General features: G+C 51.2%; 2 protein-coding genes and 1 long non-coding RNA gene across 3 annotated transcripts; 2 read left to right on the plus strand and 1 right to left on the minus strand.

Annotated features, from left to right (window-relative positions):
- The first annotated feature begins 686 nt into the window (after positions 1–686).
- BTG2 (BTG anti-proliferation factor 2) lies at positions 687–4,825 on the plus strand. The gene is made up of 2 exons (XM_026480608.4): positions 687–985; positions 2,302–4,825. Exons 1-2 carry the CDS (start codon positions 832–834, stop codon positions 2,634–2,636), a joined length of 489 nt encoding a protein of 162 aa, XP_026336393.2. The 5' UTR covers positions 687–831; the 3' UTR covers positions 2,637–4,825.
- A 3,059-nt stretch (positions 4,826–7,884) lies between these two features.
- LOC130544277 (uncharacterized) lies at positions 7,885–14,842 on the plus strand. The gene is made up of 2 exons (XR_008960447.1): positions 7,885–8,231; positions 11,140–14,842. It is a non-coding gene; the product is annotated as an uncharacterized LOC130544277 (long non-coding RNA).
- A 12,716-nt stretch (positions 14,843–27,558) lies between these two features.
- Positions 27,559–37,922, minus strand: FMOD (fibromodulin). The gene is made up of 3 exons (XM_026480607.4): positions 37,642–37,922; positions 33,930–34,917; positions 27,559–29,466 (listed from the first exon to the last, which is right to left on the minus strand). The coding sequence occupies exons 2-3, from the start codon at positions 34,906–34,908 to the stop codon at positions 29,315–29,317; spliced, it is 1,131 nt and encodes a 376-aa protein (XP_026336392.1). The 5' UTR covers positions 34,909–34,917; positions 37,642–37,922; the 3' UTR covers positions 27,559–29,314.
- Between the last annotated feature and the right edge of the window lie 32,227 nt (positions 37,923–70,149).

Consider the following 70,149-nt stretch of genomic DNA (forward strand, 5'->3'; position numbering starts at 1 on the left):
AACTTGAGGAGACAGAAAAGTCTTACAACACTGCCCCCACCCCTACAGTCAAATAGGTAAGACTTGAGTGCTGCTAGGCAAGAGAAAAGGCATTGGTATAGAGGAAGGGCGGAACTTGTTTGGGGGAGGTGGGATTATAGTCGAAGTACATAGAAGACATAGCCCCCATTTCCGAAGAGCCTAGAGAAACCTATTTAACAAACACGGCAAAACGGTAAAATGGTGACAAAGCGTCCGGGTGAGTGGTTCTGACAATGGAGATTGGAAAATGTGGGAGCCAGAAAAGGGACCGCGTGGGAGAGGTGGCATCAGCAAAGGAAGGCTTCTTGGAGGAGGTGGCCGGTGACCTAAATCTTGAAGGACTGGCGGAGAGGACAGGTCCAGGTATTCCCAGCGTGGAGCGAACTGGACGCAGCTCTCCTCCGCCGAGAGGCTTCGGCCCCTCCCCGGCTCCACTTTTTCTCCCCGCGCCACCCTCGGCCCGCAAGCCCGGCTCGGGTTCCCAGCACTGACGTCAGCGGGCGATGACCTCAGTGCCGAGGAGGCGGCGGGGGCGAGGGCGGGGGCTAGCGGCCTGGCCGGGCCGGGGGAGCGCGCGGGGCGGGGCGGGGCGGGCGTTTGGCCCCGCCCCCATCCGCTGGCGGTGGCCAATGGGTGCCGCCGCGGGCTCCCCCGCCTCTGAGAACAGTATGAAAGGCGCGTCCCGGGTAAAGTCCGGGCAGAGCCCGAGCAGCGGCCCAGCGAACGGAAGAAGCCTGCAAGGCGGCAAGTCCCACCGGAGACCCCTCACTGCTCTCTGCCGCTGCCACCGCCTCCCGAGCCGCGCACGACATGAGCCAGACCCGCTGGACTGGGAAGAGAACAGACATGCTCCCGGAGATCGCCGCCGCCGTGGGCTTCCTCTCCAGCCTCCTGAGGACCCGGGGCTGCGTGAGCGAGCAGAGACTAAAGGTTTTCAGCGGGGCTCTCCAGGAGGCACTAACAGGTGAGCACCCGCCGAGGATCCTGGCTTCCGTCGAGCCCCGCCTCTGGGGCTCGGTCCCCCTTCCTTCCTGCCTGGGCCGTCTTTCCTCTCCTCTTAGGGCAGGGCTCCCTTCGCGAGCAGCTCCGGAACTCGGTTTCCCTCCAGCCCCCAGGGCGGCCCGCATCCCCCCATTACCCTGGGTCGTGTCTCCCCTGAGCTGCCCCGCGCTCGTCTCGGTCCGTGATGGCTCTGGTCGGGCGCGTTCCTCCACACTGTCGCGGACGCAGACCCTTGTCCTGGAGTGCGAGCCCTGGCGCCGGCTTCTGTCCCGGGAGGAGGCACCTGCGGGTCTGAGTGCGAGCTCCTTCACCCTACTGAGACTCTCCAGGGGCGCTGGGGGCGAGTCAGCCCGGCCAGCCAACGGGTCGCTGTGGGGGAAGAAGGCGCAATTGAGCCTTCACAACAACCTGGATCCTCAGCCGTGGTTCTTCGGCGGCCCCGGGGCTGCGCTGTGCCCGGGCCAGTTGTTGACTCGCTCGAAGTTGGAATCCCGGCCCCCTTTGTATGCTTTGGCCCCCCTTAGCCATCTGCCACCCATTATGGTACTGAGAAAGGCTTGTAGGTAGTAACTGCGCTCTGCTGGCCCGTGTGCCGGGGGCGGGGGCGGCGTGAAACGGGAGGTTGACGAGAGATAACCAGCGGCTGCCAGGGGAGAGACCGATCTCCCAGCTGTTTCTAGCCGGTTGGCCGCGGGTCTCAAGCAGCGATAGCCATCTCCAAACGCGCCCACGCAGATCCTGCCTTCTGAGGAGCAACATATGTTTCATCAAAACAACCGGGGTTTGACTCCTCTAGCCGCTGCAGAAGGTCTTTGGCTTTTGAAGGAGGCAGAGGGAGCCCTTGGGGCCCAGGGTGGGAGACACAACGACTTGCTGTGGGTCTGACAACGATGGCAGCCTTCCGGGCCTTGCAATTTCAGCTCACAGGTCTCCAGAGGCCCTGCCTGGACATGTCCTCCCCAGTCTCACCCCTCCTCCTTAAACAGAGAGTGTGCCAAAAGCAATACACCAGCTACTGGGGATTGCCCCAGAGCTGTGGGACTCCCTCCCCACACAGTCACGTCTGTGACCTAGAAGGAGTGAGGGGGGAATCCTCTAAAACGTTCTCTGCTTCAGCGAGAGGAGGGTCCTGGAACTCCTGAGAAACCACATTGCTTACTTAAAATCTCTGGGTTCCTTCCCCTACTCCTACCCCTCCGTCCCCATCCCGCCTTGTGGGTAGCCTTCACAGCCTAGCCGCTCTAACCAGGGCATCTCCCTCTTGTTCCATCCCCACAGAGCACTACAAGCACCACTGGTTTCCCGAAAAGCCGTCCAAGGGCTCCGGCTACCGCTGCATCCGCATCAACCACAAGATGGACCCCATCATCAGCAAGGTGGCCAGCCAGATCGGACTCAGCCAGCCCCAGCTGCGCCAGCTGCTGCCCAGCGAGCTGACCCTGTGGGTGGACCCCTATGAGGTGTCCTACCGCATCGGGGAGGACGGCTCCATCTGCATCCTGTACGAGGAGGCCCCGGTGGCTGCCTCCTACGGGCTCCTCACCTGCAAGAACCAAATGATGCTGGGCCGGAGCAGCCCCTCGAAGAACTACGTGATGGCGGTGTCCAGTTAGATCCCCCGCCACCCCTACCAGGCACTCTACTGTACTCATTCGGCCGTGACAACAGGCCACCGCATACCTCAACCTGGGGAACTGTATTTTAAATGAAGAGCTATTTATATATATATTATTTTTTTTTTAAGAAAAGGGGAGAAAAAAAACCAAAAGATTTTTTTAAAAGAAAAATCCTTAAAGGGAGCTGCTTGGAAGTGGCCTCCCCAGGTGCCTTTGGAGAGAACTGTTGTGCGCTTGAGTCTGGGAGCCAGTGCCTACCTACGGGACGGGGGGAGTAGGGAGGGGGCCGGCCTGGCAGGGACGGGGTGGGAAAAGCTTGGCTGGCCCCCCAGGAAGATGTGAGAGGGAACAAACAAGGTTAGCAACTGTGAATAAGAGCGGTCAAGATCTGCCCTGTGGCGGGGAGAAGAGAGGCCAAGTCCAGACCTCTTCGCCCTCCGGAGCAGGACACCTGCATCCCTGGCCCCTCTCCTCCGCAGGGGCGCTCAAGCCTGGACTTCAATTATGCTATGTTGCCTAATCTTCTCTTTTTTATTTTTCCAGTGAGATCCAGGGCAGAGAGTGAAAAGGCCTCTCCCGATTGCTTCTGTCCTAAGCCGCTTTTCTTGAAATCATGACTTGTTTCTGATTCTGTGCTCAGGGGCCTGTAGATGTTGCTTCCCAGGCAGGAAACAAAAGCTTTTTGTTTCGTGGGGGTCAGGGGAGTGAGGCAGGAGTTAGAGGTTATTGGGGTTGGGACGGAAGGGTACTCTGCACAAAACCTTTGCTTTGCTGTGTGCTGCTCTGTGTGTATGTGTGGTGAATAACTTGGGGGTGATTTGCAATGGAATTTTGGGACCCAAAGAGTATCCACTTGGGGATATTTGTTTTTGGCCAAAACCCTTCTTTCTGGAACCACATGAAAGTCCTGATGCTGCTGCCATTATCCCTTTGAGAGTTGGCTCAAAAGCTACGGGGAACTCCAGGTTCTTTCTTACTGCCTTCTTTTTCAAAGCACAACACTCCTCCCTGACTCTCCCGCTCTTGTCCCCTTCTGGTTGGGTCACGGAGCCACCCAATCTTCCAGAACGAGAGCTCTCACTCACTGTGCAATATGGCCTCCTGGGTCCCAGGAGAGTCTGAAGAACCGGCTCTCAGAACCTCCTGGTGCCCTGGAGGGCTTAGGGACCTCTCCCTCCGTGCTTGGGACTCTGGCTGGCTGGTCAGCCTCACAGGTAGTCCTTGGCTGAATGGGAGAAGGCCCCAAGTTCTGCAGGACTACTTGGTACTCTTGTAGGGCTGACACTAAAAGCCGCAATCCTGGACTTTTTTTTTTCTCCCTTTCTCCCTGGTGCTCAGAGCACCTGTGGGGAAGTTGCTGTCTCTCAGCACAATCCCAGTTTGTCTGTAGACTTGTGCAATATTTACTGCTCTCGGTTGGAGCCCATGGAAATCCATCCTGGGAAGAAATCCCCTTCCTTCGGTTTTTCAGTGACATTAGTGAGGGGTCCCTCAGAAGGCCTTGAGTTTCCCAACCCCGAATCACTTGAGAAGGACGTAGCTAGAGCATCTGGTCGACCTGGCTCCCCTCCTGTCCAGCCTACCTGGCTGTTGCCCCTTCGTGAGGAACCTTTCTACCCCGACCCAAGGGTCCCCGCTCCACTGCCAGTCCCCTCCCCTGGATTCCTGAACTACTCAGTTCTGACACAAAGGTGCTATTTACCAAACACTCTCCCTACCCACTCCTGCCAGTTCTGCCTCCTCGTCAACTCTAGACTCCGAGCTGCCTTCCTAGACCCTGCTTCCAGCCTTTCTTGCTTTAAAGGTAACTTCAGGCCCACAGACCCAAGAGCCCCCTTTCTGGCCTGTGGGTGGAAACAAAGCTGTGAATCCCCACAGACTGTGGTGTTGCCTCTTGTCTGCAAACAGGTTCCTGCCTTTTTAGAAGCAGCCTCGCGGTCTCGCGCTTCGTCTTGTTTTTTTGATGTTCACTTTAAAAACAGCAAAACACCCAGAGCTGGACTGTTGAGCAGGCCTGTCTCTCCTATTAAGTAAAAATAAATAATAGTCGTACGTTTGTAAGCTATTCTGACAGAAAAGACAAAGGTTACTAATTGTATAATAGTGTTTTTATATGGAAGAATGTACAGCTTTATGGACAAATGTACGCTTTTTTTGTTACTTTAATAAAAATGTAGCAGTTGAAACTGTGTGGTGTAGAGAAGGGCACATTCCCACATCACTCAGCCTTTCCCTTGGATCAAATCCTTTCTCAGTGTCTCAGTGATACTCCAAAGACCTATAGCATGGGGCTGGTATAAAAGAAAAATCTAGTTGTGGGACTCCTTCGTCCTTAAATGTATGTTCTCACTTCCCTGTGACAATGCTGGACGGGACGGGGCTCTAGACTGAGCGCTGCTGAGTCTGGCCGGGTCTCACACATCCTGTTCTTGCCAGGCCTCGGCTGTGCTCACTCATCTGCTCATTCAGCAGGTGTGGACTGTCCGTTCGTACGAGGCACCGAAAATATTAGACGTGATTAAGACTCAAGCCTGAGTGTCAGACTGAGGTGGTGAGCCCGGGACACGGAGCAGGGAGGGCCCTTCCCAGGTTGGGGCAGACTGGTCGCAAAGTTCCAGGTCCAGGCTCTCTTGTCACCTCTGGGACTGCCATTTGGTACCCTCCATTCTTATTAGACACGAGCAGTTGGGCCCCGGGATCTGGGCCCTGGAGCCCAACGTGTGACCGGAGACCGAGGCTACCAGTTAGCCAAAGAGCAGCTGCTCCTGACAGCCACGGTTTGAGAGCCAAAGGTTTGTCACCACTTTATTCCTCCCTCTGGCTGCGTGGATCGGATCTCCGCAAGGAAATAAGAACAGTCTTCATCATCCCTGACTCTTGGCGCTCTGCCTATAAGGTGTTGACACAGGCCTCTACACCCCCACCCACCCCACTTACGAGCTCAGCAGTTCCCACGGAGGTCACAAAGACATCATGGACCTGGGCTAGGTTTTTTTTCTTGACCAGAGGTGGGCTGTATTTAAATTTTAAACACATTGATTCATGGACAGAACCACTCCCCATCAACACACACGCACTTCATTTCACACCTCCATGACCCTCATCGACAAACCTGCGTGTTGACCTAGGTGTCCTGGGTGGCAGGGAGCCCGGAGAGGCTGTGTATGGTACAGCGGGAGGGTAGAGGAGGCAGGAGATGGGGTTGGGGAAGCAAGCTCATCTATCTCACAAATGGAATTGGTTACAAGGACCCACTTGTGTCAAGTGGTTATTTGAAGGCATGGTCTCATTTTCATCTGTAGCTTCTTTTTTTTTTTATTTAAAGATTTATTTATTTATTTGACAGAGAGAGAGACAGCCAGCGAGAGAGGGAACACAAGCAGGGGGAGTGGGAGAGGAAGAAGCAGGCTCATAGCGGAGGAGCCCGATGTGGGGCTCGATCCCAGAACGCCGGGATCACGCCCTGAGCCGAAGGCAGACGCTTAACGACTGAGCCACCCAGGTGCCCCTCATTTGTAGCTTCTAACACAAATGTCCTAGGCACTCATTTGTAAGGCCCCGCCTTTGGGGATATAAGGATAGGGTTAGGGTTGCATTTTTGCCCATTCGGGTGCGCTATTCCTGTCAGCACCTATCTTCTTATTTCCTAACAGGCTCCACTCATGAAGGAGATTTCACTGTGTTCCTGCTGTCCAGCAGAAACCTGGAAGGAAGGGTGATCTGGAGGCCAAGCATCATCTGTCTCCAAGCCAGGGTGACTGCAGAATGGCAGGTGGATTTGGGGATTGTTCTCAGCCCCTGGGTAGCCTGACAGTCCCTCCATTTACATGTGAGTGTTCTGTGATCAAGCAGGGTGTCATTTACTTTAGATCTGACCCATTTCAGCAGTGGCGGCGAGTACCCGTGGGGCAGCTGGGGGTCCAGGGGCTGTGGACCCGAACGGTTTGAGGAGTTGCAGCTGGTAGCTTCCGTGTGTTCAAGGACTGGGCGTTGGTAGGTCCACTCTGCTCCCAGCTTCCCCTCTTGGGACACCATGCCAGCCAGCCTGGGAGACCTGGGCTCGGTCAGGTGTTTCTGGATGATAACACACTGTCCAGAGAGTATAGACAAGGCCTGGGAGCTGCGGATTAAGAGCCCATCCCAGCTTCTGATAAGGACGTTTGGGTGGGGGAGGCCTTGATGCCTCAGCAAGCAAGCCCAGGGCGAAGAAACCCTCCCCTGTGAGTCTGACATCCGCTCTCTAACAGCCTTACGGGGGCCAAGGCAGTGAGGACTCCTGGCTTCCAGGCCCGTATTGGCACCCAGGACCAGCAAAGCATGAGGCAGCGGAAGGAGTTCTGGGCTGGGAGGGAGAATATATGGGTTGTAAACGTCTGGGTTCTTCTGAACTAGCTGTGTGAGTTTGGACAAGCCCCTCCATTTTCCTGTCTCAGAAATTAGGGAGTTGGATTAAATGACCTCTGTTCCTTTCTTTGGCTTTTGATTCTAAATCGTCTCCATTATCCTGGCAAGCACGGAGGACAGATTAGCACAATAATTATCATTATTTTCAATTAGATGAACTGGAAGGTCATTTGGGTTAGGAAGTGGAGAGACAGTCTTCTCCTTGCTTGAATCTGACTCCGGCCTATGATAAAGTTTCAATTTCCACACGCAGTGAGGCCGTGCTGCCGAGGTTAACAGCTCAGGCTCCGGGCTTAGGCCCTCTGGGGGTCTGATCTCACCTCTACCACCTCCCTCCTGGCCCTGCCACCTGGAGCAAATTACTTCAACCAGGCCTCCATTTCCCCATTTGTAAAATGGGACTAAGGATAGAACCCACCTCAAAATGTGGAGGACGATTAAAGGATATCGAAACTATGTAGAATAGCCCTTGGCATATTTAAGTCTGCTACAAATGAGAATTGTAGTTTTAAGTACTAGTTCATCTGAATTGGTCCTGAGATGAATAAGGACACTCTTGACATTCTGATACCTGGGAGGAAGTCATTGTTGAAGGAATATTTCTAGAGCCTCCCAGGATGGTGGCAGTTAACAACATCCAAGCAGCCTGTGGCCTCCCCCATTGAAAGATGGTTTTCAATCCTTTGCTTCAAAGTCTTCACAGCCCACGGGCACCTGGCTGGCTCAGTCAGTAGAGCATGTGACTCTTGATCTCAGAGTTGTGAGTTCAAGTCTCCCATTGGGCATGGAGCCTACTTAAAATAAAAACAAAACAAATAAACAAAAAGTCTTCACAGTCCAGGGAGCCCTTCCTGACGTCATGCAGCCCGGAGGAAGTACTCTGTAAGTCCCTGCAGAATGAATGAATGTACTCCTGTCTGATCTTTGCCATTCTTGCTGAAATGTACCCTGTCCTTTTTCAGACACTTGAGCTCATTGGCTGGAGGGAGCTCTGACCTCTTGGCTCTGTGAGCTGTTTGTGGATTAATACCAAACTGGGCTGTGTGCTCATTCGCACACAGAGTGGGTGGGGAAACGGATTTTCCAATAACAACTTCGCTTATCTCCATCCTGCCCACCGGTGGAATCACACCCACGCGGTCCTTCCAGGAAGAGAGAGAAATGGGGAAGCTGAGAAGGGCAAGCCTGGTGAGTTCTGGAGAGTTCTGGTTTTCCCTCTGCACCACTTCTTTGCAGAGCTGGCATGAAAAACATTTGAGCTCAGTCTGAGAGGCTCTCAGGGCCCTGGATAATGATCTGACACAAACAAGCATACTGAGATGTGTTGCCGGTTCTCTTCCCTGGTTTGAGAGGACCCCGCTTCTCTGGGCACCCACAGCTCCCAAATCATTTTGCTCCCAGCTGAAGTGGCTCTACCACTCTCCACCCCCGTTCCCATAAACAAGGGCAGGCCTTTATTCAACCCTTGTCCAGCAAACCTGTCGGGCTGCCCAGGACACATCAGATAAGACGAGGTTGTAGCTGGGCAGGTTGGAGCAAGGGCTACTTTCCTTACCAGCATGAGCAGGGAGGGGCCGTTTCAAGTCCGGTGGGCACTGGAGGAGCGCAGGTAGGGCCAGGCTGGCAGTGAAGGAAGATGGCCAGACAGAGGCTGCGGTGAGCACAGAGAGTGAGCTCAGGCTTTGTCTGAAAAGGACCTTGCTCTTTAGCTGTAGTCTGCTGTCCTCCTGGGAGACCAGTGATACCAGTTATTGTGATTTTTCAAGAGAAACCTGAAATACAGACTTTTATTTCACATCTCCCTAAGTGCTAACGATGACAACTAATTTTTTTTTCAAGCGGTAAACTGCTTTTAAGTACGTATTTGCGTAGGCTTTCCATTTGTGACTTGTGATGCGCCTTGGATCACCTGGGAGTAGGCATGTAGGGCTTTCTGACCCCATCCCGCCTGCTAGGATGAGGCTATGCATTGAGGACATCGATGGCATACTGTCACCATGGCCATGATCTCTTGAAGGAACATTCTAACATGTTCCTGATAGGACCGAGGACACACATGGGGCCTCTGCTTCCCCTCCAAGGTTTAGATTATAAGCAGCTCAGCCCACCCTCAACTGGTGCCCACTAACTCATGCCTGGGACTGTAGCCTCTGAGCCTTGGCTCAAAGAATGTTCTGCCCCCTCCTACCTACCTACTTTTGTTTAATTAACTCTTGTCTCTCAAGCTTCAGATCTTCTCTTCCAGCTTTTCAATGACATTGTCCCTTCCCATGTTACCCAGTTTTTTCCTCTGTCCTAGTCCTTACAACCCTGAATTTCCTGCTAGAATGCAGGCCAGGGCCCTTACCTGAGCAGTGCCTGGTGCTTAGTAGGTGTTAGTGAATACTGGTTGAACAGATGAATGTTAAAGTTGCCAAGAGTAAAGGCTAATAGATGAAAGGAATTTAGATGAGGGGGGAAGAAAAAAATCAAATCCCTTCAAGGTCTGCCATCGAGGGGTCCCCTCTCAGAATAGCTAACCTGTGATTTCACCTTCTTAAGAAAACAATCCTTTGAATCTTGCAGGCTCTTAGGTCTCTGAGCACCTGCTATTGAAATGTAAATGTTACTTAGAGAGGGGTGGACACACTTTAAATCATAATGTAGGGGAACCTCAGTTATCAATTAACTCCCTAAAGTGGGTTTCCCCAGAAGGTAATCACCGGGGAAAGAAGGCTGGGCTGGGACGTGTGGGGAAGGCATTCTGACCAGGATAGCAGGAGAGGGAGAACACACAGAGATACTGAATACCGCTCCTGTCCACAGAAATCCTTCCCAACGTCTACTTTGGAGGCCAGCCGCTGGGTGGTAGAAATACCTCTAGGCTTAAGAGTTGGGAATTAGGGGCTCTAGCTTCAGGTCTGACAAAAACCAGTACTAGATTAGTCTTTGACATCTCAGACTAGTCTTTTCCCTCTTCTGAGCCTCCGTTTTCTCATCTGTAAAATGAGTCACTCGAGCTAAATCACCTCTCACCATCCCATTTCCATTTCCAGACAGAACAGGAGAATCTCTGCTTCTTCTGGGCCGTGTAGGCCGGCACAGACCCCCGGTCTGCTGTGTCACACTTGAAATAACACAACAGCCTTCCACCTGTCTCCCTACGGGGCCTGGCCAGTAGCGCGGGCTGCCGCAAACCTCATTTTCCTCATGCTGTTCCCTTTCTGCTGCCTTCCTTCGCCGCTCTGAATGTCCACGATGGGGATACAAGGCTCTCTGAATCTTTCCAACCCCAGACACCCTGGGAAACGGCCTCACCAGGCCAGGACCCCCGACCGTCTCCATTCTCTCCTGCTCACCTTTCCTTGCAGCCAGGACCCCCTCTGCAAGTCTCTCTACCCTGCCAATTACCGTGGCCACAAAGCACCTGTCGAAGTGCTCTGACACGTTTTCTTCTAGGACAGGAGCAGCTACTGGGAGCTGACCACCCATGGCTCCCAGGCGCTCTGCCCGGTGCCTTCCACAAAGCCTCTCTCCCGCCATCTCCACAAGCACCCTGGGAGATATTGTCACCCCAGGGTCACAGATGAAGGAGGCACAGCACCAAGAAGCAGAGGCGGACGGTGGTGGAAACAATTAAAATCTGTACGCGTCTGTCTCCAGAGTCCACGCTTTTCTTCCGTTCACCGGCCACCTCTCCAGGATGCCTTCCCTGAATAATTCCGCTTGTGCTCTTGGAAAACATTCTCACCTCCAGGCTTTTCACCATTGATAGCTGTGGTTTAAAACTGCTTACGCTTTCATAATAGATTCCTTATTCCAGGGCCTCTTAATGATGTATGCACATCGTTTATTACTGTTTACATTTGTATAACAAATACAGTCAGCACATCTCCATGTGTCGCTTTGGGTTGGTGTCTGGAGGCTTTGCAAGCTCACGTCCCTCTCTTGCTGTTACCACACGCGCCCCCCTAGGGAGGACCGTTGTCCTCTATTTCTCCCTACACCCCTGTGTGCGGCCCACGGCTTGGGGGTGCCACAGTGTGAGAAAAGCTATGGTTAAGTAAACTGTGTCGTGCCTTGTCCTCACGGCCCTCTTCCCCTCTTCCCACTCCAGACCCAGAAAGAAAGGTGCCCGCTCTGGGAGTTTCCTCAAAGGGCGTGAGGGAGCCCGGTGGGCTGGCGGCCCTGTGTATGTGCACGGTTCCCAGCACACGGTCTACACGCTGGTGAACGTGATCTTGGGCAGACGCTGGTGGTAGGCCTTCACTGACTCTCCTCAGTCCAGTCTGTTCCACCCAGAACCACAGCCACTTGACGTCACGAGCAATGAGTAGGCAGAGACCGATGCAGACCTAGGTAAGTCTGGAAATAAAGGAAGGCTTTTCTTTGGAATAGACTTTCACATGACATGGGCTGCTACCTTGCTTAAGGATTCCCTGTTCAGGCCTGGACCATGGTCCAAAGAGTATCCGACCCTGTTTGAGAGGGAGATGACCACGGGAGGGAGGAGAGGGGCAGAGGCAAAATTCTCTGAGCCATCTTTTCTTTATGGGTGTTCTTGTCCTGGTTCTAGAAAAGCTGGTGCCGGAGGGGATGATCCCTGGAGGGGAAGGGGGGGTGGGGTGGCCGTGTTGGTGCATTTGAGCAACTCAGCAGCCCGTTCTCAGCAGCTGGTGGGGGCCAGGAGACGTGCAACTAAGCACCCGGCACCCTCACCCCCACCCCCAGCTCCTCCCTGGCCCAACTCCTCCTGCGAACTCTTTCTTCTTTCGGGGGGAGGTCCCCCTGCCAGCTGCCCTCTCCTCCAGGTGTTTCCTGTGCGCCCTTTGTTTGCGGGCGGGGTGGCGGAGGCTGGGAAGGAGTCTGCGTGGGCCTCCCGCTAGCCAATGGCAGCCCGTGGGGGGGAGGCGGGCCCTCCTGTATCTGGGGAGAACTGACCAGAAGCAGCAGCTGCCTCCCAACACCTGCCTTCCTGAGAGCCTGTAAACAGCGCGGGCCCAAGGAGGCTTCCTCCGCAGAGCAGGGCAGGGCTTTCGGCGGGGTCAGACCAAAGGGGATCATTTCCCAAGTGAAAATTCCAGAAGCTCCCCCCTCCCACAATTCCCCTTTCCCCAAAGGAGGGGGTCAAGGCCTAAGGTGTGGGCCACCCCAGGAACCTCGGGGCAAGGGACTCGAATCCCTACAGGACGAGCCCAGGTGGCCCTGGGTCACCCTCCACTGTCCACCTGCCACGAAGTGGATGGCATTGCTTCTCGAGGCGAGAGCCAAGAGTGGCCAGGTAGAGCCTCTCTGTCCTTCCCTCAGACCTGGAATAACAGCACACCCCATCCTCACCGAGCCCGCTCCCCCCATCAGCCCCAGCCAGCGGGTGCAAAGCCACATGCCGTCTTGGGTTTCTCGCTGGCCACTCTTCCCAGGAAGGCAGGCACTATTTGTGGGTCAGGTTTCTGAGTTTCAGTTGAAACGATCCACTCATCTGGATGATTATTTATCTATGTCTCCCTGTCAGGCTGTTGGCTCCTGCGGGGCCTGGCTGTTCGGATGCTACTTTTTATCTCCGGTGCTTGCGCGGGGACTGGCACATAGTGGGCCCGTAACAATAGTGTAAACAATGGCGGAGTGTTACCTTTGTAACCCTTTTCTGTCTGTACGTTTGTGGCGGGCCAACAGAATAACACAATACTAAATAGCACTGGGGAGCCTCCCCCGTGTACATAATCTCGTTCAAGCCGCAGAACCCAGGGCATTGACATTATTGCCGTTGGACTAGAGAAGAGGAGACCGAGGCTCTGGAAGGTGAAGCAGGCGAGCTACAGGTGCACAGCTAGTGAGCTCCAGTCCGGGAAGGGCTGAATAAACAGAAACAACAAGAAAAATGAAGGCACAACTGGACCCATGACTTCTTCTCATTCTTCCTGCCCTCCCTGAGCTCTCTGGTCTGCTGGATTCCAGAAACCTTTACGCCAGGCCACAGTTCACGTTGCAGAAAGTCAAAAAAGAGAAGTCTGGGTTCTCAATCTGACACGTCGTTTAAGTTCAAGCTCGGGTTGTCTCTCCTCTGGGAGATCCTTGCCATTTGTCCTAAAGTAGTTTTATAAAAAACTTTTTGAACTCTCAAAGGAAGGAGCTGCTGCTCCCTCCCTCCCTCACGTGGATGGTGTCTTGTGTACGTATGTCTTCCGTGGATTTCTTTTTTGTTTTTGTATCATATTTCCGATCAAATGTAAGGCTGTAGAGATCACCTCTGAGTAGGATCTGGATCTGAATCTGACAGCAAGAGGGCCGGGGGACCAGGTCGTCTGGTCTAGGCACTCCAGTGACCAACCCCTCCTCTGCCCTTTGTGTCTTTCTAGTCGGGACATCTCAGTCCAGTAGGGACAGACCAGCCGGATGGATTGCTTCGCCCTCAGCTGCTGATTTCCCAGCCCTGGTGCAAAACACAGGAACTCCTTGTGTTCATTGTGACCCACTTCCTTTCATCCCTGAGCCTGTCAGGGTGGAGGCTTAGGTCCCAGTGGCGTCTCTTGTTTTCCCAAAAGGATAATAACCTCCCTGTCATCGTCACTGCGTGACCGAGAGACTTTTCCCATGTTACCTCCCAGGTGGGGAAAGCAAAAAATGGAACACTGAGGGTGTCGTGGAATGAGATTCAAAGACACTCACGAGGGTGGAACAGGACGTACACGCACTTGTTAAAATTAGAGTGTTATGGGAATGTGACGGATTGGAGTGGATCAATGCTGGCCTTGGAGTCCAGGGTCTGTATCTGGAGTCTAGCACAGGGCCAGCTGCACGTGACAGCTTGAAAGATCTGTTCTCCAGGTCGACTTTCAGCTTTCTGTCTGCCCTTTGATGCCCTGAGATGGGTCCTTGGGAGAAGCACAGGGTGGGGGAGAAGGCAAAGATGAGGAAACGGAGTTTTTGTCCTCAAGGTGTTGCCAGTCCAAGGGAGGTGATGGGATAATTACATATGAGAGTACACGAAAGACTGAGGCAGGGACTAAATGCAAAGGAGTGGAAATGACACAGAGCAGTACATGGCACAGAAGTGCATACCCAGATGGTGGTTAGACAACTGGAAATGGTCAGAGATGGGTGAGGTTAGCTTGAGCAAGGGTTGGGAAAGAGACATGTTTTGAGAAATGCCTTCACTCTCATCTGCCAGAGAAGAAACCCAAACCAGCCTTGGCCAACACAAACAGTAGGAGGTCAGGTGGGTGGATGGAAGGGCAGGGGCATGAAGCCAGGTAGGAGGAGAGCAGAGATCTCTGTCCCGTGTGTCCCTAGGCAGCCATTCTGCTTCCCCCACCCCCCCGCCTGCCCCCCAACCCAGCCCCCCAGCACCACCAGACCAGACTTTCTGCAGAAAACGCAAGGGGGGGGGGCAGTTTAGCCCAGAGGCAGGCCTGTGGCCTCAGAATCATGATTTTGCATATGCTACACTTTTATTGTTTTAAGACCTAAGGAATGGCTCCCCTTTATTCTGAATTTTTTGAGATCTCTTAGCCCTTTAACCTAGAGTTCCCACTAATCCCCCCCTATCGGGCTGGGCTGATGTTGGAAGGCAGAGAAAGAAGGGAGACAAAAATCGGAGATTCAACAGACCGGCAGGTGGGTGGGGTAAGCAGGGGAAGCCTCCATTATTTCAGGATAAAAAAAAGATCTTTGCATCGCCCTAGACCTTTCTGCTTTCAACTGCCTCACAAAAGAAGAGGTATGAAGTGCTTTGAAAATGTTGAAAGTGCCATGTCCACTCCACCTCCTGGGAGGTATGGGTGCGGGGAAATTGAGAGTAAAGCCTTGTATTTGCACAGCCTCTCCTGTTTATAGAACATTGGATTGCACATCTGCTTATTTTCCACGGTGCCGGGAGGCAGAGGCGGCAGGTGATTTTACCCCCAACCAACAGAGAGGAAACTGGGAATCCGACAGCCAAGGTGACCTGCCCAAGTTACACAACAACCAGATGGGGAGCTGGGAGTGGAGCCGGGCCCGCCGATTCCTGGTCCACTCCTCTCCATGAGCTTCCGCTGTTCGGGAGCATGTGCGGATTATTTTGATGGGATCCCATGCTAGAACAATTCAAACTTGATTATTTAATGGCGGAGGACCCAGATCCCACTGTTCGCCACCTGTCCCCAAGGCCTTGGATTTTCCCTTTAACCCTATTTCTGAGCAGGTGAAACAATACCCAGTCAAGGGATTTTGCATCATGAAAGCCTCAAAGCCCAAAGCCCGAAACTACCACGGCCCAGCACTGCTGCCGTACATTGAGGTCTCCCATCCCGGGGCCCCGGGCCCTGCACGGAGCTGGCCAGAAGCTGAGGAGGAGCATGGGGGCAGAGCCTCCCCAGAGGAGGACAGATGGGCAGGCTGGCCCCGGCACCAGTGCTTTGAACAACCTTTTTGTTTTCCAGCCAAACATCCAGCGTCAGTACCCACCCCCCCGCCCACTCCCTGGCAGCCTCCCACCCCCAGCTCCGCCAACATGTGTCTTTGGGCTGGCTCTGAGGAGCTGATGGGCTCTGGAGGGATGGGGGCTGTTCTTTATGACTGGGAGCCGATGAAAGAAGGCTGGCAACTGTTGCCATCTGTCTGGTGGGACGTCACCAGGGAGGGTCTCGCCCATTCACTCCTTCACGCACCGCTGGGCTCAGGCCTTTTGTTTGGTTGGCTGGCCGTGGGGGGGCTTCTGCAGGGCAGTGAAGGGAGGCAGCGGGTGAGAGAAGCAGCTTCTTTGTGTCTGGACCAAACTTTCAGTGACTCACTAAGATAATTTGCATGAGGACGCTGCCCAAGCCCCAAACCGCTCAACTGATTGACAACCTCCAGCCCTCTCCCCATTTCACACCCCTCCACCTCCCCCTTCTGCCTATAGCTCCCCTGGGGTTGGAGGGAGTGGCCCTAGCTCCTCCGCAGGGATGGGGAGCCCGAAAAGCCACTCTGGTCTCCTCTCTCCACCCTCTGTCCCCATCCTTTTCCCAGTTCCTTGGGTGTCTGGTGTCTTCCTCTCTCCCCACCCCCATCAATCCCTTAGAGTTCCTCGCTTTTTGTTTGGTTTCTGCGGCCTGGCAGGCAGAGGGGCCAGAGCAGGAGAAAAGGCCCATTAGCTGCCGGCAGCTGAGTAGGAAAAGAAAGGCGCTGAATAGAGCCGGTGGGGTTGGCAGCCCTCCAACCCAGCTCCTGGTCTTTGAATAACACCCCAGGCCGGCGGCTGGGATCAGAGTGGGGGAGGCTTTGGGGCATTTAATTATTTAAAGGTCTCAATAAAAGGAGTTAAGTCCCTGGGGAAGGGGGAGGCTAGGCAGATGGTGTGCCCAAGAAGCTGGGAAGCGGGTGCCCCATGAGCCAAGATGTGGGTGGGGGCGGTAGGGAGTCTGAGCCAGAGGTCAGAGGTCAGGCAGTAAGAGTGGCCGGAAGTGAATCAGAGATTGCTCTCTGACCCAAACAGTGCCTCACAAGTAGCTTTTCCCTACACCTCACAAGTAGCTTTTCCCTACACCAGGTGGGAGCAGGGGCTCAACCTCTCCTTCCTGAACTCCTGCCCCACCCCAACTCTCCAACCTCAGAGTTCATATCTGCCCTAAGTGAGGTCCGTTTTGGAAGCATACAACAAAGCTGTAGAGTGTGGGGGTCACCCCTTCACCTCTCTTCTGGCACTTAGGGATGCTTCAGATTGGTGCCCCGGTGGTGATCAGGACTGGGCAGATGGGTGGTAGGCTTTTCTCGCCTTCACTTCCTCTCTCTTTTTCTTTCTCTTTTCTCTTTTCTTTTCTTTCCTTTTCTTTCCATTCTTTCCTTCTTTCTTCTTTGTGGTAAAGCTCCTATATCATAAAATTCACCATTTTATCTGGTTTCATTTTATACGGTGAGACCATACAGTGAGTTTGTGGAAGTACTGACAAGGCAGATAACTGGAGTTCCTGCTCTTGGGGGCACATGCTGCTTCAAAAGGCCACCCATCCCAGCCTTTTTCTCTGACAACATTGCAGTAAGTGTTGCATCATGAAGAGCAAGGTCAGATGGGGCCCCTAGGTGGAAACATACTACCTAGGTTCGAATCTGGCTCTGCCATTTACTAGCTCTGTGACCACAGGCAAGGTACTTCTCAATGCCTCAGTTTTCTCGTCTTTAAAATGAGCATAAAAATTAGTTTCCATTCCATGTTGTTGAGGGGATTAATATATGAGAAGAGCTTAGACGAGTGCCTGGCTCTTAGTAAGCACACAGTGTTACTAAATATTGTTATTACCCTTACCAGCCCAGGAGGCATTTATATAGGCTACACAATGGAGACTGAGAGAAACGGGGAATCCGGGAATTGGGTACGAGGCCAAAGGAGACTCTGGTGAGGGCAACAATTTGCTTCCGCCCTCTCTCCCATTTGTAATGAGCTATGGTTGGAAATGTGGTCTTTACTCTTCCTAAAATCACAGTGCTGCTCGGTAACCCCCTTTCCCACCTGCACCCCTCTTCCACCTTCACCAGGCTGAGCCAGCGGCTCAGGTCCTCAGGTTCCGAGACCCTCTGGTCCAGACCCTTGCTGTGTGGCAGTTTGGGCATTATGGTTAGCCCCATTTTACTGGTGGAATAACCAATCCAAAAGGTGAGGGCACTTGAGATTTAATTCTTTTACTTCCTGGAGCTTTTGTCACTCTCCTTAGCCCCTCCCAGACTGCATGGCCACCTGGCATGAGGTGGTCACTAGGTCACGATGTGGCACACACTGCAAGACAGCATCTTTGTGAAAGTCTCGGTGTCAGGTGGGGTGTGTTTTCTGCACCTTCCAGCGGACGCAGTTCTCTCGTCCTCAACCTGCCTGGGGGGCAACAGCGACGCCTTTCAGCCCGTGACAGCGGAGGATCCCCACCCGGGACGGAATGGCCTGGAATCAGACCTGCCCAGCGAGGGTGGAGCGGCGGGGAGGAGGGAGAGGGGGCAGGCTGCGGGTGTGAGGGCAAGCAGGTGTCTGGCTCCCTCCCTCCCTCCCGGATAAGGGCCGAGGGAGGAGCCCTGGGCCACCCACCCACGTCCCTCAATCCTCCACCGAGCAGCTGGCTGGGACCTTGAAACTTGACCAAACGCGCTCGCTTCTGCTCTCCTCGCTCCGCTACAGCGCGGGCGCCGCCGCGTCCTCTCGCGCTGGGAAGCCCCACCTTGGCAACAAGCTGCTGATTGGCTGGCGGGGGAGCGGAGCGGACCAATCAAAGTCTTCCCTGACGCTGGAGGTGCGGCCGAGAAGTTTTTAAAAAGGGAAGTAGGGGCGGGGGCACTAGGTGGTTGCCAAGCTCAGCTGCTCTGCAGGTTGGCTGCTGCGGAGAACGAGGCCTTTCCGAAAGAGGCGGAAGGCCAAGGGCGGCCTCTTGGCGCGGCGGCTGCGGTGCCCGGAGCCCCTCCCGCCCGCCACCTGCTGCCCGAGTGCCTCGGGTCCCTAAAGCTACCGTCCGTCGTGTCCCCATTTCTCCGACACCCTCGCAGCCATTCTTGAGCAAGTCTAGAGATTCTGGGTTTTCGAACCTCTAATCCTTCCCGGTCCTGTTTCCAAAATCCCTGTAGATGTGGGCGTTTACTTCCCCAAGTTCGTTCCCTGGGCCCTCTTGGTTTTCTTCCTGTATGTCTGCAGGCGCTCACCCACCCTCTAAAACCAAATTGACCATCGCTTCATGTACTCTAATACAGTACATATTTTCTGAGGACACATTACAAGTGTCGTAAGAGAAAGTATCTTGAATAACTTTGTCCCCCCATCCCAGCCCACACAAACATACACACGCATATAGACTCAAAGGACCCAGCGTGGTAGAAACGAAATGAAGACTAGAGACAGGTGACCAGGGGTTGACTTCAGCCTCTTCCACTTACTGATTGTGTGATCTCAAGCAGTTACTCAACCTCTCTGAACCTGTTTCCTTCCATGAAAAATGCTTGTGTTGATAGCACCCGCCTCGTAGCACTGCTGTGACAAAATACCAGGCACGTGAATGTTTACTAATGATGCTATTATTTCAGGGACTGATCACAAAGGAATGAGTATTCCTTTCCCACATTTAATCTCAGCCCTCCGTTCTTGGTTTGGCTGCTACAGAGAATGCTTGATTTTAGGGACATTTAAGATTCCTATCTATAAGGCTACTATCCAAAATCTATAAAGAATTTATCCAACTCAACACCAAAAACCCCAAATAGTCCGGTTAAGAAATGGGCAGAAGACATGAACAGAAACTTTTCCAAAGAGGACTTCCAGATGGCTAACAGACACATGAAACGGTGTTCAGCATCACCCATCATCAGGAAAATACAAATCAAAACCACAACGAGATACCACCTTACACCTGTCAGAATGGCTAAAATTAACAACACAAGAAGCAACAGGTGTTGGCGAGGATGAGGAGAAAAGAGAACCCTCATGCACTGTTGGTGGGAATGCAAACTGGGGCAGCCACTCTGGAGAACAGTTTGGAGGGTCCTCAAAAAGTTAAAAATAGAATTACTCTTCGATCCAGCAATTGCACTGCTAAGTATTTACCCAGACAATGCAAAAATACAGCTTTGAAGGGACACAGGAACCCCGATGTTTACAGCAACATTATCAACACTAGCCAAACTACAGAGAGGGTCCAGATGTCCATTGACTGATGAATGGATAAAGAAGATGTGGTGTATTGCCATTTGCAATGACGTGGACGGAGCTAGAGGGTGTTATGCTAAGCAAAATAGATCAGTAAGAGAAAGACAGATGCCATATGATCTCAGTCATATGTGGAATTTAAGAGAGAAAACAGATGAACATAAGGGAAGAAGGGAAAAAAGAGAGAGAGGGAAACAAACCATGAGAGACTCATAACTATAGAGAACAAACTGAAGGTTGCTGGAGGGAGAGGTGGGGGGTGGACTGGATGGGTGAGGGGCATTAAAGAGAGCACTTGTCGTGTTGAGCACTGGGTGTTGTATGTCAGTGATGAATCACTGAATTCTATTCCAGAAACCAGTACTGCACTATATGTGAACTACTTAAAATTGAAAAGAAAAAGATTCCTATCCATAAAGCGATATGAGACACAGACTAAAACTTAGTATAGGGTACTGCTTTTAGCTCATGGATTTTTACCAAGGGAGAGATGTCTTGGCAAGACAGAATTCCTCTTTTCCTCAAGGCCTTTTCTTCAAATTCCTCTCGCTCAAAAATGTTACAAAAGCAGCATCTGAGGATTTACAATCCATGTCATTTGAATAGGATTTGACATTGTCCTTTTTTTTTTTTATGGACTTGTGGAGTGCGCTATTTCATCTCCCCATATACCTACATTAACACCAAGATGTGATTGTACCCCTCTCCTGAAGCCCCCCAGAGATCCATCTCTTCTGCAGACTTTGCCTCCCCCCAAAATACTACACACTGGTACACAGATTTTCTTCAGGGAAGAGACTGGAAATTCAGTGCTCACAGACCCCCGGTGGCCACCCAGTTCTGACACCTGCTGGGTCCTGTTGATGTCTGAAGGGGGCCTTTGTGGATGTTTTGCATTGTTAAATACAAAGGCAATGATGGGGGGGCACCTCGGTGGGGCAGGATGATGGGGACAGGGACGAGGGCAAGGAGCACACAGCATTGAGGTACAGTTCAATGGGAGGCAGTAGACCTGGGTTTCAGTGTTGAGTCTACGCCACCAGAGCCAAGTCAATCAGAAGTGATAGGTCTCAATTACCCTATCTGTAAAATGGGGTGAATCATACTTGCCTCCATACTGGGTAGATATTTTAGGAAAAGAAATGAAGTCATACAGTTGAAAGCACTTTATATTTTTAGAAAAGAAAAAAAGGTATGTGGGGGTGGGATGGGTGGGTGGGTAATAGGCTGATAAATCCATTACATGTCACTGTTTTCGTTGGGCCCAAAAGAATATGATCCAACAGGTGTTATTTAAAAATTTGGAAACCAGCTCTGTGCTAACTCCGGCGGGGTATGTGAAGGAATCACGTGACATGATCTCTACATTTATTTATTTATTTTTAAATATTTAATTTATTTATTTGACAGAGAGAGAGGCAGTGAGAGAGGGAACATAAGCAGGAGGAGTGGGAGAGGGAGAAGCAGGCACCCGACTGAACAGGGAGCCCGATACAGGGCTCGATCCCAGGACTCTAGGATCATGACCTGAGCCGAAGGCAGATGCTTAACCGACTGACCAACCCAGGTGCCCCCGATCTCTACTTTTTTTTTTTTTAATAATATTTATTTTGTTATATTAACCACCATACAGTACATCCCCAGTTCTTGGTGCAATGTTCCATGATTCATTACTTGCCGATCTCTACTTTTAAAGGATTTACCATCTCAAACCAGGTTGCTCCACGAACACATGAAACATTGATATGTGGTACTGATGGTGGGTTTGCAATGAAGCTTCCCAACCCTATCCTATTCGATGCTACAAGGAAAGGATGATCTGATGATGTGACAGTGGAACTGGTAAGTGGAGGTGCCCCACTTGGACAGCACAGCTGCTGGCCTCTTACTGTTGCCTTTCTGTCCTTGGCAGAGCACGGGCGTCTTACTTCTCACTGCTGCCATCACCAGTGCTGGTGGGTCATGGCCGCATGCCTTGTGACGGGCTGGTGGAGATGCCAGGGTCTTCCCTGGGGCCTCCTGGCCTCCTCACCTCTGATGCTGCCCTTCACCTAGAGTCGTGGAGGTTCCGGCTCCTGACACTTCCTCACCTGTACCCTTCCACCGCCACGAGTTACAAACGCCATCGCAACTACTGTAACTGCAGCACTGCTCTAGGGTGTCCCCACTGGGGTGCTATTGTCCCCATCCCTTCTGTGCTGGCCAAGATAGGCCGCCTTCCTTCCCCCGTCCACAAGAAGAAGGGTGCTAGTGTACCCCTTCTCATCCCTACTTTTGCCCTGGGTAGACTAGAAAAGATGCAAGGTGCTCACCTTTCCCCCCAGCACAGAGGGTTGGGTCCCTGCCTTCTTGGTTGGGGATGCTGGTCTGCAATGGGGTGAAGGACCAGTTCTGTTGCTCATGGTTGGTGGGCTGATTCCAGCTCCAGATTTCCAGGGCTGGGCCAGCAGATTTTGAGATTGCCCCAATGAGGCTCAGCATAGCTTCTGCGGAGGAATAGGTCACTGTAACTGCTCTCATCTTCGAAAATAAAAGCTGGGCTACCCTAATTAAAATTAAGAATCAATACCAAGTCTCAGCCATCAGACTGCCAAAATGACTCAAGTCTGAAGCAGTATTTGGCATTGTGGGATGTGGGGAAATGGGGGCTCTCATGTACCATTGGTGGGAATGTACATTTTTACACCCACTTTGGAGAGCAGGCTGACAACGTCTAGAAGAGGTAAACTGCTCAGACTTCACACTCGGCCGTTCCCTTCCGGGCGTGTAGACCAGTGGTTCTTAACTGGTGGTGCTTTCGGCCCCAAAGGAATATTTGGCAACCCTGGAGACATTTCAGATTGCTTTGTTTTCTATTTATACCAACCCAAAAATATGTGCCCTTTCTTTTCCTTTGTTGCTTGGTTTGGTGCGCATGTGATGCCTACCTCTGACTGTTTTTGCTGTCATCGAGATGTCATCCACAGGACCCGGTCTGCGGGGCCTGGGTCTTAGTGTTTGTCTGGTATTCTGACCCCAAGCCCCTGGAAACATCTGTCTGACATCCTACATGAAGCCCTTTTAGTCTGCTTTAGAGAAGTCCCCTGTAGATGAAATAATGGATTGACTAGTGTACCCCCAAATTATTCATGTCTGTCCAGAACCTTAGAAAATGGTCTTATTTGGAAACATGTAATTAGTTAAGGATCAGGATGAGATCTTTATGAGTTAAATCCAACGACTAATGTCCTTATAAGAAGAGGAGAAGAGACAGATATGGAGAAGAACACGTGAGGATGGAGGTAAGCCCAGATGGCAGTGATGCTGCCATCAGCCACGGAACACGTAAGCCACCAGAAGCTGGAAGCGGCAAGGAGGGATTCTTCCCTAAAGCCGTCAGAGGAAGCACGGCCCTCCTGGCACCTTGATCTTGGCCTTCTGGCCTCCTGAAATGCAAAAGAATGGATACATTTTAAAAAATTGTTTCACACCGGGGTGCCTGGGTGGCTCAGTTGGTTAATCACCTGCCTTCAGCTCAGGTCATGATCTCAGGGTCCTGGGATCGAGTCTCCCATCAGGCTCCCTGCTCAGCGGGGAGTCAGCTTCTCCCTCTCCCTCTGCCTCCCCTCCACCCGTGTTCTCGCTTGCTCTACTCTCTCTCTCAAATAAATAAATAAATAAATAAATAAATAAATAAATAAATATGTAATTATTGAGGCCAATGAAAAATGTTTTCATATTTACAAGCTGCCTATGGGCTGAGAGCCTCCAAGTGGGAGAATGGCCCAGGAAACAGCAGCGGACACTTGCATGGGGCTAGAGTCACCAGGCTGCACTGAGCCCTGGCCCATTTGCCAGAATGCCATCCTCTTCCTAAGTCACCTTTACTCCGGGGCTTAGAGCTGCTTGTGCCCCTGCCTCCCTGACCACATACATGTGGCTCTATTTTGGGACTTGGGTTTTGTGGCTCCTTCCTTGGAATAACTTTCCCTACCCCTTCCTATACAAACTGCCCTCACTGGCCCTCGTATCTGACTCACGTCAGCCTCGGGATCTGCCCTCTAAGCCTGGCGTGCATCTGTTACCATCCCAGCCTCTCTTCAGAGTCGTATTTTGCCAAGGGTCATGGCTCTGTATGACCAGTAGAGGAGCCGTGGGGACTGTGTTTACTGCTGCTGGCTTGCAAGAGGGTTCAGCACTAACCCCACCTGCTTTCGGATGCCTTTGCTTAGGTAGGTAGGTCTTCTTACCTCCTCTTGGGACTCTGACCCATTTCCTGTTATGATTGCTAAAACTGGGTCAAGTGTATTTCTGTTCTTCCTGCTCTGAGCGTAGCTGGCAACCCGGACACCCAGGAGTTGCTGCTCATTTAACTTGAGCATTTGCGGTTCCTGTTGGAGCCCGGCATGACCGGGCAGCGTCTGCCTGGTCCTTTTGCTCATTTCAGGCTTTCTGGGCCCCATGCGGCAGCCAGGGACCTGGTTCCGTCTCTCGTGTCAGTCCTTCTCAAACCATCCGTGGGCTCTGTCCCCAGGGCGTTGTCTAGTTTCCAGGCAGGATTGCTGCTCTGGAAATTCAGGCTGCCATGGGATCGATCAATGTGTTTGCTCTTTTTGGGGCGCAACATGGTGGCCCCGGGGCACCCCAAGGGCTCAGCTAGTGGTGGGAGCCCTGTCTGCCAGCTTCCATCGGTCTGTTTGAGGCAGAGGACTTTCTGGGAGAGTTTGAGGTCTCCCCAGGATGCTGAATCTCCTGATGACACACTTTCAGCTGTGTATTCTGCCCCGGACTGCCGTGGGAGCGCCGTGGCACTGCCGTGGGACCACTTGTGGAGCGGGTCGCTGAGCTAGTGGAGAAAGGAGAGCTTCCAGCCCTCCCTCCCCAGCCCCAGGGGGAGAGGGTGCTTGGGGCTGCTCCTACAGCTTTCCTGGCCACTCAGCCTTAATCATTTCTTCCTCTTAAAACAAATAAAGAGACATTTTGTCCATATACTTCACTCGGCACTTAAGTCTCAAATAAAAAAATACAATCTTTAAAAAAAAACTGTTTCAAGGGTTCTCAAATTAACTGTCTTGTAAATGGCTAAGCAAAGTACATGTTAGTTACTACCGTCTTCACTAAACTCCACAGCAAGTACGAGGAGAGCTTCACAAGTCCATTCTTTTGTATACTGCATGTACTAATTATTGACCTTCGAGGGCTCGGGGTTTTGCACACAATAAACATTTCTTGAGTGATTGAGCTATGCTCATGGAGACCATATATACCTTCTTTTCTTGCCTTTCTTCTATGATCCATCCTTTTGCCTATCTTTCCAGAGCTCAACTTAGAGGGGGTCTGGAAACTTGGACGAGAAAATACTATATCTTGATTTTTCACACAGCTAACAGAAATATAACATTCCCTCCAGTCAAAAAGGTAACAAACCACTGCAGTATTAATGGTCCCTGTGGTTTTGTCACCAACTGAAATCACAGGTATTTTTATGTCATGTTACAATTATTGAAAATAGTTCAAAATGCCATTTATGCTCACCAGTACTTCCAAATGACTGTAGTTAATCAGACTTATTGCTAGGTCTTGCCATTTGTTGCATTGATAAACAAACATATCTATTTTCTATTTTGATAAATGTATTCAATGCAACTGGGTCTCTTTGGAATCCCATGTATTTTATGTCTTTAAAAACATCTTGAGAGGAGGTCCATAGTTTCACTAGCCAGCCTAAGGGGTCCACAGCACACAAAAGTCAAGACTCCTTGGTTACACAGTACCTTCTGGTACCTTGATTTTTTTTGTCAGTGTCCCCTGGGGCTGAGGACCAGCTGATCAGAGCAGTTGGGAGAAAATGGAGTGGATTGAAGCCTTAAAAGGTTTCAGAAAAGGCTCTGATGGTGCAAAGTGAGATGCTGCCCTCTAGAGGCTGGAAGTCAAACTGCAAGACTGACTGTAAGGCACGTTTTTAGAGGGTTTGGCGTGCAGCTTCTTGGTACTTAGGTCTGAAATTAGAGAAGCATAGGCAGTGGACGGTTTTACCCCTGCCCACATATCCCTGATGCTTGAAACCCTCTCCTTCATACTCTGCTCCAGCCATCTTCGCTGTCATTCAGTGACTCAGAAGCTTCCTCCCACTTAAGGAGTTTACACGCTCTGTAACCTCTCCTTCGCTGCCCCTCCCCCCTCTTCATCTAGATAACGGTGCGCTCCCTCCTTATCTATCTGCTCTGGAACTGCCAGTCTAGGTCAGGCTCCTTGATAATCCTCATGCAGACCTGTGCTCATGTCCTTCACAGCCCTCTCTGTTTGTACCTACGTGGTCCCCACCGCAATTATTTTGTGCCACGTTTGTCATTGAACTAGACGGTAAAGCCCGCGAGGTGGGGGCTGCCTGCTTTCCTTCTCTGTAGTAGCCTCGGTGTCCGCCCAAGGATGCTTGTGCATTGATGAAGAGTACATTTCGGTTGGCAATTCATAAAGGGACCGTGAATGCTAGCAGAATGGATTTAGGTACATCAACAGTCAAGTCAGATGGCCTTCCTCTACCTACGGCACCCCAGCTACCACCAAGGCCCCTCCGTGTTCCTAGTAGACCTGCTTACACCTGTGACATGGAGACTTCAGGACCAGCAGAGGAGACACGGTATAGCAAAACTGACAGCTAGAGGTCAGATCCTGGCCTCGATGCTTCCTTCCAGGGTGATCTCAGCTTCTCTGGGCCTCAGTTTCCCCATTTGTAAAACAGTGAAAATACTAGTACCTAGGGCATTGAAGGGTTAGGAATGCTAATAAGGGAAGGTAGGTACAGTACCGAGCACATAATAAGAACTGACCAAATGGTGACCCAAAGGAAAGCCAGCCGAGCCTGATGGATCGTCCACTCCTGCTACCGTCTTGAGAAGCACTGGATATAGAAACCAGAGGAGCCTTGCAACAGGGCAGGCCTGGCTCTGGATTCTTCCCCCTGCTCTGTCTTGGTTGGGATGTTCCCAGGCGATCCTAGGAAGCAAAACGGAGAGGCAGAGGATTCTTCCTTGCAGCTTGTGTCTGTTTCTCTGCCTGCTGCACGTGGTGTCTCTGTGCCAGAGCACCCATCGAGGCAAGTGTGCCAAACTTGCTGTCCCTCAGCCGTGGTTGAAGTTGTGATTTCCTTCTGATTTTTTTAACCCCCCCCCCCCCGCCTCCCATTCCTGCCTAACTCTTGCTCCCTAGAAGAAGAATCAAGTTAGTTTAATCTGGCTGAAGCCATCTTGGCACAGAATTTCACAGACTATTTTAGTGAATATATTCAGTAAGTAATAGATTCAGTTCAGTAAATATCAGTTGTGGTGATTTCCTTATTAGAAAATAGCGGATTGTCCCCAGCGCCAGTCTAGTCTGCCCCCCCCCCCCCCGCCAACTACTGTCACATCAGCTAAGCACCTGGCACGTCGAGGCTTTCCGGAGAGACTGAATGGAAGAGCAGAGAGGCAGCTGAAGGCACTTTCCTCTTCCAGGCCTTACCAGGCAGCATCTGCTTTGACTACCCTCAGTTTTGCACAGTGGCCAGTAGAGGGCAGGCGCAGTCAAGACAACACTACTCAGGACCTGCCAGCCCCTGAATTCCTGGCTTGAGGAGGGAGGATGGTGGAGGGAGAAAAATGTTAATAATGACAGAGAAAACCCAGTTGTTCATTATCTTGGGACCAAATGGAAGGAAATGTGTAGCTAGCGGGATGGAAGTTAGACTTAAGGAAGAACTTCCAGAACACAAAGTTTGGTAACTACAACTTTTACACAGGTGACTTTTTTTTTTAAACCTCCTAGCTACAACTGCCCAAGCAGAATAGATGAGAAAGGGGATTCTTCCAGTCCAAGGCCTATGTGACCCACTAGGTCCCCTTAAAGTAACCCTTCTGTGTGTGCCTTAAATGACTCCATTCTTGCAGATGCAATCGTAAAATAACTTTATTGGTCAGGTTAGCCACCACTCATGCTTTTCCTGTAATAAGGATCCTTTATAGAGGCATGATGGTGTTCACATGCAGACGCTTTCTGAAGAGCCTGGGGCAGGGGCAGGGGCAGCCTTGCCCCCCACATCAGAGCTCCTTTGTTGAAATGAGCTGGTTTGGCTTTTGTGGATTTTTGAGTCTGGAGCCAAGAACATAGTCCAGGGATTCCCCCCCCCCCCCAACTTCTCAGGGAAGCAGCTTCAAAGCATACACAGTATCAGAGACTTAGCGGCATCTGGGCAGAGGCCAGGTTGGGGCTACTTGTCCTCAGGCAGTCCCTGTCCCTGACCGCCCAGATGGCTCCATCCCAACGGTGCCCAAAGGAGCAGGATGGTTAGGCCTCAGGCAACATTACCTTTCAGACATGGGAAGAAGGAATTGCTCTCCAGCCAAGCTATAAAGCAAAAGGCATCTTCAGTAATGATGGTGTAGCTCAGAGATGTGAAAGCAGAGGGTTTCATCCTCCGCACGGGCCAGAGCTGGCTGCCTGGCCCAGGCTTCACGGACCCAACAAGCATCTCCAGCCAGAGCTTTCACTGCAAACTGTGACCTCAGGACAAATCAATTAACACAGCTGAGCCACAGCGTCCCCCTTTGGGCTAGCCAGGCACGTCCGGGGCTGGCTGGAGTCTGCTTCTCCCATCAGGATGTAGACTTTTCTGCTTGCATAAGAGAAAAGGACACACCACCTTTCTCATGCTTTGAGAACCACGTGCCTTGGAGGATAAAGACCCCGGGTAAGGAGCGGCTGGCAACGCAGAGGGTGTTGGGCAAGGGTGGAACTCCGGGGGCTGCTTCCTCAGTTCAGCCGTGGCGGGACGTTTGCCCCTATTAGGGATGCTGATGTAAGAGAGGTCTGGGCCTCTCCTGGGTAGAAGTCTGACCCACCTTCAAAGCACTGCCCAGCTGCTAAAATATAGGCCCTCCAGTTATCAAAGCCTAAGGTTGGTTGTCTCCTCCCACACCAGTCCCTGAATATTGTGATCATGCTGGTGTCCTCTGATCTGGTGGCTTTCAAGGAGCGAGGTTAGGGAGGTGGAGAGGTGACTCTTGGTTTCCTTCCCCCCCCCCCCCAGACACTAGTGTGACTTCTCCGCACAGGGCACGGGGCCGATGCCCACATGGCTTGGAGATGCCCGCATGCGTGAGAGCCTCTGCCTAAGGCACAGAAGAGGTGAACGCGGAGCAAGGCTGAGTGGATGAGGAAGGTGAAGGAGGAGGCAGTCGGGCAAGAGGTATTTTCCGAGGAGCACTGAGAGGGAGCCCAGAGTAATTGCGCCACCCGCCTGGCACGCAGGAGAGCGGTCAAGCGCTGCTCACAGAGAGAGCCGAAGATTGCGGGGGGAAAGCACGCTCCATGCGGTTGCCCAAGCGATTTGTAAAGTTCAGGATGCCAGATCATTGGGAAGAAACTAGGGAGTAGTGAGGTGTCTGGGGTTGGGACTTCCAAGGATTACTTCCTCTGCCACCACGTCTGTCCTGGAAAGAGAGCTGCAGCCGTGTGCCTCAGTAAAAGGCTGCCTGTCCCCTGATCCCACCTGACCCTGCCTACAGGGAAGAAGACTACAGAGGGAGCCCATGGAGTTCTGTCACATGGTCTGTCCCAAACCTTCCAGCAAAAGCCAAACCAAACCATCCAGCCAAATGCAGCGGGGCGTGGGGGCCCCCGGCCCCGTGCCCTGTGCAAGGGCTGCTCAGATCTCGATGAGGCTGGCAAGGCGCAGGCAGAGGGGCGCGTCTACGGGCATGGCGCTGCGCTTAATCTCGTTCCCGTCCAGGCGGAGCACCTGCAGCTTCGAGAAGTTCATGACGTCCACCACGGTGCAGAAGCTGCTGATGGAGAACTCTGTGGGGACAAGAGGGGCGGGGTGGGTGCGAGAAGGCCGGATCAGGGACCCGGATCCACAGGAGGCCGGTCAGCCTCTGTGAAGGGGGCTTCAATACTTCTGAGGGGAGGAGTATGACTTGGCTGGGTGGGGGGGTTGTGTCTTTCGGGATCGGAGTCATACCGACTGGCACCGCTAGGGGGCAGCACTAGGGCCGGAGTGGGGTGTCTGCGTGCATCTGCGGATCCGCTTCCTAACCACCCCTAATCTGCACAGAACTCTGGAATGTCCTTGGGTCTCCTTCCAGCCAGGACCGGGTCTTTTCCCATCTGTGGGCAGCAGGGGGAAGCAGAAGGTTGTCAAAGACCAACCTTAGCAGCTTTGCTGAATTGCTCTGAGAAGGAAGGCTGGGGAAATGGATGGACTTAAATCTGGAATATCTCCTGACACTTTGCAGAAAGAGAGAGGGGCAGGAAATTAAAGAGAGAAAGCCTGGGCAGGGAGACAAGCGTCCTTGCGTGCGGGAGCTTTGAGGGGGTGCATGTCTCCATTCCGTTACCGCCAAAGGAATGAGCAAGGCCCCGGGGTTCAAGAAGGAGGAAATTCATAGACGAATAGGGCTGTCATGGACCTCAAAAGTCAAATAAATAATTCCCTTGCCTCCTGCATTTAATATGATATGGCTTACCCCCCCTTCTTTTAATCTCAAAAGAAGTCCTTTTTTTGAAGAAATTCCCCTCCCCCAAACCACATAATCTTAATAGATACAAGAGTTCTGTGTGGGTTCAACATAAATCCTTCCATTTTCCCTCCAGTTGTCCTCTTGGACATATGGGCCACCTCTGTCTCAAGTCTCCTGGGTTAGGAACTTGAAGGGAAAACCCCAAGAACTCAACTAAAATTCCAGCAGGGCCAGCACAAATCACCCTGAGAAGCTGCCTTCCACACGGTTCCTGAGGGCCTCGAGAAGATGGCTCCTGCCAGAGGAGCTCCCCGTGAGGTTACCTGTCGGATCTCGGATCTCAGATCTCGGTGGGCTCTATTTCCACGGCTGTCACTAACCTAGGGCAGCCCCAGAGCTTGCCTTTGCCTCCATCAGAGGCATTCCTCTGCTTGCCAGGGAGGTGGGGAGGGGTGGGAGGAGCTGGAGGAGGATGGCCTCATGGAGGGTGCGGTCATGGGTGTGAAAGGGAAGACTTCGAGGCAGACAGTGTGGGGGGCTTAAATCGGCTGGCGAGGAAAGTGCTTTTCAATTAGCACTAAAGGTTGTTTTCAGTCCCTCTTAAGAACTGACCAAGAGGAGATAGGGTGAGGCTGCAGCCCATTAACTTGTATTGCAAATGTGAGACAGAAAATCCAGCCCCAAGGAATGATGGGACACTGGACTGGGAAGAGGGGAAAAGACGGGAAATGCCCTCCTGTGGACAGCGTGCAGTGGCAGGGTGGGGGGGAGTGGTAAGGGGATGGGTGGGAATGGGGGTGGAGTCGGGTGGGGATGGTGGAGATCTTTTGGATACTTTTGGATGTCTCCCTTCTGGTCCCAGGAAGTAGATGAAGTGGCCTCTGAGTGGGCAGGTTGGGGGCAGAGCTTAGGTCAGGGGTGGTGCCTGTGATGGGTGGGCTGGGGAGAAGTCATGTGGGTTGGTAATTAGATCACTTCCAGATCTACTGGGGATGGCACTAGATGGGTTCTCTACCCAGCCTCAGGCCCTCAGACCATCTGCTAAGATCCTGGATCCCTACACTTCTATATAAATATGGGGGATACTCAGGGGCTGCTAGACACACCCCATGTATCGATTCCATCCACGCAGCAGACGCACTATGCTCCTCTGTTTGTCTTCCCTACGCTCATGAAGAGGACAGGGCTTCTGCTTGGAGACTCTGGAGGACATTTTCCAGCCTAGATGAAATACTGACCTAAGTCTTTCCAAATTCCTCCTGGGGTACCCACCCTGCTCCCTTGGATCCCACAGCTACTGAATAACATTCCAAGCTGTGTTCCCTTGCTGTTGCCAGGCTGGAAAATCTGAGGGAGATGCTAATGGAAGAGGCAAGTGGGAGGAGGGGACTGGCTTGATTCCCCTGCACACCCTTTAGTTCCTGCCCTCCATTTAGCTCCTCCCCCAGAGGATTGCTTCAGTCCCACCTCCACCACCACCCTCACTGGCTGTGGGAGGACGCCCTAGGAGACGGGCCCCAGCTTGGGGCACTGTCCTTCCTGCTGTTGGTCTGACTCAGAGAGATACTCCTCACATTCTCAGCCAGAGACGCCTGGTGCCAGGTCCTTGGATGTTGAAGGCCCACATTCAGGGTTCTCCCTACATAGCCTGGGTGGCCCGGAGAGATGGCTGCTCCTTCTCAGCGTCCCCGTCTTTGCAATGCAAGAAGTCAAACAAAACAAAACTATGCTTATCAACTTCCAAGTGGCAACGAGAGGAGAAGCTAGTCATAGTTACGGTGTATTGCTTCTCAGTTATGTGCCAGGCCCTGGACCAAGCGCTTCCTGTCTCTTAACTCGCTAATTTAAGACAAAGTAAATACAGGAATTGGTGTTATTTTGCCTCAAAAGAAAACTGACAGAGAGACTAAATGATAACGATAGATCAGCAGTTTTGGTTTAAATGACACAAGAAGGGATTTGGGGAGAGACACCGAACATTTTTAGGTTGTTTGACTTCATGGAGAACTTTCTCGCAAGACCTTGGGACACTTAACTGAAGTGGTTTTGTCATCCTCAGAGCTTTGTGAAGGGGCGGGCCACCCTGTATTGAGTGGCAGATGTGCTCTGCGTGGACACAGGCGGTGACAGGGAGCCGTGATGGCGCCCTTCCCGCCCCGACTTTCTCTGACTGTGTATCATTAGGCAGTAACTAATGGGTTCTCTCCCATGACAGCTGCTCTTTGCTGTCACATTCTCAGGGTCAAACAGCACATAACGTGACATTTCTGATGTGACAGTCCTTCCAGATTTGGAGTAGGGTGGCAGGTGACTTCTGGGTGGAATCATGGACAGCCATGAGTAAATGTCAGACCCTTTGCAGCATGCGACATCTCAGAGACATCTCAGAGCATTGGCCCATTCGGGAATAAGACCCCCCCCCCCCCCGCCAAAAAAAGAAAGAGAGACTTTACATATAAAACAGTTTGGTGCTCATGATGGTGTCTTGCACTTAGAGCCAGAGGACCAGACACCTCCCCTCCTTGCCTGCCCTGCTGCCGACCTCTGGGACCTGGTGCCTCTCTCACTCAGAGGGCTGTCCTGCCTGCTTGTGTCTTGCTAAATGACTGATCTGTTCCCTGAGCACCGGGAGAGAAGAGATGAGGGGAGAGGATGAAGGCTCGGTCCCTATCAGTGCTTTGATGGTAACGTTTGCTCACAGCAGGCTCCGCTTCAAAGCCTTTTGCCAGGGGTCGGTAGTGAGTCCTTTCCCAGGGAAGGGGGGACTTTGCTGACCGAGGAAGGCTCAGTACCTTCCAGCTGGGATTCCAACATCAGAGGCCCTGGGGTAATGTAAGCACATGCTGAACACGGGATCCTGACACAGAGCTGAAAAGCAACTAGATCATTCTATCTGAAATGAGTATTTTAGTTCTAAAAGGCAGAGAGGCAGTCCTTTTGATTCCTTTAGGCATTCCCCAGGAAGTACTTGGAAAACAAGAGGTCTGTGTCCTTGCCCGCCACCCCAGGGCTTTGTGGTGATAGGGCCCCTGTTACCCTGGGGGGACCTCTGCCCCAATACCAGGGGCTCCTTGTACTCCAGGGAGAACGGACCAGAACAAGCACCTCATTCAGCTCGGAGAGGTTGCACATTCTTATCCAACAGCTGTTATGTTTAAAACACAAACAAACAGCCAAACACACGGCAGACTGTAGAGGCAGGAGGAGAGCATGTGGAAACAGAGAGCTCATCCTCTTCTGGGTCAGTGAATAAGAACAAACGCCGTGGTTCCTTGACAGCCTGCCTTCTTCCCAAGATGGACCCTAGAAGCTCAGCCGAAGTCGCCCTCTCTACGAACTGCTCTCATCCCACGCTCTGCAAGCTCATCTCTCCTTGCTCCTCAACACGGGAGCCCTTCCTCTCAGACACACAGATGTCCTGGCTGTCCCCTCCAGGTGACCCGTGAAATGACTGGCTCCTCTGTGGCACTCCCACTTCCCAGAATGGCTTTGTCCCTTTCCTCCAGCCCGCGCTCACTTAGCTCTCAAGACTTAGATCGAAGCCTACCTCTTCCGGGAAGTCTTCCTCCAAGCCAGCCCGCTCCCCACCCAGACTTTTCCCAGCACTGCTGTTTGGTCTAGGGGCGTGCCATCTTGGACCTCTCGTACGGGGGTAGAGCGTGGACTGCAGGTGGCTTCCATTTTGCTCTCTGGTTGCCCTATTCTATGCCTTTTGCATTGCTGCTGGCACTCACAATAGAGTTTTTTTTTTCCCCAATGAAACAGACAGCCACTCCCCACTCCCCTTTGTCAGTGTCTCACCATTGATCCTATTGCCTTGGAGGTAGAGGTTCTCCAGGTTGGTGTTGACTGGGGGGATCTTCTGCAGCTGGTTGTAGGAGAGGTCGAGCTCCAGGAGGCTGCTGGAGTTGAAGGTGTTGGTGGCCAGGCCGTTGTTGGTGAGACTGTTGTGGGACAGCCGCACGTACAGAAGCTTGGGCGAGCCCCGGAAGTAGCTGTCGGGGACGGAGTAGACGTTGTTGTGCTCCAGATACAGCTGCTCGAGGGCGGAGGGCAGTCCGTCAGGCACCTTCCGCAGGTGGTTGTAACTCAGGTCCAGCAAGATCAGTGACCGGAGGCCCCTCATCGCACTGCCCACTTCCTGGATCTCGTTGTGTTGCAGGTACAGGGCTGTGAGGTTCTCCAGCCCCTCCAGAGCGTTGTTGGGGACCCGTGAGATCTGGTTGTGGTCGAGGTGGAGCTCCCTCAGGGATCGAGGCAGCGGGCCGGGCATCCGGGTCAGGTTGTTGTGGTCCAGGTACAGCCTCTCCAGGTGCCTCAGCTTGGAGAAGATCTTCCTGCCCACCTTATCGCTGGTGATCTGGTTGCCATGGAGGGCAATCCAGAGCAGTCCGGTGGCATTGTCGAAGACACCTTCCTGGATGGACGAGATCTGGTTGTTCTGGAAGTAGACGTACTTCATGCGGGAAGGGACGAAGGGCAGGTACTTGAGGTTGCGGTTGTCACAGTACATGGCGGTGGGGAAGTTAGGGGGGCAGTCGCACTCCTGGGGGCAGTCACGGGGCTCTGGAGGGGGCGGAGAGCCGTAGGCATAGGCTGGGCCTTCCTCCACCCCATAGGGGTAGGGCTCATAGGGCTCGTAAGGGTAGGGGTCATAGGGGTCGTAGTAGGTGGACTGCTGGCTACGGAGGTAGTGGAACCACCAGTGGGGGTCTTCGTCATACTGGGCCCGGGAGAGGGAGCAGAGCCCGGCCAGCAGCAGGAGGGAGGCCCACTGCATTTTGTCTCTCTGCAAGAGAGGGGAGAGAAGAGAGCAAGCAGGCATGAGGGAGACAGCAGGGAGGGGGGGTGGGGAGCCCTGGGCTGGGAGCAATTCGATCTAACCCCGCCGCACAGGCTCCTGGGAGTGGGAACCCTGCCCTCACTTCCCGCACGCCTCCCCCCAGTGCCGGCTCTGCGCACCTGGTCCAGCTGGACCGTGGCTACCTGGGGGAGCAGGGTACATTTTATAGAGTCACAGAAACAGAGCCTTTGAGATTAGAAGGAACTTGAATGGGGGGCACTGCGTTTTTTTTATCGAGGGGCAGATCCTTAGAAGCCTCTAGCAACCTGAAGGTTCTGTTGGTGGAGCTGGAAAGCCCCAGCAGTCATCCCTGGGGGGGTGGGGGGGGGTGGGTGCTCTTCAGGCCTGAATTTCTATTCAGTTTGGATTCCCCGGGGATATAATATTTTCCAAGAGTCCAAGGAAAAAGCCCTCTTGTTCTTTCCATGTCTCTGGGAAACCTCCAGAAGTGTCTTGAGACCTCAAAGGGGAAGATCTGAACTACTCCTGGAAGATCTTTTGGTCTCTTGGGCAGGCTGGGGGTTTCTGGTTTCTAGTCTTTGGGGAGGGGTGTGGTCCGTCTGCAGTCCTCGCAAGGCTTGGGCTGCTTTCCAGAATGTCGGTGTCTGTAGCAGTCTGCGGGGTGAGAACACCCTCTGGTTGGCAGTCTGCGGCTGCCCACGCTACCTGGCTGGCACAGGGTCTTCATGTAACAGCGACGGTCCCCTCCGGGCTGGGGACACTGGCACCAGGTATGGCGTTGTCTTCTAGGGTGGGTACCGAGCGTGTGCAGCCCGAGTCTGTGCACTTGGCCTCTGTGGTGTCTAGTAAAGTGTTGGCCCCCTTCGTGTTCCGCCATGGACATTATGCTTGAGCCATGTGGGCCCCAGAGAAATGAATGAGGAACACTGAAAAGTGGACTAGGAATTGAAGACACTTGTGTATACCCAAGAGAACGTGGCTTTGGAATGGGATTCTGGCATCCCCCTCCCCCATCCTGAGCTACCTGTGATGACATCTGGATTACCAGCCTCTGTGACCAGCCCCCCAGTGCCAGGCAACCTGTTACCTTGAGCTTGTATGCTAGTAAGATGAGAAGAGGACAGGCTTGGAGAGAAAGGTGGGTTTGGTGCATTCTGGGAGGGAAGCTGAAGGTAAGAAAGAGGAGGAACCTACTGGTCACCCTACTCTGAATACCTATAGCCAAGGCATTGGAGAGCCCTTGTGAGCAACGGGAACCTTCCAGAGATGTGAGTGTCACCCTTGCACAGAGGAAGCTTAGAACCTTTCCTGGTGCTGGAAGGGTGCCATACATCCCTCACATTGCTGTTGGGCCTCCTGGGGTTGGCAACTGGAGATAGAAGAAAGAAAGGAATCTAAAAGTCAGCATCAAATCCAGTGAACTGGTGGGAAAGAGCCTGACTGTGACCCTCAATCTAGAAAGTCTGCCATCATTCCTCCCAGGCCCCAGACCTCTCTGTTTCCTGAAGGTGATTCTCGTTGGCCCCCTTCATTCCATTAGCCTCTGGGCTGCGGTGGAGAGGCACCTGGCTCATCATCAAGCAGCCTCAGGCCTCAGACAAAGAGCCCACAGTGTTTCTGAGAAGCCAACCCAACTGCCCACTGCCTGGGCGCGCTGGCTGGGCCCTGGCTCCGGCCAGGAGAGAAGACGGATGGAGCGGCCCACTGCCAACAGCACATTTTTCCGTGCACAGCCCTGGGCTGCTGCAGGACCAAGGTGGCTGTCTGGAGGCTGGCACAGTGAGCCTCTGTCTCCATTTCTCCTTCCAGACTGGGCACCTTGGCAGACAAGAACCACCTTCCTCTTCAAGACCCAGCTTTCCAGGGGCTGTGTATCCTGCCCACTTTGGCCTCTCCTTAGGAGCCATGACTGCTAAGAGGGCTGGGGGAGCTCATGGCTCTCCTCCCTTCCATCTCTTAGCAGTGTTGCTCCCAAGTCAGATACTCTTACATTCCCCTGCCCACCCTAATGGCAGAGACCTTCCCGTGCTCAGAGTTTTGTGAGGTGGAAAGTTTCTGGGATTGGCGCTCCCTGAGTTGTGGGGAGCTGACTCAGAAGTTAATGCTGTTCTCTCATTTCTCCACTCTAGAGAATGATCTTTCCCTCCTATCAGGGTCGAGGAGGTCAGACCAGAAGTCATTTCCTCAGCTGGATTGGACTCTCCTTCACAGCTCCCTGAACATGGCTGATTCTCAACACTTCTCTTTATTCTCTCCCTTTCACCCCAGCAACACACACAGACACACACACAGACACAGACACACACACACACACACACACACACACACTCACACCCACACCCTTCCCCTATAACAGCACTCAGGTACCATCATCTGCCTACAGGACAGACTGCAGGGCTGGGGTGGTGGGATTACGAGTACTAGCAGGGCAGAGCTGGCTTCCCTGGATATCTGCTCCTGCCCTTTTTCATGCCTGAGAAGGGGAGGTTACCCCCACCCCCAACAACCAGAAAGGACCCATAGGACAGAGGTAACATGTTCCTTCTACTCCCCTTTGCCCCCTCTCCAGCATCCTGGGGTCATGGCCCAGATGGGAGAATGAGGAGTGGCTCTTCCCTGCCAACCCCTCTCCCCACGCCCCAGCCCTTTCCTTTACTCCCGTTATGGAACTACAAGGGACAAAAACTGAAGTAAAATGACTAAACTTACCTCCAGGTGAAACTTTCAGAGAGTGACCACGTCCCTCTGTCTGGCTTCCTTAGGTTGGAGAACGTGTGAGAGAGAGACGGAGTGTCTACTGAGAGTGTGCGGGTCTGTGCCAGGCCAGGGTCCCGCCCCCGAATTCCTAATCAAATATTGTGAAGAGAGGGACTGAGGAGGCCGGATCCTGGCTTTTTCGGCTCTGCTGCAGGGGCGGAGCTCACACTCAACCAAGCAAAATCCTTCCGTCTGCCTGACGTTAGGAAAACCACCTTCTTTCCACTCACTTATCTTCCCTAAAGCATTGGCAGCTCTGAGTCTCTTTCTGCTGAATGAGTTAGTGGCGTCCTGGAAGGTATTTGTACAGTCTCTTACCAAGTGCCTGGCTTTCTCATTAAACCCACAAGGGCAGATGCAGGGCTGGGGAGGGCCAGCATTGGGGAAGAGGCCATCTTAACTCTTTCAGCAACCCACGTGTCACGCCCGAGAACCAGGACTACTCAGCCTTCTCGCCTCCCTCCCTCCCTACCGGTGGTTAGACTAGTGCACGGGCGGGCATGACACAGGACAACTGGCTCTGGGTTGAGTTCTGTCCCTTACCAGTGTAGACCCACCTGGGCTGCAGGATTTCTCTCCTCCCCTGGATTAATGGGAAGGAAGGGGAGCTCACGTTTGTGCATCAGTTACGGTAGGCCAGCATCACACACTTTCATGTAATCCCCTGGCAACCACCTACTTTCTGTCTCTATGAACTTGACTACTCTATAAACCTCACAGAAGTGGAATCGTACAACAGTTGTCTTTCTGTGACTGGCTTATTTCACTTAGCATCATGTTCTTAAAATCCATCCATCATAGCACGCGGCAGAATTCTCTTCCTACAACAGTCCCTTGTATGTGCAGACCGTATTTTGTTTATCTGTCCATCCATTGATGGACATGTGGGTAGCTTCCACCTCTTGGCTCTCGTAAATAATGCTGCTCTGAATGTGAGTGTACCAATATCCTTTTGAGACCCTGCTCTTAATTTTTTGGATATATGCTTGGAAGTGGAACTGCTGGATCATATGGTAATTCTATTTTTAATTAATTAATTAATCATTTATTTATTTATTTATTAAAGATTTTATTTATTTGACAGAGAGAGAGACAGCCGGCGAGAGAGGGAACACAAGCAGGGGGAGTGGGAGAGGAAGAAGCAGGCTCCCAGCGGAGCAGGGAGCCCGATGGGGGGCTCGATCCCAGGACCCTGGGATCACGCCGTGAGCCGAAGGCAGACGCTTAATGACTGAGCCACCCAGGCGCCCCTATTTTTAATTTTTTAAACCACCATACTATTTCCTGTGGTAGATGGGAATGCCAACAGGGCACAAAGGTTCAAGTTTGAAACTCTCCTTATTTAAAAAAAAGTACCAATTGAGAAAGTCTCAGATTTGAGTTTGAAGAATTTAGAGGTGTCCAGGCAGATGCAACTTTTGGTTTCTCCAATAGGTCTGCCCTGTGTAGGCCACCAGAAAGGTCCTTGTCAGGAGCCCACTCTTCTCAGGGCTAATGAAGAGTTTTTTAAAAAAGATTAAACATAATGAATGGGTATTTGCTGACCACCAGTTATAAACTAAGTGGTCTACTGATGTTATCTTACTTAATGATCACAGTAGGTATTTCGTATTGGAAAGAGAGGTGCAGAGATGTGGTGTGACTAGCTAGAAAGTGGTAAAACAAGGATTTGAACCTTGATCTGCATGATTCCAAAGCCCACAGACTCTCCCACAAAAGGCCAGAGGACTGATGGAGTGGAAGGGGCGATGTCTACCCTGGTGTCACAGTAGACCTCAATTCATATGGAGCCCAATTAGAGTGGCCCAATCTGCTGGAATCTGGGGACAGGGGAGGGTAGCAGCGAGAGGGGGCTGGGATAAAAGGCTTCTCTTTCCAAGTCCAGACATATTTCATTTCAGTTTAATAAACACGAGCCTCTACTCTGTGCCTGGCATGGTCTTAAGTGTTGGGGACACAAAGAAGGTTCTAATATAAAGCCTGCTCCTAATAAAGCAGAAGGCTTTGCAGCAAACTCTGATTCCGTGAGTGAGGCAGGGTGGCCTTAGTGTGAAGACGTCCATCAATCATGCACAGATAACCTTCTCATCATTTGAGTCCAGTTCTTCAACGGAAGACCCTGGTTTTGGTAACGGCCCATGAGACACTTCTTAGATGGGCCTAGATAGCCAGGAACATCCACCCATTGGGTACAGATTTTTTTTTTTAAGATTTTATTTTTATTTATTTGACAGAGATAGAGACAGCCAGCGAGAGAGGGAACACAAGCAGAGGGAGTGGGAGAGGAAGAAGCAGGCTCCCAGCGGAGGAGCCTGATGTGGGGCTTGATCCCATAACTCCGGGATCACGCCCCGAGCCGAAAGCAGACGCTTAACGACTGCGCCACCCAGGCGCCCCGAGATGTGTTTTTTTTTTTTTTTTAATTGCAGCATGCTGAACAATGCTGAATTTACTAACAGCAAAAGTCAGGGGAGCCTGGGGACCAACCATGGGCTGGGATCCTTCCCAACCAAGTCCACCCAAAAAGGCAGTATCTCCATGTGTTTTGTTGACCATTTCTAGAGCAGTGAGATCTGAATCAGGTCTTTCATTATCTATCTTGTTCCGAGGTAGGCTTGGGAGGAAGAAAGAAGGGAGGATGACTGGGACCAGGTCAGGAGGCATGTTCCAGGGGACCATCCACTGTTCAAAATTTCCCCTGTCAGTGGGCTCTAATCTCCATTTTGGCTACTGCTGCTCTGTTTGCCTGGGTCCTGGATCTAGGCCCTCAGAGCTTGGCTTCAATATGGGAAACCAACTAGGGGATAGTGATGTCCTCCAGATGGCCGAGGGAGTCCACATGTGAAAGGGGTTCATTTAGGACACTGGTGTTTTCTGGGAGGTGTCAAGCCAGCAAGTGCCCAGTCCCCAGACTGCAAGCAAACTAAAAAGAGAGGCTATGTTATTCGTTCATGTAACCCCATCCCCAGCTGGGGATACAATGCCTGGTGCTTAGTAGGTAATCAGTAAAGAGCTGTGGAATGAATTGTATTTTTGGCTCCTTACCGTCTGCCTGTCTTCAGTACCCAAAGCTGGGTGGAATCACCACCACCACCAAGGCCAGGAAAACCGTTTGGCCTTCAGGCGTATTTGACTTTCCAGGGGTTCAAGCCACTGCTATTTCCTCCCCACCCATAAAACTACAGGTTAAGCCACAACCACTAGGCACAGCTGATTGTCTCTGATGTTGGAGCCACCCTGTCTGGAAGGGATGAAATGTGTTCTGATTCAAATTCCTACTGGAATTCAAAGACACAGTGACGCTTTGGTGGCCACCAACCCTGTCCTCTTTCTTCCCATAGGACCTAATACCTCTTGTTTTTATAACACAGCCTCTGATCCCGAACAACCAGGGATAGGGGGGATAAGAGTGGAAATCCACCCAAACAGAATTAGTGAGTTGAATATAAAGAGGTCAGGTCAGTAGAAAGATGATGATGGTGATACAATCCAGGCTCTACTCCTGGCCCATTCCGAAAACTCTTGATGCCAGAGAGATTGTTTACTAGTCTGATGTTTCAATGGAAAGTCTAAGCTATCCTGGCACCCAACAGTAGTGTCCCAAAGTTTCCAAGGGAGTTTTTTCTCCTTATTCCCTTGGCATTGAGGGGTCATTAGAAGTCCTCACCATGGATAGTTTCCTCTTCCCGGAAGGATGAGACGAAGATATTGGAGCTGGGGGAGAGACTTGTTTTCTTTCAAATGCAATAGGAGAAAGACCTTGAGTTTGAAGTTCTGGGAAATACATTGAGGGCTTCAGAATTTTCTTCTAATAAGCTCCTTTAAAGTAAGACAGAGAACAACTTTTCTCTTTTAATGGATAACATCTCTTATTTTGGCTGTGTATTTACTGCATGCTTGGTACTATTAACCTGATGATGATGTGATGAATTCCAGAAGATCACCTTCTAGAAACTTTGAATGCACTTGAATTGGGAAATTAGGGTTGGCTCAGGGAGAGATACCTAAATGAGGAAGGAAGCAAAGGAGATAACCCCAAATCTGAGTCTGGAGGCCACTCAGTACAAGGCATCCTTCTTTGTTTGCAAATAAGCTAAGAACGAATGATGTTCTTGAGACTGTGCTGGGGGAGAACCAATGTAAGATGGACCAGTTCCCAGGATTCTGGCTCCAGCTATGATGACCTGGCTGCAGGGAAGACCAGGACCAGGTATTAGCTCTAAAATCCCAGCCACCATTTCTGAGATTCTCACCACAACCCTATCAAATAAGTATTATCATACTTTATTTTTACAGACGAGGAAACGGAAATTTAAGAAGGTTAATAAATGTGTTCGAGATTGCATAGCAATTAAGTGGCAGAGCTGGGATTTTAAACTTGTCTGTCTGCTTCTAGAGTCTGAGTTTCGGACCACTACGCATAGAGAATCTCCAGTGTAAAGGAAAGAACATGGGTTTGGAACACATATATGTTCAGATTTTGGCTCTACCACTTACTGTCTCCATGACGTTGGGCTAATTGCTTACGCATCAATGAGCCTTCATTTGTAAAATGGGGGCCATAACCCTAACCTCATGAGATCTTGGGAGGACTAAATGAGATAAAAATAGAGGCTCCTGGTAGGGTGCCTGTCATGTGTGGTCCTTCAATAAAAGGGTAGCTGCCTTTGGTTGTTTTAGTAGATTGTAAGTTCCCGGGGGAGGGGATGGCAATCTCATTAGTCGGCATAATGCTTGGCCAAGTGCCTGGCATTTATTAGGCCCTTTCTAAACATTGATTGAATAAATGAAAGGTGTAGAAGCTGGATTTCGCTAAAGGGTAGTAAATCTACTTTGGTAACTAAACCCATCAGAGAAAAGCTAGTTAAGGATAAAGGTGGGACTTCCAGTGCCTAGAATTTTCGCTCCTCCTTCTCCACCCCGCCAACGAAGGACAAGAGAGGCGACTGCAAGGACAGTGTGGAACACTCTACGGACATGGAGAAATAGCTTGGGAAGGGGGTTCATGGAAAAGGTCAGAGTCCAAGAGCCAAGTACAGAGCAGCCCAGAAGAGGAGATGCCCGGGCTCCTTCTCAGACAGGGTTGAAGAGTCAGGTTTAGGCTGAAGAGAAGGAAGGCAGAACAAGAATACTCCCTAATCAGTAGCAGCCTTCGGAATCCCTTCGGGCTGAGAAAAGAAATTTGGTCCTACCCGAGGACGGACAGGGCGAGTTTCTCAAAGCAAGAACTGGTGACATGGGCCCATGCAAAGGTCTAAGGACTTGGATCTAATTCTATTGGAATTCAGAGAATAATGGAGAATAATGATCCCTAGTAATGTGTGTGATGTCTTGAACTCTGGTTCATTCTATCGTCCACTTACCTCTGTATGGTCCCTGTAGTAAAGTAAGAGTTTAACAATGAAATAAAAAAAATAAGGGAAACCCCTTAAAAACAAAAAGGGGTTTAGGAAAAGCAATGTATTATTGTTGTCTTGGAAAGGGCGTGGATTTTGAGTTAGAGAGAATGGATTTGAATCCCAGAAATTTAGAGTGTGTTCCTTAATTTCCTTGGTCTTCAGGTTCCTTATCTGTAGAATGGGAATGATTAACACCTAGCTCATTAGGTGGTTTTATGTATGTATGTATGTATTTATTTATTCATTAGGTGGTTTTAAAGCCATTGGACGTGTCTAGCACAGCACCGGGCACATGGAAGACATTTAGAAAAATGTCACTTCTTTTCCTCACCTTGGGTATTTTCCAGGAAAGGGTTGGGGCCTGGGGTGTAGAAAGGAAGACCTGGTGTCCTCATCTACGGAAAGGTCAGAGAGAACATGATTTTGGGAGGAATGTGGGTGGTGGCAGCTTGGAAAGGAAATGGACGATGTACCTGACACTTGTAAGGAAGAAACAGAACTGGAGGTGAGCAGGTCCAAAGGGTCTAGGATTCTGGCAGCACGGTCCTCCATTTGAGGGGACTGGCTCTTAGCCCTAGCTTCATGGGAGAACCAGTGGGGCAGCTTTCGAGAACACCCAGGCCCAGGTGTCACCCCAGATGAATGAAATAGGATCTGGGTTGATGAGACCCAGCATCTTTTCATTGACTGACGGATGATTTTTAGCGTGTAGCCAGGTTTGAGAGTGTTATCTGGAGGCAGGGAGATTGACATGATGACCTCTAAAATAGAGGCCATCGTTGAAACTCTGTCTCTAAAAAGAAGGGCTTTTCAAACTTTCCTTCATGAAGTGTCCAGAAAAGGAGGGAAGAATGCAGGAAGAATCCAGTGATCAAAGGCCACCAGCCAAAGAGCCCGCCTCAAGCTGAAATCTCACATTTGATGTTAAAAAGTCATGTGATTTTTGCATTTGGGTCCATAAAATATTCATGTTTATTTCCATAGCAATCTCCCTCCTCCCCACAAAAACTCCTGGGGTAACAATGGCGCTCTAGATATACCAGGCTTCTCCAGAGGCTCTGTGGACCCCGGGCAAGGACAGACAGACCTTGGCCGTGAGCTCCCTGGTCACTGGAGGGACGCAGCTCCCATCTCAGGGGTGCACCGCGGCTGTGGAGCTCACAGGCCAGCTGCTCCGTCTGTTGCTGGAACATGAAGAGGGGGCACTGTTGCTTCTTCACCACATTTCCTGTTGGACAAACTGCCAGATGGCTCCCAGCCAGGCTGGTTGGTAAGCTGTGCGAAGAGCAAAACTTTTCCAATCCCCATGAGGCTCTATTTCCAAGGGAATTTGCAAGAATAGAAATTGTTTTGATCTTCAATCAAGATACAGAAAGATTCACTCCCTCCCCCTCCCTCCCACTTCTAGATCCCCAGCCACGTAAAGTAACACCCCCGCTGTGGAGAGTTTGCTCCCCGCCCTCCCTGCCAGCAGCCAGCCTCCCAGGGAAGCCTGTTCTGGCTTCTTCCTCTGAGGCATTGCTGTCTGGCCCGTGATGTTTCCTTCCGACCTGCCCCTCTCCGCCTCCAGCTCCCCTCTTCATCCACTTCAACAAAACAGCATCTTCCAGGAGCCAAAGTGTTGGGCTTTGTGGGGTGAACTGGGGTGCGGGGTTAGAAGAAGAGTGCCTTCCTTCTGGAGAACCAGAAAAAGGAAGACAGAGGGAATTGATATTTTTGAAGGCTCTAGGCTGGGTCCTCTACCTACAACATTTAATCTTTGTAAAACCCTGAAACACAGTTACAATTATTTCCATTTAACACGGAAGGTAAACTGAGACTCAAAGAGGTGAACTGAGATTTTAACACAAGCCCAGCATCGGTGCTAAGGAAAGGTTGCCTAGGTGAATGGATGAATGAGTAGATGAAGTCAACTGGGAAGCAAAGTCTGCCCCAGGGCCACCAGCAATCACTGTTGTCAGCTGAGTGCCACCCCCCCCCCTTCCCGGCCCCTGCCTGCCCCAGGGAAATAGACTGACGGAGATTCTCTGGGCTTCTGCCGGGCAAAGCGAACTCTTCACCATCCTCCTTTCTCTTGCTGTGGAGGGTCTCCCATCAATGACAGATGAGGGCAGCAGTGGACACACTCAGCATTTGCCCAGAAGCCCGTATTACAACCCCAACAGGCCTAAAGCAGGCTTCTGTGCCCACCGGGGAGTGTTAGGAAAAAAGCTCTCTTGGAAGCCTGCCCACCCTCCCCCCCCCCCCCGGCTCTGGAAGTCTCCTGGGGTCTCCACCCTGGAGTCTGGGGTGGGACATCACCTAACCTTCTGCAACAGGCCTTCCTGACCCTGTTTGTTCTTTTCCAGAACCAGGCTTCCATGAGAACCAAGCCCACAAGGTATGGAGGTGAATGGGGCCTTCTTTTATTCTTTCTTCCTCTGTCTTCTTGCCTGGGTCTCTCTGACTTTGGCCCTAGCGCTCACTGACGTTGCTGAAGGCAAGGCGCTCCCACAGCCTGGCTCCTACACCGGAGACATCGGGGTGTTTGGTCAGGTCTGCTCCGCGGCATTGGGCATGGCGATGACAGCTGCCAGAGGCAGCATCTTGCCTCCACAGGAGGGAGGAGGGGAGGGGGCGGCGGGGGAGGAGGGAAGCAGGAGGAGGCCCCTGAGGTAGAAGGCCTGGTTTTTAGTCTGCGGTGGGTGGGCGGGTTGAAGGAGAGGCAGGAGCATCCGCAGGGACTGGGGTTTGACGGAGCAAGTGCTGTGCTTTGGCAGAGAGAGAAGAATGGAAAGGTTAGGAGCTGGGCGATGTTCTTGTCTCATATTGCTGTTGTTCTTAGAGCCCCCTGTCAGCAGCCCCGGCCTGGGAGCCCCCGGAGGCTCAGAGCTGTGTGTGTGGGGGGGTGTCACTAGGTAGCATTTTAAGTGAGTGGGAAAAGCGACTGGGGCTCAGACACAAAGCTGATGCTTTAATGAGTGTCCTCTCCTCTGCTGCGTGAGGTCGAGGGCTGGGCAGAGAGCAGCGGCTGCTTGGGGGTAAAGGGGATTCAGCTTCTGACGCTCCGCCAGCTACAGAGACCCGCCTCTGGAAAGCCCTCGCCCCTTTCTGCGTTCTTCTCCCCGCTTTGTGGAGCCCTGGGGTTCGCTCTCCCGGGGCGAGTGTGCATGCATGCATGCGGAAGGGTGGTGGGTACAGAGGGTGCGATTGGCGTGTGCGTGTGCCGGCCCCTCTCCCTTCCCATGAAACCTTCTTCAGACTGCCGGCTGCACCCCAGCGTTGGGCCAACCGCGTGGCAGCCCTCGGGTCGGGCAAGGTCCTGGGGCTGTGGGCAGCTACTTGGGAAGCGCCAGTGCCTCCCAGGCCGATGGGGGGCAGGGATGCAAGGGGACACTCGGGTGCCATTACCCGAGGCCTCCAGCACCCGGGACTTGAGTGGGCTTGGCTGCCAGGGACAGGGAACCTGGAGTGCTGCTGGCAGGGCCCCTGGCCGCTTGCAGGGTAATGGCAGCAGCAGCCCGGGGCCAAGGAGCCCAGTGGCTTGAACTCACTTCCACTTTAGATTTTTGGGCTCAGAGAGGTCACCTGGCCCCGGTCACCTAGGGTCATTAGGGACGTGGCCTCAGGGGCAGCAGGCAGCTCATCCAGACGCTGGTGATGTGGGGCCTGCTGGATGGACCTCGGCATCCTCTGGGGGCCAGAGCAGGGCATGGATGGAGGACGGCTGCTGTCCCTCCTGCTTGGCAGTCGAAGAAAGTAGTCTTTTCCTGGTAAGCTCCTAGCACCTGACACTGTTCTCTTCCTGCCACGCACATACTGCTCTGTCCACCCAGCCCTTCTGGGATCCTCATGCAAAGAAACCCAGGACAACCAGCAGAAGAGGACTGGGTACCCATCTGGAGGGCTGTCCCCTCCTTCCCTATGGTACACATCCAGCCCCTCCTCCCCTCCTGGCCTCTGCCTCTCTGGGGACTCTCCCCAAGGAAAGCAGTGCCCCTTAGGTGCTTGGAGATCAGTGGGGAAGGAGGCTCTAGGGGAGTATGGTGCATTGTTCATTAGCTAAAAGCGAATCCGGCCCACGCCGTGCATTAGGGCCAGCGGGGCCACTACCCCGCAGCCCCCCACATCCCGCTGGCCTGCTGCTTGCTACTGTCTCTGGAGCTGGAGCCCGTCTCACCCTTCTGTGAGCCCTAATGGACACTGCTGTGTAGGAAGCGGCTCGGTGCTAATAGGAACCCGTTGCATTTGCTGCTAATCCCCCGCCACCTGAGATGGGTACGTGGGGAGCTCTGGGCACATTCACTGCCTGCAGAGGGACGGACGCTGCACGTGGGAACTGTGCTCCGAGGAGCAGCCCAGCCCACTGGTGCGTCACATATGCCTGTGCAGTTTGGTGGCACCGCTGGCCCGGGAGGCTGAATTCAACCACATGCGGAGAAGCGCGGCTGCATCGTGCTTCAGACGAGAGCCAAGGCAAGACGCCTTTATCCCTGCTCGTTTTAGAGGAGTCTGCTAGCCAGAGGTACGGACGCCAGTGACTTTACACACGGCAGCGGCTTCCGTATGTATGTACGCACGTGTTTCATTAGATGAAAGTCACACGATACACACACAGCCAGCCTTGCGTGTACATTTCCGGGTAGTTGGTGCATTCCAAGCACCGTGCAGCCGCCACACTCCGGGCTCAAAAAGGTTTTTTCCCCCAGAAGAGCACCCTTTACCCATTAAGCAATCACTCCCCACTCTCCCCTCCTCCCAGTCCCTGGCAACCACGGATCTGCTCTCTGTGTCTGTGGATTTGCCTGTTCTGAACATTTGCCATAGAAGAAATGACACGATATGTGATTCTGCTGGCTTTCACTTAGCATTGCGTCCTCACGGTGCGTCCGTGTGGTAACGCGGGTCAGGACCCCATTTCTTCTTATGGCCGAATAAGATAGCTTTGTATGGATGTACCGCACTTTACCGCCCGTCCGCAGGGAGACGCTGGGGTTGTTTCAGCTTTTTAGCTATTGTGAATAGCTGTGAACATTTGTGAATGAATATTTGTTTGAGTGTCTGTTTTCAATTCTTTGGAGAAAATCCCTAGGGGTGGAATTGCTGGGTCATATGGTAACTCAATGTTTCACTTTTTAAGGAAATACATTTTTATTTGACCCTCACAGCATCCCTGCGTGCTAGACAGGGTAGATATTAGAGAGCACTTCCAGTCTGCTCTCCCAACCCACCAACCCACCACACTGCCCTGCCTTCTCCCTGGGCCTGGGCCACGCGATGCCAGCCGCGACAGCAGGTGGAGTGGCCCTGATTGTAACCGACAGCTGGCTGAACTCTCACTTCCCCTGAGCTCCCGTTGTCCCTACAGAGCCCCTCATTTTCCTGCCCTCCGGCCCATCTGCAAAAGTAGCTTCATTGAGCCTCCCCCTCGGGCAGCCCAGGAGAGTATGTGACCCAGAGGCTTGTCCACAACAGAAAGATCCATCTGCTTGTCTCTTCTCATCTGGGAGTTCAGCTGAACATCTCCTGTTTGCATCAGTGTTAACTCACTACCATCCCACAGGGACTTGACCGGCGCCCTTGCTTCAGAGGGCCTGAGTGACTTTCCAGAAGTCAGGCAAGGGAATAACAGCTCGACTTCCTGGCTGAAGCCTTCTGACTGGCCCCATTCTCTTATGCTCTCCCTTTCCTGACCTGCTCTGCGATACCAAGAACAGGAGCCCAGGCTCCTGGAGAAGAGTGAGGCCACAAACTCAGGCCGGAAGGATCCAAGGAGCCATGCGGTTAACCCCTGCCTTTGGGTGAGATTAGGCCCAAATCCTGAGGATTAGGCTGACTCCTGCCCGGAGAGCAGAGACATCTCTGATGGGAGGAGGGGGGGAGAAGTGGCAGACAGCCTGTCCTGGGGGACTTGGTAATTGTTCTGTTTCTTTAACCCATCCACGATCCCAGCCCTGGGGCCTATCCTTCTGCCCTCCCTCCTCCCTCCCCTCTTGCTACAAAATCTGCAGTTTGACTGCTTCAAAAAAGGGGCAGCCACTCCCAGATTTTATGGTTCTGAAAATGTCAAGACCAGTTGGGAGTTTTTTGTTTTTCCCTCCTGAAGAGAAGGATGGAGAAGAGCCCCAGAGAGGCATAGCTTCAGGGAAATCCTGAGCCTTAGGGGAAAAGTCTAGAGGACTTCCCTAGGACAGAAGCTTCTGACTTTTTATGACAGCTCCATTGATTCTGAAGAGCCCAGATGTCAGAATGGAATGTGTCGTCTGGTGTAAGGAGCGCTGGCCTGGCAAAGGACAGGGACTACCTTGGGGAGGAGGGAAGGAAGAGAGGTTGGCAGGGGGTTCCTGGGAGGTGGGCAGTGTTCTAGTCCTTGACCCAGATGGTGGTTACGTGGGGGTTGCTTTCCTCAAGCTTTCCATTTGTGTTTTGTGCATTTTTATAGATGTGTATTGTAACACTTTACAATAAAGAATTTAAAGAGAAAAAATCCTGGCCTCAGAGTCACAATATTTGGGCTCCGTCTTTTGTTTGTCATGACATCATAGGTTGATCAGTTTCCTGTCTCTGGTCCTCAGTCTCCACATCTATAAAATGGGGTCAACAGACCAAAACTCTCAGAAGGCTGTGAGGATAGACTGAGAAGTTGGGTGTTGTTGGTGCCTTGTAAGCTGTAAAGCATGATTCCGTGTGAAATATTATTTTGTTTTAGGGAGAGCCAGATCAAGGTGGATAGCCCCAGGAGAGCAGGGGCTGCTGATGGGAATGGGGCTGAGGAAAGGTCAGCAGCTAAGCTCTGAGTTTGGGGGGGAGGGTGGGGTGCTAGTTTCCTAAGGCTGCAGGTACAAATTACCAAAAACGGGGTGGCTTAAAACAACAGAAATTGATCCTTCCACAGTTTTTGGAGGCCAGAAGTCCGAAATCAAGGTATCAGCGGGGCCACACTTCCTCCAAAGGCTCCAGAGAAGTATCCTTCCCCACCTCTCCCTATTTTCTGGCTGCCCCCAGCACTCCTCAGCATTCCTTGGCTTATAGCTTATCACTCCCACATCTGCCTCCATCTTTCCACGGACTCCTTCTTTCTGTGTCTCTGTCATTGGCTTTAGGACCCACTCTAGTCCAACGACTTCATTTTAACTTAGTTATATGTGCAAAGATCTTATTTCCAAATAATGTCACTTTCACGGGACAAGCGGTTAGGATTCAACATATTTTTTGGGGGAACACAATTCAACTCACTACAGAGGTATTGGCTGGAGAGACAGCAACTCTGGACCCGGGCCCCACTTCCACCATTTTGTGGCCTTGAGTGTTGACTTCTCCAGTCTAAAGGAAAAAGTAAAGTAGGAAATTAGAATTTGTCGAATGCCTGTAACGTGATATAAGGCTATGGTGAGGTCGATGGTGTCATCCCTACTTTGCAGAGAAGGAGACTGAGGCTGGGAAAAGACATGAAGGTGACTCAGTCCCACTGTAATATGAATCGTTTCCAGGAATATGAGAGGGAATGGAGTGCATGTTGACCCCTTCTGGGTTCAAATTCAATACAGTCAAAGTCTTATGATTTCATCAAATACCAGAGAGTTGATTCCTGTCCCCTAGTGAATTAAAGGATAGGAGATAAAAAAAAATAATAAACCACCATTGAAACCAGAAACCAGGACTCGCACTGCCTTGTGGAAATGACGAAGCGTGCTAGACCCGACACAGGACACATAACGACGTATTTTCCTCTGCGCAGTGGCCAGTTCAGCTCAGAGCTCTGCTTTGCTTATGTGACATGGACAGCAAGAGCAAGACAGAGTCAAATCCCTGCTCTGTCGGCAACTACAGAGGTCCCCAGCTCCAGCCCCAAAGAGTTCTGACCCTTGAGGGCTATGACATCGGCACCATCTTGGTTTTTAATGTTGCTATTGGATTATCTGTGGGTGGTCAGCCTGTCCGTGTGTCCCGCTCAGACCGAGAGACCCACAGAGACCATCTGGTAAGCATTCAGCACGGCCCACTATTCAAGTACCTTCTAAATGTAAGCACTGTGCTTGGGGTGTAGAAGAGAGATGGGTTTTCCCACTCTAAGGAATTGGCCCTATTTCCGGGAGACATTTCCTCTTCCAAACCCGCTGGCCGGCTCCTTCCCTGGGGCCTAGCTCCCCAGCAGGTGAGAATTGATCTTCTCTTGCCCTGACCCTTTCCTGGGGCCACAGCAGCAGCTGCCAGCAGTTCTGGTCGCAGCCCCAGGTGCAGGGGAAAGGAAAAAACCGGTGATGTTTACTCATCTGACAAGTCTGAATAGAACCTTTCAGAAGGGCCTTTGGCCAGGCAGCCAGCAGAAACTGCTGCCAGGTCTCTCCACAGCCCCGGAGAAGCTGTCCACCGCAGCAGCTCCCTTTCAACAGATCGTTCCCTGAGAGAGGACTAGAGATGTCCCGGGCTTTGCTCCCTGCTACCTGGGCTGTGTTGGACGTGCCCAAAGGAGCCACAGCTGGAATCGGAATTCCAGAGGGCTCTCGGATCAATGGTTCCCAAACTTGAATCTGAGAGTCACCGACGGCAGGGGTGCTCCAACTTCTGGATCACCTGGAAGGTTGTTAAAACAAGCTGGCATGGGGGCGCCTGGTGGCTCAGTCATTAAGTGGCAGACTCTTGATTTCAGCTCCGGTCATGATCGCAAGGTTGTGAGATTGAGCCCCAGATTGGGCTCTGAGCTGAGGAGGGAGTCTGCTTGTCTCCCTCTCCCTCTGCCTCTCTCCCCGCTCTTTCTCTCTCTGTCAAATAAAAAAATCTTTGGGGAGGGGAAAAAAAAAACAGGATTACATGGTCCCATCCCCAGCATCTCTAACTCAGTGAGTCTGGGGTAGAGGGAGAATTTGCATTAATAAGAAGTTTCCAGGTGTTGATGCCACTGGTCTGCAGACTACACGGTAAAGACAGGGGTCTAGGGCCAGAGTCTCAGGCCCCAGTCCAGGGGATTCTTAGTCAGAAGAGTGAGGCCCAGGAATCTGCCTGCTTAACAGGCTTGCAGGTCACGCTGAAACACAAGGTTTAGGAAACCAACGACTTAGATTCGCATTGTTAAATCAGGGCCCTAGGACCCCGCAAAGACACACTCAGGGGATGCTGAGGAGATGGGCTTTGAGCCCCTTTAGGGCAAGGACAGTAACGTAGAGAGAGACACCTCTGTCCTGGGCAGCAAGAGCACGGAAGGGTTGTGAAATGCAAGTTCATTGCCGAGAGCCTGCTGGGGCCCCCCAAGATCAGTGGTCATCAGACACTTTGCTTTTTTAATGGGGGTCAACATCAGATAAAGCTGGTAGTTGTGGTTACATGCTAGGACTTCACTCAGCCTGATTAAGGAGTGCCCCCACTTTGAGTTCAGAACCAGATAAGACTTCTGCATCTTCTTTCTCTCCCCAATTCCTTCTTCCTGCAATGGGTAATGTCAATTTCCCTCTGAGATTAGGAGGGAAAAGAGCTGGAGTCCTAATCAGCAGCTTAGAGCTTCTTACCCTCTCTGGGGCTTGGCCCGGTGAACGCCCATAGGACAGGGGAGATAGAAATGAATTGGGGTCTGCCCCTGGGGTGGGTCAGGCACTTGCTAGGGGAGCCCCCTGCAGGGGCCCACAGGGGTCTAGACTGGCAGCAGAACATAGTGTGGGAGAGGGGATACAGCAGGTGACGGTCCAGGTACCCTTAGAGCTGGGGGTCCCAAAGCAAAATGGCCAGGTTGTCCCCACAGGTGGGGCACAGTACAGGAGACAGTGGAGTACACAGACGGACGTGAGAATCATGGCAGTCCGGTCAGTTGAGGGGCCTTAACCTCTGTTAGGACCCCAGGTCTTGAGGAAGAAATGGAAAAAGCAGAGAGGGTAAATTGGTGTCTGCTCCCATGTTAGGTCTAATGGATGGTAGTGATTGTCTGGAGCGCTGGAGTTCTGGGTTCAGCAGAAGAAATAGGCAAGAGTGATACGATTAACAGCAGCTACCATGGGGGCCTTGGGGGGGATATGCCGTCTCTGGGTAGGAACACACAGTTCCCAGGGGCAGGGATTCACCATAAGACGGGAGGCGGGGTGCGCCTGGGTGGCTCAGTCGGTTGTGTTTGCCTTTGGCTCAGGTCTCAGGGTCCTGGGATCGAGCCCCACGTCAGGCTCCCTGCTCAGCGGGAAACCTGCTTCTCCCTCTCCCTCTGCCTCTCCTGCTGCTTATGCTCTCTCTTTCTCAAATAAATAAATAAAATCTTAAAAAAAAAAAACTGGTAGAGAGGCCTAGGTCCTCAGGGCAGAAGAAAAGGGGTGTTCAGAGCAAGGCAGAAAGCTGGTTGTCACGACTCCAGCCCATAGTCAGAGGTGGATAAAGTCAGGGTCTTCACGCACAGACCCAGGGCACAGGGGCTCCGGCGGCTTTAATCCCTCCCGCCCCTGGTCCAGGCCTGAGACAGACTGTGCCATGGCCCCTGCTGGAGTGGGAACCAGGCGAAGCCTCCTGTTGAGCCAGCCTGGACTGACTCATTCCAGAAAGAAGACAAATGGGTTCCTCAGGGCTCCCGAGTCCTACTGGCAGTGCTGACCTCTCGGCCCTCACCTTACCCGCCTAGGCTCTGCTGAGTGACTGGCTGGGCCTGGACAAGTCATTTGGGAAGTGTCTGAGATCAGAAGAAAAATAACATAGCCAGGATCTGGGAGATACATTAATTTTTCCACCCTGTGTCCTGACACCACTTTTTCCATGCCATGCCTCTGCCTTCTTCCTGACCTCTGTGGCCCTGGCTGGGCCTCCTGACCTTGTTGCCTCATCTCATCCTTCAGAAGATAGTGAGCATCTGTTCAGGCAAAGCTCAACCCCGAGATCTCCCACCCAAGCCGCTGTCCGGCGTCTGGTTCCCGTGCAACCCTGGGCTGCTGCTCCAGGCCCGTGCACATTCCTATCTGAGGACAGAAGGGGTCGTGATGGGCTCACAGTTCAGTCCTGGAGCTGCAGAGTGGAGCCCGTCAGTATGAAGGACCCAGATGAATGTCGTGAGGCAGCTTGGGGGACACGGCTGGTCTCAGGGTTCCTGGGCTTTGAGCAGAGCCGGCTGGGGAGAGGCAACAGTAGGAAGGCGGCCCCTTCCATTCACCCCCCAAACCCCCAAATAGCGGAGCTATGGAGAACAGCCTTGCACCTGCACCCAGACATAAAAATCACCCACCAGGAGCACCGCCTCTTCCCAGGCTGGTTCCCTGAGAAGCCCCTCATTTCTTCACCAGGGCCTCAGGGCCCCTGTTCGATTTTCTCTCCACTGCCCACCCTACCCCAGAGAAGCTGGGAAGTGGCCCTGCCAGCTCCTCCTCCCTGGCTCCCCTCCCCCATCTTTCAAACTTGGAGGACAAAGGTCTTTCTACTTAAAGATGTCTCTATGTGGAGCACGCTGGTGATCACCAGAGGGGAGGTGGGCGGGCGGATGGGTGACACGGGTGAAGAGTGCACTTACCGCGATGAGCACTGAGCAACGTACAGAACTGTTGAATTGCTATGTCGGGCACCTGAAACTGATGTAACACTGTATGGGAACTACGCCGGAATGAAAATTTAAAAAAAACAGGTGCTGATCAACCAAATCAGCAATAAAGCCCTTATTTGCTACAAAATTGTACAACTGAGATTGTCCATCACCCACCTCAAGGATACGAGTAGAAAAAAATAAAATATCTCTGTGGAAATGGATGGGAGGGAACAGAATCACAGGGAATATCCCCAGACGCTTTTAAAACCCTTTCTAGCAGGATGAAAAGAGAATCTGGGTCAACTCTCAGGACACGGTAGACAGGTGACGCCTCCAGCTCCGACTCTTCGTGGGGGCACATAGGCTCCTCTTGACCGGACTGGACATTTCCTGTGATTGGACACAACATCCACCCAGCTTGATAGGTCTGCAGGGTCTAGGGGAGTCTGCCTCATAGTAGGGGCTCAATAAATGTTCTACTCCCTCATTCGTTTCGGCCACATTTATTGAGTGTCCTGATGTGCCACGTGTGGGGACTGCAATGACCGATTGGACAGTGGCATCCCTGCTTTCAAGGAGCGCATGACCAGAGAAAGATAGGAACACATAAAGTTGCCAGAGAGCATTGAAAAGTCATTCTAAGTTCTCTTGGCGTGGAGAGTTAGTCCAGGCTTCCCAGGGAGCCTCGAAGGGTCCGGAGGGCAGATGTCATCGCAGAGAAGGACAGGGCAGGCAGAGAAGGCAGACTTCGCCATTCCTCAGAAGCAGGAGGATAGAACCTGGGTGGCCGGACTGAAATAGAAGTAGAGGAACCCTGTCTTTCTTGTCACTCCCTCTCCGGTCCCTTCATTGTCACCTCTCATTAGTGTGGCAGGGGCTGGGGGCAGGTGGGAGACATGAAGCTAAATGGTCCTCCTGCCTTTGTCCTGTCGTCTCTTGTCTGGACCCCTCCTCTTTCAACCCCACGCTTACTGGAGAAGGAGGAAGGGAGGGCCAGTTAGGACGGGGTGCCTGTTTGGTAAGATGGCTGAGCACAGGGACTTTGGACAAGACTTTCTGAGGTCAAATTTGGGCTTTGCTGTTCGCTCACTAGCTATGTGATCTGAGGAAGCGCTTCTCTGTGCCTCAGTTTCCTAATCTGTAAAATGGAGAAAACAGTAGTGCCTACTTCGTAGGGTTCCTGTGAGAAGGAAATAAAACGTAAAGCACTCAGACATAGCAGCCAGCACGTGGGAGAGAGCTAGCAAGTGCTAGAGGCCATCGCCACCCCCCAGCTGCTCCCCTGGTTGTGGAATTCTAAGGGTTTCATCTGCGAGTCTCTCTATAGCATCTCTCATCTCAGCCTCCAGGAACGGACTGTCCTCAGCCAGTCGTTCTCAGACTTCTGTGTGCATCTGGATTCGCTGCGGAGCTCTTGGCGCAGCCAAGGGGACACTATGTCACATTCGAATTCAGGGGTTCTGGGCTGGGGTCCAGGAATTTGTAATTATAACAGCCTCTCCAGGTGTTCCTTTTTTTTTTTTTTTAAAGATTTTATTTATTTATTTGACAGAGATAGAGACAGCCAGTGAGAGAGGGAACACAAGCAGGGGGAGTGGGAGAGGAAGAAGCAGGCTCATAGCGGAGGAGCCTGATGTGGGGCTCGATCCCATAACACCGGGATCATGCCCTGAGCTGAAGGCAGACGCTTAACCGCTGTGCCACCCAGGTGCACCTCTCCAGGTGTTCCTGATGGACATCCAGGACTGGGAACTTTGCGGAGGCCGAGCGTGTCCCCTTTCAGGCTCCGGGACCTGCCATTCTGGGTATCACTCCTGCCAGTCAGGGCTGGGCTCACTGGGACTCTGTTCCCGTAGAGGAGCAGACCTGTGGGAGGCACTTGCACGAGTTGGCATCTTGTTAGCCATTGGGAAGGGATGGAGCCGATTTGGTGTGATGGAGGAAGGGTCGACACAAATGCTGTCCATCAACCGTGACCTGGCCACCATAACCTCAGCTTTCCGTGCTCCAGCCGTGGTGGAGGGCGTGGCTGAGTGTTAGAAGGGGCTGGAGACAAGAGACCCTTGACCAGATTTCTTTATCACTTTGATAAGACCCGTACCGCCTTCTGGCTGCCCTCCTTGCCTTCAGCAGCCATGACAGCCCCCTTCCCCACCATCAGGCTGCTTCCTAAAACACAGCTCTCTCCCATGTCCCCTCCACTGCTCAGTGTTGCCTAGGTCACAAGGCGGACTTTTAGAGCCTTTCATGCTCTGCTCCTTCTCCCCGATCTTACAGAGGATGGCTCCACTCTACAGGTCAACTGATGTCAACTAGGGAGGTAGAGGCTGGGCACAGAGGGGTAAAGCGGACTGGGAAGAGGGACCAACGTCCTGGGGGTGAAGGCATCAGCCCCTGAGACACAGTCACTAGGGAAATAAACATAACATGATAGTGTGGGGCAGGGGCAGTCAGGAAATGGAACCAATGCCACCACAGCTGCTCTGTGTGAGTCACTCTGGCACCCAAGAGCCAGTGAGGCCTCAGAATGCTTCTCAAGAGAGTGGCAAGGGGCCATGCCCACATACTCAGAAGTGACGTGGAGAGGACATCTAGAGACTGTCCCTCTCTAGAAAAGCAAGAGAAGCAGCTGAGCTTCTCTGAACAGTAGACCCTCTGCCTTAACTGGTATCTGGTGGAGAAGTGGCAGACAAAACAGTAATGTGAGCGGTGCAGGGGTGGGAGACATCCACCCTACCTACGCCAGGCTCCCTGGGGAGGCCCCATGGCCACGTGACTGGGTTCTGGTCAATGCAATGAGGAGAAGCTGAGCGCTATTTCGGGGCCTGGCCCCTAAAGGTCTCGGGTGCCTAAGCCTGTGTGACTCTCCCCTGGCCCCCGGGGAGGCAGGGGGTGGAGGGGGTGGAGCTGTAGGATGGGAACCTGGATGCAAGCCACTGCTCAGAGGAGGGCTGCCTCCTAGTCTGGAAGACCCATTTTGGACTTTACGAGAACAAGAATTGTATTTCCATCACACTGGAGGCATATTTATTTTTTGTTTTATTTGTGATAGCAGTTAGCATTATCTTACCCAATACAGGGAGTGAGGGTAGGACTTCCAGGGGCCCAAGCCGAAGAGACGTAAGGATAAAAAGAGGATGCAGCAAGGTCTAGGTTCCAGGGGGAAGTCCCTTCTGGTCCAGGCGTCCTGGAAGAAGGGGAGGAGCAGAAATGTTAGGGTGGGAGCAGAGTAGGGGTATAGGCTGGCCTGGTGGGGGGTGGCAGGAGAAGGGAGAGAGAGGGAGGGAGGGAACACACCTGGGGTGGCAGAGACGCAAGTCCTGGGAGGGACAGGGTAGCCCTTCCACTGGCTTCTCGGAACTCCCTTTTCCTCTGCAACCTCTCCATTTGTCCCCCTTGTTTGGCTCCTGTGTTTCCTCCCTCGTTCTGCGGAGAGGAAGACCTTGCCTCTTCCGTGGAGGGCCAGAAAAGACCTTCAAGAAATGGCAGTCCCTAGAAAGCAAACACATAAATGGATTCAAATGTTAGCTGATTCAAGTATTTGCACCAACAAATGTTAAGCCCATCAATCACCCTCGGGTTGCTCTGCAGGGGTGGGGGGGGTGTTGTGATATAAGGCCAGGGGTTTTAGCTGTGAGTTTGGAGCATTTCAAGGAGGAGAACACTTTTAGTTAAAAGCCTAGTGCTGACCCGAAAGGAAATTGGGCCAAGGGAACTACAAAGTCATTTCTGACCTTGGGAAACCAGAAGGCAAAGCCCAGCCAAGCCCCCAGGCCTGGAGGGAACACAAGCTGATTATTGCAGCGCCTGCAAGGTAAGTATGGTATTTAAAGGTTCAGTGTTTACCAAGCTGTGGCCTCCTAGGGAGCCTGGAAGCTTTCTAGAAGGGACTTGGGGGCCTTCATGGTTTGTTCTGTGACTGCCCCCCTCTGCTTAGCTTGAGCCCCTTCTTAGCCCCAGACTGCCACGAGGGTACAGCAGCAAAGCCTTGGTTTCCTTGGGGCCTTTCCTGACGGGGAACTCCCCAGGGTTTAGGCCTGCAGCTCCCTCAGAAACAAGCAAATGGCATGTTCTCTTCACGAACGTGCTCTGACCTTCAGAGAAATAGCTAAGGCTATAGGACATAGAAGAATCGAGAACAGAGTTCCTGGAAGGGAATTCTTGTACTACAATGGCAGGTCTAGAGTAGCTGAGAACCACCAGCAACTGCAAAATCCAGAGGAAGAAGCATAAACTCCAGAGTCTGAGTTCTTGAAAATGTCTTTATTTCACCTTCTATTTGGAACAATAACATTTCTGTTTGTGCAATTGCAGGTTGAGCGGTTTTTTCCCTCAACGTGTGTCCACTACCTCTGGCTTCCTTCGCTGCTGTGGGGAAGTCTGCGGTTGTCTACGTGTCACGCCCTCGCTGCGGATTCTGCTTTTCTCTTTCACTGATGGCAATAGCCTCTCCTTGACTTTCTTACTCTTCACATTCCTTGGAATGTGTCTAGGTGTGAGTTTCGGTGTGTTCGTTCCTCGTGGTGTATGTTGTATTCCTCTCTAGATTCATGTCATTCCTCAGTTCTGGAAAATTCTCTTCAAATGTTATCTCTCCTCCATGAACTCTCCTCTCTCCTGGGATTCTCATTAAATGTTTATTCAGTTTTTTCATTCTAACCTCCATTCTTGCTTAATGCTTTTCATATGTTGTCTCTCTTTGTCCTGTATTTATTCTTTGCTTAGTCTCTCCTCAGCTATGTCTCATCTCCTGGTTAAGTTCTTCATGGTGTTTCACCAAGGGGCGCCCGGCTGGCTCAGTCAGTAGAGCGTGTGACTCTTGATCTCAGGGTTGGGGGTTCATGCCCCATGGTGGGTGTAGAGATTATTTCAAAAGAAAATATTTCCTAAAATAAAATAGGGTGTTTCACCTATAAAATGTCTTTCTGGTTCTTTTCTCAAACATACCTGGTCACTTCTGGTGGTATGTGTGGAAGCAGGGGGCTCCATTTGCTGTGATGGTTCATTTCTTGTGTGTTTGGCGATCTTTGATGGTGATCTCCAAGTCGGTTGATTTAATTCCTGAAAAATCTGGAGAACTCACATGAAGATCTTTCCTCAGTGAGAATTTGTATTTGTTTCTGCTGCAGGCAAGGGGCACTCCTCACCAGGGACTGTTTTATCCCCATGGGTCCTTGGCTTAACCTCAGAGTCTTGGGTTCAGCTCCCCCACTTTGCAGATGGCCCAAGGCTTGGTCTCCTGAAGGCAGCCCCGATAGGAGCATCTGTCGTCGGGACAACCTTCACCTTTAACTTATGCTCACCATTCCCAGTACTGGTTTTAGTTCCTGGTTTTAAAGGCCTTTCTCAGTCCTGATAGAATTATTTTCTATGAGCCTGGCATTGCAATAATGATGCTTTGTACCGGGTTGGTTGTTTAGTAGCAGAAGACTTCAGAATTTCTAGCCCATCAAACTCCTGGAATGTAAAGTCAAGATCTAAATTTTTAACCTGTTTCTGACCTGTTCTAGCTGCAAATCTTTCCCGGGGCGGGGGGGGGGGGGGGGCTTAGCATTTCTCGTCTCTGTTGGACTCTCTGTGAAGTGGCCTGTAAGAAAACCCACCTGTGGTTGTCATCAGTTTCCCGTTGTCACATGCTGGACTTTGCAATGGATGGCATTCACGTGAATGACATCCTACATTTTTATCATTCCTAAATCAATGTTGCAGGTAAGTAAAGCACTAGGATAATCTGAATTTGTTACAACTATTAGTGTTTGTGAGATGCAGTTGCTGCAGGCCCAGGTAAGATAGCGCTATGTTACATGAAATTTTCCAACCTTTCTAATATTTCCTCCCACTCAAAATGGCATTTTATACTGGATATTTACCCAGAAATACAGCAACACTAATTTAAAGACATATATGCACCCCTGTGTTTATAACAGCATTATTTACACTAACCAAAATTCTGGAAACAGCCCATGTGTCTAGCGGTAGAAGAACGGATAAAGAAGAGAAAGAAGACGTGATTGATATCTATATCTATATCTGTATCTATATCTGTATCTATATATGACTATTATTCAGCTATGAAAAAGAATGAGGGGTGCCTGGGTGGCTCAGTTGGTAAAGCGTCTGACTCTTGATTTCAGCTCAAGTCATGATCTCGGGGTCATGAGATCAAGCCCTGCATCAGGTTCCATGCCCAGTGCAGAGTCTGCTTTTCCCTCTCCCTCTTTTCCTCCCCCAACCCTCATTAAAAAATAAAATAAAATAAATAAATAAAATCTTTTTTAAAAAAAGAAAAAAATGGCATTTTAAAACACAAATCAACAAAAGACTTATGGGATAACATCAACTCTGAATTCTAACAATATAAAAAACATAGATGATTTGAAAACTTGGGAATTTGAAGCAGGCCTTTAAATTGCAAGGAGCTCACTCAAGTTGCTTTAAGGCATATAGGGGTTTTGTGGTGGTTCTGAAACCAGAAGGCCATTGGAATTCAGCCACATTCTCTCTGTTTCTGTTCTGTCTCTCTCTCTGTCTCTGTTTCTTATCATCAACCTCTCTCTCTCTCTTTCTCCCTTCTTATAGCCACCGTTGACTCCCAGTTTCTGCTCCGTTGTAACCTCATTTTGCACATGACCTTCATGGCCGTCCCTTCTTTGTATATCCTAATCTTTCCACCTTAACTTCCACTGTTAACTATCTTCCTTTTTCCAATAGTCCCTAGCTTGGATTCCTGAAAGCAGCCTATATGAGCATCTCAGTTCTCCTTGTTAGTCTGGGCTGGCCTGCTGGTGAATTGGCTGCCATTGGGTCACCTTTGCCTCCAGGCAACTGTATCCAGGGAGACAGAATCACAAGCTTACAGGGGCTGTAGGGAGGGCAATTTTCCTTGGAAGAAATCTGTGTGCTTGGCAGGCTTTTACTTAAGATAGACTTTACAACTGCAGGGGAAATGAGAGAGCAAAGTGTTTGTTACAAAGGTTTGTGTCAAGGCCTACTGACAGAAATGCTGGTCTCTGAGACAGGCGAGGAGCTCAGCAGCTGGTCGATACCAGGTGTTGCATAAATGTTCGTTTCCTTCCTGCAGAAACTCCCCAACCTCGACCCATGAGGACAGGTGACTTCCTGAGGTTCCCTTCCAACTTAGGATTTTCTTTTTACTTTTCTTTTTAAAGGTTTTCTTTCTTCATTCACGAGAGACAGAGAGAGAGAGAGAGGGAGGCAGAAGCAGAGGGAGAAGCAGGTTCCCGGCAGAGCAGGGAGCCCAATGTGGGGCTTGATCCCAGGACCCTGGGATCATGACCTGAGCTGAAGGCAGCTGCTTAACCGACTGAGCCCCCCCAGGTGTCCCCAGCTTAGAGGTTTTCATAGCATGAACAGGTATATCTAAAAGTACTCCTGGTAGTTGGGAACCTTTGATGTCTATCTGTTTCAGCCTTAAACTTTTGTATGCGACCACTAAGAAGAGGCATTAGGCATTGACTTCTCTGAAGTGACACAGAGCCGTGGAGCTGAGTTGGCAGGACTAGGGTGGCCTGATGGCTACCAGCATGGACTCCAGAACCAGACCACTTGGGTATAAACCTTGGATCATGATGCAATCCATTGTTAACTCCATGACCTTGGCCAAGTGTCTACCTCTTTGTGTCTCATTTTCTTCATATGTGAAATAGAGGTAATAATTATCCTTACACAGTTGTGATTAAGTGAGTTGATACACACAAAACCCTCAATCCGTGTCACCATAACAAAGGCCCAATAGACATACGTTATCGTACTGTTAAAACTTCCAGAGGCCATCCTCCTGATTGTATGCCTCTCCATGACTCTACTTTTAATTCACATCAGAGAGCAACGAGTTTCCTCTTAGAATCTTCTGGAAGGGATACCACAAACACTGCAGAAAATCTCATGGCCCTTCAGAAGTAGACATGGTTCTAACCTCTTTCTGCTACAACACAATTTCATGTTGTCTTTGTGTTCCCTTGTCCTCAAGAGAAAGAAGGGCATGGCTCCTGGTCCCTTGCCCATGTGCTTCAAATGGATCCACAGCTAGAGACCAGCTCCTTCTCTTTGAACGGTGGGAGGAGGGCCAAGATGTTTTAAAGGCAGATGGTAGCAGCTGGAAAGAAGCAAGGGGAGCCTGATACATCCAAACCTGCCCCTTCGGGGGCCGTGGCCTCTCTTCCTTCCCCTGAGGACCTTCCTGCTAAAGACTTTTTAGCTTAAAATGAAGGATGAAATCTGTCCCTGGACAAAATCAACAATCCTTATCAGGACAGAAAAATGCAAATATTTGGTATTTTCCCGTTACACATGGGGAGTCTTTAAAAAAAGAAATATGTTAGGGTGTGTTTTTATTAAAAGAAATCCTTGCTTCAAAATATTTCAGTTGCTCTATTTTTAGAAGATGGTGACATGCTCCAAGCATTTGAACCAGGTTTGTGGAATTTGCTGGGCTTCCTTCTGCACACACATTATCACGTCTGCGTACACAAAGGCTCGGGCAGAGGACACACAGCTGCACACATCGTTCTGTCCATGTTCACACACCAGACGTCTCCAGTGTGGCACTCACGTAAGCTTGCCTACACACATACACACGTCTACCTGTGGACATTCGGGGTCATGACAGATGATTCCACTACACACGAACACACAAGAGCAAGCAGAAGCTAGGAGATGGAGCCGTTTTGGCAGTGGCATTGGCGTCCACCAGCACGGAGTCCAAGTCCACAGTGCATCTGTAACGTGGCTAATGCACCAGCAGATTTTGCAGTAGAAAAGAAAATTGTGTATTTTTAGGGAGGATCAGAAATCTAGTGGAATTCCCCATCCTGCTAAGTTCCCCCAACTCCTCCCCGTCCTGTCCTTGGCCCTCGAGTGAAATGACTGGGCTTTGAATGGAATTGGGGCTGGAGGGCTGTTCTTTTTTTTTTTTTTTTTTTTTTTGATAATGATTTTTTATTATATTATGTTAGTCACCATACAGTACATCCCCGGTTTTCGATGTAAGGCTCGATGATTCATTAGTTGTGTATAACACCCAGTGCACCATGCAATATGTGCCCTCCTTACTACCCATCACCGGTCTATCCCATTCCCCCACCCCCCTCCCCTCTGTAGCCCTCAGTTTGTTTCTCATAGTCCATAGTCTCTCATGTTTCATTCCCCCTTCTGATTACCCCCCCTTTCTTTATCCCTTTCTTCCCCTACTGATCATTCTAGTTCTTATGTTCCATAGATGAGAGAAATCATATGATAGTTGTCTTTCTCTGCTTGACTTATTTCACTAAGCATTATCTCTGGAGGGCTGTTCTAATTCAGAACAGCGGATCCTTGAACGTGGGCCCATGAAAGAGTCCCGTGGTGCCTAAGCAATGCCCACTATGGAAGGAGAAGTAAATAGCTCCAGCACTGGAAACAAGTGTCCAGAAAAGAGCAAGTTTATCCTGTCCTAGAGCCAAGGAACAACCAGGTGCCGATGGCATCCCTGGGGAAGGGGGAGGGCGGTGCGGGCACAGACCTCGTCCTGTTATAGGAGAGAGAGGGGAGGGCAGGATGGGAGGAAAATCTGAATCTATAAGTTTGCTTTTTGCACAAACCAGACTCCTAAGCTTGCTGTATTTCTGCTGGAACTCACATCACAGCCGCCCTATTTACTCACCTCCCGGCTGCATGCCTTAGAACTGGTTCTGTTCCCGTTCAGAAGGAAACCAGGCAGCGCTGGGAAAATATTTCCTCAGCCAGCTCCTCAGCACCGCTGTCTGAGGGAGACCATCTGGCCGAGGTGCCCTTCAAGTAAATGCAGCCTTGCCCCCTCCCTGCAGAGAGGAGCGAGTGGGGAAAGGGAAGAGAAAGAGCCAGGGCGACGCTGTGGTCGTTCTAGCTGCTCTCCCTCAGGTCCCTGGGGTCCAGCGGCGCGCTCCAGCTCTCTGGGGAGCAGGGGTGTGGGTGCTCCCAAAACTGAAGTCACCGACCGCAGAGTTAGGAAGAGCTTCTCCGTCTCGCCCCAATTTACAGTATTTCTGCCATAGAGATACGACAGATGTCCAAAACCTCAAGAGCACAGATAATAATAAAACACAGTAAACTAATTAGCGTGTGAGGAGTTTTCAGTATTTATTCTTTTTGTTAATATCTTTCAGGATTTATTCTCTTTGTTTTTAATGTGACATCGTCACATTAAACTTATATAACTTAATTGCAAATGATGTATGCCTTGAAGAACCCGCTCAGAAGGTTCTGGAAAATTGGACAGTTCGTTCTTGTGAGCCGGTGTGGGCGGCTCCAGTGCACGCTGCCGGGAGTGCCTTTTGTGCTTGGAGTCCGAGGATAAATGTGTCGTGTTAGAACCGCTCCCGTTAGAAGCCATGGCCACCTCCCCAAGGGGAGTTTAGAGTGGGCTCCATTTTCCTTAAAGAGATTCCGTCCTCAGAAGGTGGAAGAGACACCAGCTTGGGGGAGAAAAGAGGCTGAAAAACACTTTTTTTGGTTGCTGGGGGGGGAGTCTACTTATCACACGTGCTTGACCAGAACAGCTCAACACACCGGTCAGGAGTTTCCAGCTTCCCCAGCCAGCTCCGAATCCCACGCACTGCAGCTTCCACAGTCAAGATGACCTGACAACTCCTGGTTGTATTCCCTTGAGACCCTTGTGTTCTAGGGATATAGTTCTCTGGCTGGAGTTCCCTGACATCCTCTGTGTCCTCGGGCTTTGCCATTTTAGCTGGAGGGTCCTGGAGGGTCTGTGGCTGTTGTGTCTCCCTATTATTTCCTGGACCCCACCTAAAGGACTTGGGGTACTGCTTGTCTCCCAATGCTCTCCTGTGGGAAACATTTGTACATGAGCCGGAGAACATTTTACCCAGCTAGGGTTGGGGGGGGCATAGGCCTCCTATGCATCTACCCCAGCTCTGACTTTCTGAAAAATAACTGAGCTTTATTGAAGGCACACAGACCCAGAAATGGCAGGGGGCGGAAAAGTAGAGTGTAGGGACTGAAACGTGAGGGAAAAATCCTTTTAGTGGCATCGCAGGCCCAAGAACTGAGCCGGATTCACAGCTCCTGTGTTTTGTGGAAGGACATACAGAGCACACCGGGGACAGGAGCATCAGACAACAGACGGCGGGAAGTCTCTGAAAGGTTTCAAGGGTAGAGGGCTGGGTGTGAGCGGTGTTACCAGATATGTGTTTTACATTTTAGGGTTGTCTGTGATGGCCGCTTACAGACGCTATCAGCCCCACGGTTCTTCATACCCATCGGGACCTCTGTGAGGTTGGCCCTATGATTTAGCGCCCCTCATCCCCCTCTTGTCTTCACCTGCCTCCTGCCCCAGGTGGATAGTATGGCCCTTCAGTGTACTCACCCCTTGTGCACGTCTGTGTCGTCCTCCAGCATATTCACCCAGCAAACCCAAACCTTGGTAGCCCCAGTGCCCTGTTCTCTGCCATTCCCAAGCAAGCAGACATGGTCAGAAGAAAACCACCACTGCATGGCCTGGTCCTCTTCCTCTCCTAAATGCAAGACGACTCCTATCTCAAGGAGGTTCAGGACTGCCGGGAATCCAGCCACACTTCCCTAGTCGATTCCCCCCCCCCCCCAGTCCCCAGCCACAGGATGAATAGTGTCTGTTCTATTGAGACAGGTCCCTCCCCTGAAACGCTGGGCTGATCCCTTCTTCTCCTGTCTACTCAAGACCTTCGTTACTGTGGTCAACCCCTCTTTCTCCTGACACATCCATTCTTCCCTGTCTATTTGGATCAAAATTCTTAATTTCATATAATATCAAAACTTCTCTCTCTCAGTCCTTATCTGCTTTAGGCCAGAAGTTGCAGGGGCAGGAGGGACGGTGAACAGCTTCTCCTCTGTTTCCCCACCTTGTTCATCTCCTCATCATCCCTTCCCTCACTAGGCTGCCCCTTGACCCCCCAGGCTTTGCTCAGAGAGCAGGAAGATTGAAGAGATAGAAAGGTCTTACCTGACTGTTGTAGCAGAGTTCTGGTCTTTTCTGGCCTTGGTGGGTATTTAAAGCTGACATTCTTCTCTTGCATCTGACGTGTGTTTCTTGGTGGGGCTCCCGTTGGGCTGCTCTGATGGCCGCTTCCTTGATACAGACCATGCCTTTCCTCCAGCTGCCCATTCACTACTCCTTCCTTAGCTCATGAGTATCCTGGGGTCCACACCACACAGATCCTTGTCGGGGCCCTGAAGCTCCTCCGAGCAGTCTTCTTGGGCAGGGTCCCTTTATCGAGAGCCCCAGGCCACCATCCCTATTGCAGTCTCCTATCAGGGCATTGGTCCTACCAATCATGAGAGAACAGAGACTTCCCAACACAGCTCTCTCTGCTCCACTATTGCCAAGGCACTAGCTAGCCACAGTCTCTTGCCTTTAATACTTTCATAGGCATGGGTCCTGCACCAGTCTATTATCCTGTTATATTCTCCATGTGGCCCCTTAAGGTCCTCATCACTTGCTTTGAGGGGCAAGCTTCTCTTCCCCTCCTCTGCAACACTCCTACAGTTTTCTCCCAAAACTCAAATCATCTTTTCTCTCTCTCTCTCTTTCTGTCTCTGACTCCCCCTCCTCCAACTTCAGTCTCAACCCTTCAATACCCTCAAGGTGACTGATATTCTTAGGGTTGCAAAATGGGTTTTTATATATCTCCTTTGCAAGTCCTGCAGAGTGACTTAGCACCTCACTCTGGGATACAGGGTTGCTTTGCACCCCTTGTTTTATGCTAAGCTTTTGGGCCCCCAGTCAAAACTGAGGGAGAAAGAGTTGGGTTATCCATATCCATCTCTAAATTGCAACGGTGTAGCATGGAGAGCTGTGGTTGAGCAAGGAAAGATGACATGAGTTGAGTAGTGTGACTGTAGAGTCGCTGTCTGAGTCTGTTTGGGGCTGAAACAGAATCCCACAGACTGGGTGGCTTGGGAACAAGACGTTGATTCCTCATAGTTTTGTAGGGTGGACAGTCCAAGATCATGGCTCTGGCAGATTTGGTGCCTGAGGAAAGCCCGCTTCCTGGCTCATAGATGGCCATCTTCTCGCTGTGCCCGCACATGACGGAAGTGGAAGGGAGCTCTCTGGAGTCTCTTTTATAGGGGCACTAAATCCCATTTGCGAGGGTTCTTCACTCATGATCTAATCACTTCCCAGAGGCCCCACCTCCTAATACCACGCCATTGGAGGTTAGGATTTCAACACAGGAATGGGGGTGGGGCACACAAACCTTCAGTCCATAGTAGTCATTGTCATGGGGGAGCGCCAGCGCAAAGGGCTGTGAACACCCTCCGATTTCCGTTTCTCCCAAGACCTGGCCGTTCATCTCTTCCTGGGTTCTTGTGTACATGTGACTGCACTGAGGCAATGTGAATGACCCTCTTTCCCCCCATCTCCAGAAATACCCGGCAGCAGGGTAGAAACCTTCCGGGGGATGGTGAAGCCAGAGGAGCGCGGTCTCCCCGGGCTCTCCTCCCAGGAGTCATGCCTCAGATGCGTGTTCACTTTCTGAGTTGAAGGAGATACTAAGCTCTTTCTTTAGTTTTTCTTTGGGCTCTAGTTTCTCCCCACAGACCAGAAAAATGTGGTTTATTCCTTGGATCCTCTTCTATTTTTGATATTTTCTTCTTTTTCTCCTTCTTTTTTGTGGCATTGCCCCTGACTCTATTCACGTTCTTTAGCACTTTTTGTCATTTTTATTCTCCTTCTTGGTGGGAAAGTATTCTGATGTATATAAGCTGCTTGCTCCTGTCTAGCTTTTTTGTTCTTGTTTGTTCACTAAGACTCTTTATTTTTGTATGCCTTTCCCCTCTGGTGTTTTTATTCCTTTGAAGATCTTTGCTTTTATTTTCCATTAATTGTTCATATTGATTACATTTTATACAGAATTTTACTTTGTTTCCTTGTAAAATATTTAATTACTTTTATTTTAAAAGATCCTTAAATACCTAGTTTTAAAAATAATTACTCTTAATAAGGGTTTTTGTTTTTCTATTTTGTTTTGCCCTTTGTCCCAAGAATATCCCATTTGGAATCATGTGTTGAATTTATCTGCTGTGTCTTTGTAATTTCTTCCATCTGGACATTCAATTCCTCAGGTTTTCCTTGACCTTTCATGACCTTGACACTTTTGAGGATTATAGGCCAGTTATTTTGTAGTGGTCTACTGTTGTGGGTTTATTTGATTCCTCCTGATTTGATTCGGGTTATGAGTTTTTGGCAGAAATATTACAGTAGTGGTCTGGGTCTCATTGCACCCTATGAAGGGAAGCTCAGTTTCCATTTGTTCCATTGCTGAAGGGGCTTCTCCAATCACTTCAGTTGAGGTCCACTAGGCTTCTCCGCTACCGTGTTTTCCTTTTCCCGTTGTAACTAGAAAGTATTTTATGTAACTAAGAAATACTTTGAAACTATTTAGATGTACCATTCCTCATCAGACATTCAATTTACTCATTTCTTTATATTAATTTAGACCAGGAGTCAATAAACTCTGTGTTTAAAGGGCCAGATAATAAATATTTTAGGCTGTGCAGGAACAAGAGGCAAAATTGAGGATATTATATAGGTACTTTTTAAAATAAATAATTAACTAATTAATCATTTCTGAGAAAGAGAGCATGAGCAGGGGGAGGCGCAGAGAAAGAGGGAGAGAGAGAGAGAGAGAGAGAATCTCAAGCAGGGTCCACGCTCAGCACAGAGCCCAACATGGGGCTCGATCTCAGGACCCAGAGATCATGACCTGAGCTGAAATCAAGAGTCGGACGCTCAACTGACTGAGCCTCCCAGGTGCACCTTATGTAGGTAGTGTTGTAACAAGAGGGGAAAAAATTTTCCACAGATTTTCACTGATGAAATTAAAAATATAATTATTGAATAAATTTTTTTTTTGTAATTCAGGTCTCCTAATGAGAATGGAATTCTATTTTTGGTTGGGGGGAGATTAGACTGAATTGGGGCTCAAAGTTAGGGTTCCCTATTACCAAACTGACTGCAGGCGTCCCCCGGAAAAACACTCTTGTGGGCCCGACAAAAGCGGACAGCGGGCTGGATTTGGCCCACAGGCCATAGTTTGCTGACTCCCGGATTTGCCTTTTACTCAACGGGTTACAATCTGCTACTAACATGTACCTGGATGTTCGGGTTATCTGGGATTCGACTGTACAAGCCCCTTCAAGCTCACTTCTGTGCCCCTTTGCCTCGATCATTCTTTGAGCCCTTCCTTGCCTTTGGCACGAGATGTTCCAGGCTCATTTTGTACTTTCTCTGCTCCAGCCTTGAAAGCAGGCTTGTCTTCCAAGAGCCCTAGTGTCTTTCAGTGGAGAGTGACAATCAGAAGCTGGGATCTGGGAGCCACATGTGCTCGGAGCTACGGGGGTGTTCCTCTTCCCAGGCCCTCTCAGTGGACGGAGCTAGAACATGTGTGTGTGCTTACAGTGCCCTTGATTGGAATCGAATACTGCGGGATAGTTTCCACTTTTCTCCCTTCCCATATTTGCAACTCCTTTTTCCAACAGAGAGAACTCTGGCTCTCACTATCATTAAAAGACTATCTCATTTGGTCAATTACCCCTGTAGCCAATTTCCCATCCCCGTTGCCAACACTG

Source organism: Ursus arctos, unplaced genomic scaffold (genome assembly GCF_023065955.2).
Source record: "Ursus arctos isolate Adak ecotype North America unplaced genomic scaffold, UrsArc2.0 scaffold_2, whole genome shotgun sequence".
Taxonomy (NCBI): domain Eukaryota; kingdom Metazoa; phylum Chordata; class Mammalia; order Carnivora; family Ursidae; genus Ursus; species Ursus arctos.

Excerpts from the sequence above, each read along its gene's own strand:
- BTG2 (XM_026480608.4), top strand. The coding sequence starts at position 832 with ATGAGCCAGACCCGCTGGACTGGGAAGAGAACAGACATGCTCCCGGAG. Across the intron at positions 986-2,301 it reads TCTCCAGGAGGCACTAACAG|AGCACTACAAGCACCACTGG; the intron begins GTGAGCACCCGC and ends CCATCCCCACAG.
- FMOD (XM_026480607.4), bottom strand. The coding sequence starts at position 34,908 with ATGCAGTGGGCCTCCCTCCTGCTGCTGGCCGGGCTCTGCTCCCTCTCC. Across the intron at positions 29,467-33,929 it reads CCAAGGCAATAGGATCAATG|AGTTCTCCATCAGCAGCTTC; the intron begins GTGAGACACTGA and ends TTGTCCCCACAG.